At 35.9% G+C, this 72,089-nt stretch overlaps 3 protein-coding genes across 5 annotated transcripts; 1 reads left to right on the forward strand and 2 right to left on the reverse strand.

The window, feature by feature from the left end:
- Positions 1-12,660: 12,660 nt before the first annotated feature.
- On the reverse strand, positions 12,661-31,938 carry LOC132553878 (uncharacterized). The gene is made up of 9 exons (XM_060218163.1): positions 31,853-31,938; positions 22,097-22,284; positions 21,146-21,787; positions 20,773-20,895; positions 19,285-20,530; positions 16,811-17,387; positions 16,261-16,498; positions 15,724-15,826; positions 12,661-15,415 (listed from the first exon to the last, which is right to left on the reverse strand). The coding sequence occupies exons 2-9, from the start codon at positions 22,238-22,240 to the stop codon at positions 15,213-15,215; spliced, it is 3,276 nt and encodes a 1,091-aa protein (XP_060074146.1). The 5' UTR covers positions 22,241-22,284; positions 31,853-31,938; the 3' UTR covers positions 12,661-15,212.
- Positions 31,939-32,179: 241 nt separating this feature from the next.
- LOC132553887 (L-threonine dehydratase catabolic TdcB-like) lies at positions 32,180-44,107 on the forward strand. Of its 2 annotated transcripts, none has more exons than XM_060218175.1 (7): positions 32,180-32,270; positions 33,925-34,144; positions 34,635-34,831; positions 37,586-37,716; positions 41,606-41,754; positions 42,674-42,766; positions 43,119-44,107. In XM_060218175.1, exons 2-7 carry the CDS (start codon positions 33,973-33,975, stop codon positions 43,358-43,360), a joined length of 984 nt encoding a protein of 327 aa, XP_060074158.1. In that variant the 5' UTR covers positions 32,180-32,270; positions 33,925-33,972; the 3' UTR covers positions 43,361-44,107. The 2 variants fall into 2 exon arrangements, with proteins under 2 accessions (XP_060074158.1, XP_060074159.1); XM_060218176.1 differs by lacking the exon at positions 37,586-37,716 and adding an exon at positions 40,560-40,690.
- A 3,370-nt stretch (positions 44,108-47,477) lies between these two features.
- LOC132553882 (uncharacterized) lies at positions 47,478-54,059 on the reverse strand. 2 transcript variants are annotated; one of them, XM_060218169.1, is made up of 10 exons: positions 53,896-54,059; positions 52,565-52,733; positions 52,130-52,275; positions 51,670-51,787; positions 51,269-51,327; positions 50,505-50,621; positions 49,766-49,852; positions 48,851-48,914; positions 48,440-48,526; positions 47,478-48,081 (listed from the first exon to the last, which is right to left on the reverse strand). In XM_060218169.1, the coding sequence occupies exons 1-10, from the start codon at positions 54,004-54,006 to the stop codon at positions 48,008-48,010; spliced, it is 1,032 nt and encodes a 343-aa protein (XP_060074152.1). In that variant the 5' UTR covers positions 54,007-54,059; the 3' UTR covers positions 47,478-48,007. The 2 variants fall into 2 exon arrangements, with proteins under 2 accessions (XP_060074152.1, XP_060074151.1); XM_060218168.1 differs by having other exon boundaries at positions 48,851-48,917.
- Between the last annotated feature and the right edge of the window lie 18,030 nt (positions 54,060-72,089).

Below are 72,089 nucleotides of genomic sequence, written 5' to 3' on the forward strand. Positions count from 1 at the left end.
TGTCTACTGAATTACCCGTACCTACAGAAATGCCTGTGTCTACTTAAATACTTCTGTACCTACAGAAGTACTCGCACCTATAGGAAATGCCCGTATCAACAGAAGTACCCGTGTCTACAGAAATGCCCGTATCTACAGAAGTACCCATGTCTAAAGAAATGCCCGTATCTACAGAAGTACCTGTGTCTACAGGAGAACCTGTACCTTCTGAATTACCCGTACCTTTAGAAATGTCCGTGTCTTCAGAAGTACCCGTGCCTACAGCAATGCACGTTTCTACAGAAGTACCTGTACCTACAGAAGTACCCGTACCTACAGAAATACCCTATGTCTACTGAATTACCCGTACCTACAGAAATGCCTGTGTCTACTTAAATACTTGTACCTACAGAAGTACTCGCACCTATAGGAAATGCCCGTATCAACAGAAGTACCCGTGTCTACAGAAATGCCCGTATCTACAGAAGTATCCGTGTCTAAAAAATGCCCATACCTACAGAAGTACCCGTGTCTACAGGAGTACCCGTACCTTCTGAATTACCCGTACCTTTAGAAATGTCCGTGTCTTCAGAAGTACCCGTACCTACAGAAATGGTCGTGTCTACTGAAGTACCCGTACCTACAGAAGTGTCCGTGTCTACTGAAGTATCCGTTACTACAGAAGTACCCGTGTCTACTGAAGTACCTGTATCTACAGAAATATCCGTTCCTACAGAAATACCCTATGTCTACTGAAGTACCCGTGTCTACAGAAGAACCCGTACCTTCTGAATTACCCGTACCTTTAGAAATGTCCGTGTCTTCAGAAGTACCCGTACCTACAGAAATGGCCGTGTCTACTGAAGTACCCGTACCTACAGCAATGCCCGAGTCTACTGAAGTACCTGTATCTACAGAAGAACCCATACCTACAGAAATATCCGTTCCTACAGAAATACCCTATGTCTACTGAAGTACCCGTGTCTATAGAAGAACCCGTACCTACAGAAATACCCTATGCCTACTGATTTATCCGTACCTACAGAAATGCCTGTGTCTACTTAAATACTCGTACCTACAGAAGTACTCGCACCTATAGAAATGCCCGTATGAACAGAAGTACCCGTGTCTACAGAAATGCCTGTATCTACAGAAGTACCCGTGTCTAAAGAAATGCCCATACCTACAGAAGTACCCGTGTCTACTGAAGTACCCGCACCTACAGAAGTGTCCGTGTCGACTGATGTATCCGTTACTACAGAAGTACCCGTGTCTACTGAAGTACTCGTACCTACAGAAGTGCCCATGTCTACTGAAGTACCCATACCTACAGAAATTCACGTTTCTACTGAGATACCGTTACCTAAACAAGTACTGGTACCTACTGAAGTGCCAATACCAACAGAAAAACCCGTACCTACAGAAGTACCCATACCAACAGTAATGCCCGTGTCTACTGGAGTATCCGTACCTACAAAAATACCCGAGTCTACTGAAGTACCTGTATCAACGGAAGAACCCGTACCTACAGAAATATCCGTACCTACAGAAATACCCTATGTCTACTGAAGTACCCGTGTCTACAGGGGAACCCGTACCTACTGAATTACCCGTACCTTTAGAAATGGCCGTGTCTTCAGAAGTACCTGTACCTACAGAAATGCCTGTGTCTACTTAAATACTCGTACCTACAGAAGTACCCGTACCTATAGGAAATGCCCGTATCAACAGAAGTACCCGTGTCTAAAGAAATGCCCTTACCTACAGAAATATCCATGTCTACCGAAGTACCCGTAACTATACAAGTACTGGTACCTACTGAAGTACCAATACTTACAGAAATATCCGTACCTACAGAAGTACCCGTACCTACAGAAATCCCCGTACCTACAGAAATACCCGTACCTACAGAAATGCACGTTTCTACTCAAGTACCGTTACCTAAACAAGTACTGGTACCTACTGAAGTACCAATACCAACAGAAATACCTGTACCTACAGAAGTACCCGCACCTACAGAAATGCACGTTTCTACTGAAGTACCTAGACCTACAGAAGTACCTGTACCTACAGAAATGCCCGTACCTACAGTAGTACCCGAACCTACAGAAATACCCGTGTCTACTGAAATATCCATGTCTAAAGAAGTACCAGTGCCTACAGAAATGGCCGTGTCTACTGAAGTACCCGTACCTATAGCAATGCACGTTTCTACTTAAGTACCTGTACCTACAGAAGTACCCGTACCTACAGAAATACCTTATGTCTACTGAATTACCCGTACCTACAGAAATGCCTGTGTCTACTTAAATACTCGTACCTACAGAAGTACTCGCACCTATTGGAAATGCCCGTATCAACAGAAGTACCCGTGTCTACAGAAATGCCCGTATCAACAGAAGTACCCGTGTCTAAAGAAATGCCCTTACCTACAGAAATATCCATGTCTACCGAAGTACCCGTAACTATACAAGTACTGGTACCTACTGAAGTACCAATACTTACAGAAATATCCGTACCTACAGAAGTACCCGTACCTACAGAAATCCCCGTACCTACAGAAATACCCGTACCTACAGAAATGCACGTTTCTACTGAAGTACCGTTACCTAAACAAGTACTGGTACCTCCTGAAGTACCAATACCAACAGAAATACCTGTACCTACAGAAGTACCCGCACCTACAGAAATGCACGTTTCTACTGAAGTACCTAGACCTACAGAAGTACCTGTACCTACAGAAATGCCCGTACCTACAGTAGTACCCGAACCTACAGAAATACCCGTGTCTACTGAAATATCCATGTCTAAAGAAGTACCAGTACCTACAGAAATGCCTGTGTCTACTTAAATACTCGTACCTAAAGAAGTACGCGTACCTACAGAAATGCCCGTGCCTACAGAAGTACCCGCACCTACAGAGAAACCCCTACCTACACAAATGCCTGTGTCTACTGAAGTACCCGTATCTAAAGAAGTACCCGTGTCTACAGAAATGCCCGTATCTACAGAAGTACCCGTGTCTACAGAAATACCCGTATCTACAGAAGTATCCGTGTCTAAAGAAATGCCCATACCTACAGAAATATCCATTTCTACTGAAGTACCTGTACCTACAGAAGTACCCGTGTCTACTGAAGTACCTGTATCTACAGAAGAACCCGTACCTACAGAAATATCCGTTCCTACAGAAATACCCTATGTCTACTGAAGTACCCGTGTCTACAGAAGAACCCGTACCTTCTGAATTACCCGTACCTTTAGAAATGTCCGTGTCTTCAGAAGTACCCGTACCTACAGAAATGGCCGTGTCTACTGAAGTACCCGTACCTACAGCAATGCACGTTTCTACTTAAGTACCTGTACCTACAGAAATACCTGATGTCTACTGAATTAGCCCTACCTACAGAAATGCTTGTGTCTACTTAAATACTCGTATCAACAGAAGTACCCGTGTCTACAGAAATGCCCGGATCTACAGAAGTACCCGTAACTATACAAGTACTGGTACCTACTGAAGTACCAATTCTTACAGAAATACCCGTACCTACAGAAATACCCGTACCTACAGAAATGCACGTTTCTACTGAAGTACCGTTACCTAAACAAGTACTGGTACCTACTGAAGTACCAATACCAACAGAAATACCTGTACCTACAGAAGTACCCGTACCTACAGAAATGCACGTTTCTACTGAAGTACCTAGACCTACAGAAGTACCTGTACCTACAGAAATGCCCGTACCTACAGTAGTACCCGAACCTACAGAAATACCCGTGTCTACTGAAATATCCATGTCTAAAGAAGTACCAGTACCTACAGAAATGCCTGTGTCTACTTAAATACTCGTACCTAAAGAAGTACGCGTACCTACAGAAATGCCCGTGCCTACAGAAGTACCCGCACCTACAGAGAAACCCCTACCCACACAAATGCCTGTGTCTACTGAAGTACCCGTATCTAAAGAAGTACCCGTGTCTACAGAAATGTCCGTACCTACAGAACTGCCCGTGTCTACTGAAGTATCCGTTACTACAGAAGTAACCGTGTCTACTGCAGTACTCGTACCTACAGAAGTGCCCGTGTCTACTGAAGTACCCGTACCTACAGAAATGCACGTTTCTACTAAGTACCGTTACCTAAATAAGTACTGGTACCTACTGAAGTACCAATACCAACAGAAAAACCCATACCTACAGAAGTACCCTACCAACAGTAATGCCCGTGTCTACTGGAGTATCCGTACCTACAAAAATACCAGAGTCTACTGAAGTACCTGTATCAACGGAAGAACCCGTACCTACAGAAATATCCGTACGTACAGAAGTACCCCTACAACTTGAACATTTCAAAAATATACCTCCGAAAACACCGGAGTTTTTTCACGGACAGAAAGACGGACGAAAGAAAGGCGATTGCAAAATCTATAATTCTATACTGAAATACAGAGTTTGTTTGATTCCGTGTCAGTTGGGAAGTCGTTTAGAAATACACAAAATAAGAATAAAAAACGATAAAATATATTTTACGTAAATAAGATTTATTAAATAAGTATATCTTACATTAAAATTCAAATTCACACGTAAGTAAATATTCTCTGTCCATTTCAACCGAATACCAATGGCATTGTTCCTGGCTCTGGCTCGTCTCCTTAAATGGAAGGCAACCAACTTATTGCACATAGGATGCTCGCTCTAGAAACATTCCTCTATCTCGTCTTTGTCAGTTAACCATTTGTTGCTTACAAACTGGCTGTCTATAACAATATTGTTTGGAAATTAATCATTTCGTTTTCGTCATTTTGTTCAGCAAATATTTCCATGTTAGACAGTGAGAGATAGACAGAGAAATTGAGCTTCAAGGCAGACAATGTACAAGTAGATGAGTCGAATGTCCAGGGCGGAGCATGCGGTTGCTTAGTTTGAAGAAGAATCGGCTTCAGCAGGTGACGGAAGAGTTGGCTGCTCAGGGTCAGCTTTAATCGGAATAGGACTTGAAGGTGGCGGTGGTGGACATGGGTAGATTGGGTCATTGTCCCTGATCCAGCAAGTGCCTCTCACGTCTCTAGTGCAAATGGGGAAGGTGAATAAGATCTTCAGTCCACGTGGCGGTGGAGCAAGTCTCAGTCGATAGTACTTCTTGCCACAAGGTACTTGAGGTGGTATACCTTCCATTTCTTCTTCGGTCATGTAAGGATGGATTTTTGGTTTCCTACGACGTTTCAGACATTTCAGGAAGGCGAAACAGCCCATTATTGAAGTCTTTGAAAAATCGTGCGTGTGTTTGTTGATATTCAGGATGTCAATTATGACGTCATACGTAGATACATAATCTATTGTGACGTCATCAGCTATATTTTGATCTCGTCATGACGTGATTTGATGTTTTGACGAAATGAAAAACAACGCTTTTCGAAGTCTTAAAACTGTAAGGCTATAATATACTGTTATACGTGTGTCAACATTACCGTGACGGAATGCCTGTTGTCAATGACGTTCAGTTAAAGTTTTAAAGTCTCTCCACTACGAACGACTGACAGGATCTCTGGCAATCCCTACCATAGTTGTCGTTCCTTAATGCTTCACGAATCAATCTCGGCCAAAGAATTTGACTTTGTAGTGGCAACGCAATTTGACTCTGGTATGATCACAAAAGAGCTAGGACATACTGGTCTTTACCAAGAGAAATGTCAGTACCTACATCAATGCCCATGTCTACTGTAGTACCCGTATCTACAGAATTACCCATATCTACAGAAGTACCCGTGTCTACAGAAGTGCCCATGTTTTCTGAGGTACCCGTGTCTACAGAAGTGCCAATGTCTACTGAAGTACCCGTGTCTACAGAAGTGCCCATGTCTACTGAAGTAGCCGTTCCTACAGAAGTACCCGTGCCTACAAAAATGTCAGTGTCTACTAAAGTGCCCATACCTACAGTAGTACGAGTACCTAAAGAAGTACCGGTATCTACTGAAGTACCGATACCTACAGATATACCCGCACCTACAGAAATTCCCGTACGTACAGAAGTACCCCTACAACTTGAACATTTCAAAAATATACCTCCGAAAACACCGGAGTTTTTTCACGGACAGAAAGACGGACGAAAGAAAGGCGATTGCAAAATCTATAATTCTATACTGAAATACAGAGTTTGTTTGATTCCGTGTCAGTTGGGAAGTCGTTTAGAAATACACAAAATAAGAATAAAAAACGATAAAATATATTTTACGTAAATAAGATTTATTAAATAAGTATATCTTACATTAAAATTCAAATTCACACGTAAGTAAATATTCTCTGTCCATTTCAACCGAATACCAATGGCATTGTTCCTGGCTCTGGCTCGTCTCCTTAAATGGAAGGCAACCAACTTATTGCACATAGGATGCTCGCTCTAGAAACATTCCTCTATCTCGTCTTTGTCAGTTAACCATTTGTTGCTTACAAACTGGCTGTCTATAACAATATTGTTTGGAAATTAATCATTTCGTTTTCGTCATTTTGTTCAGCAAATATTTCCATGTTAGACAGTGAGAGATAGACAGAGAAATTGAGCTTCAAGGCAGACAATGTACAAGTAGATGAGTCGAATGTCCAGGGCGGAGCATGCGGTTGCTTAGTTTGAAGAAGAATCGGCTTCAGCAGGTGACGGAAGAGTTGGCTGCTCAGGGTCAGCTTTAATCGGAATAGGACTTGAAGGTGGCGGTGGTGGACATGGATAGATTGGGTCATTGTCCCTGATCCAGCAAGTGCCTCTCACGTCTCTAGTGCAAATGGTGAAGGTGAATAAGATCTTCAGTCCACGTGGCGGTGGAGCAAGTCTCAGGCGGTAGTACTTCTTGCCACAAGGTACTTGAGGTGGTATACCTTCCATTTCTTCTTCGGTCATGTAAGGATGGATTTTTGGTTTCCTACGACGTTTCAGACATTTCAGGAAGGCGAAACAGCCCATTATTGAAGTCTTTGAAAAATCGTGCGTGTGTTTGTTGATATTCAGGATGTCAATTATGACGTCATACGTAGATACATAATCTATTGTGACGTCATCAGCTATATTTTGATCGCGTCATGACGTGATTTGATGTTTTGACGAAATGAAAAACAACGCTTTTCGAAGTCTTAAAACTGTAAGGCTATAATATACTGTTATACGTGTGTCAACATTACCGTGACGGAATGCCTGTTGTCAATGACGTTCAGTTAAAGTTTTAAAGTCTCTCCACTACGAACGACTGACAGGATCTCTGGCAATCCCTACCATAGTTGTCGTTCCTTAATGCTTCACGAATCAATCTCGGCCAAAGAATTTGACTTTGTAGTGGCAACGCAATTTGACTCTGGTATGATCACAAAAGAGCTAGGACATACTGGTCTTTACCAAGAGAAATGTCAGTACCTACATCAATGCCCATGTCTACTGTAGTACCCGTATCTACAGAATTACCCATATCTACAGAAGTACCCGTGTCTACAGAAGTGCCCATGTCTTCTGAGGTACCCGTGTCTACAGAAGTGCCAATGTCTACTGAAGTACACGTGTCTACAGAAGTGCCCATGTCTACTGAAGTAGCCGTTCCTACAGAAGTACCCGTGCCTACAAAAATGTCAGTGTCTACTAAAGTGCCCATACCTACAGTAGTACGAGTACCTAAAGAAGTACCGGTATCTACTGAAGTACCGATACCTACAGATATACCCGCACCTACAGAAATTCCCGTACGTACAGAAGTACCCCTACAACTTGAACATTTCAAAAATATACCTCCGAAAACACCGGAGTTTTTTCACGGACAGAAAGACGGACGAAAGAAAGGCGATTGCAAAATCTATAATTCTATACTGAAATACAGAGTTTGTTTGATTCCGTGTCAGTTGGTAAGTCGTTTAGAAATACACAAAATAAGAATAAAAAACGATAAAATATATTTTACGTAAATAAGATTTATTAAATAAGTATATCTTACATTAAAATTCAAATTCACACGTAAGTAAATATTCTCTGTCCATTTCAACCGAATACCAATGGCATTGTTCCTGGCTCTGGCTCGTCTCCTTAAATGGAAGGCAACCAACTTATTGCACATAGGATGCTCGCTCTAGAAACATTCCTCTATCTCGTCTTTGTCAGTTAACCATTTGTTGCTTACAAACTGGCTGTCTATAACAATATTGTTTGGAAATTAATCATTTCGTTTTCGTCATTTTGTTCAGCAAATATTTCCATGTTAGACAGTGAGAGATAGACAGAGAAATTGAGCTTCAAGGCAGACAATGTACAAGTAGATGAGTCGAATGTCCAGGGCGGAGCATGCGGTTGCTTCGTTTGAAGAAGAATCGGCTTCAGCTGGTGACGGAAGAGTTGGCTGCTCAGGGTCAGCTTTAATCGGAATAGGACTTGAAGGTGGCGGTGGTGGACATTGGTAGATTGGGTCATTGTCCCTGATCCAGCAAGTGCCTCTCACGTCTCTAGTGCAAATGGGGAAGGTGAATAAGATCTTCAGTCCACGTGGCGGTGGAGCAAGTCTCAGTCGATAGTACTTCTTGCCACAAGGTACTTGAGGTGGTATACCTTCCATTTCTTCTTCGGTCATGTAAGGATTAATTTTTGGTTTCCTACGACGTTTCAGACATTTCAGGAAGGCGAAACAGCCCATTATTGAAGTCTTTGAAAAATCGTGCGTGTGTTTGTTGATATTCAGGATGTCAATTATGACGTCATACGTAGATACATAATCTATTGTGACGTCATCAGCTATATTTTGATCGCGTCATGACGTGATTTGATGTTTTGACGAAATGAAAAACAACGCTTTTCGAAGTCTTAAAACTGTAAGGCTATAATATACTGTTATACGTGTGTCAACATTACCGTGACGGAATGCCTGTTGTCAATGACGTTCAGTTAAAGTTTTAAAGTCTCTCCACTACGAACGACTGACAGGATCTCTGCCAATCCCTACCATAGTTGTCGTTCCTTAATGCTTCACGAATGAATCAATCTCGGCCAAAGAATTTGAATTATAATAATAAATGACTTTATTTAAGAGTCGATAACACTTTGAGTACAAGACTCTTCTAACAAGTGGTCGACAGTAAAATGTACAATATATACAACATTAAGATTACAGCATCACATATGATATAAAAATCACAAATATCACAGTAAACTAGCATAATCATGAAGGACTAAGAAGTACATCAATAAAACAAATGTAATGATAAAGGCACATAGTGAAGAGGTATATAAAACGGTTATAGAGCGACTAATAATATAATAAAAGGACTAAATTAGCGAGGTTATGTAGGGGATACAGGACTGGTAATTAAAACAATTAATTAGCAACATTCATAAAGGTACCATATTATCTTGGGGCTAAAATAAGACTGGCATAAAAATGTGAATCTAGGGTGGTAAATTGGAGATGAATTTTTCACAATGAAATTTAAAAGTTGGTAAGGTTCCACATTGTCTGATATTTTCTGGAAGCTGATTCCACAAAGTTGGTCTAGTTTATAGGAAGGAATTTCTAATCTTTTCAGTTTTGTGTTTAGGTATGATATAGTTACCAGCAGTAGATGCCCTAGTTTGTCTACTGTGTACACTGGACATAAGCACATTACAGTCCAAGTAGTTTGGACACAGTTTGTTAGCTACTTTACACATTAGTATACATTCATTGTAGTTCACTCTTTTGCTAAAAGGTAACCATTTGAGTTTAGTGAATAGTTCATCCCCTGATACAGAGTAGTCAGCATCCATAATTATACGTAAAACTCTTTTCTGTAATATCTCTAGTTTTTTAATATATGTCTGAGAACAATGTCCCCAAATATTTGAACAATAATCTAGGTAAGGTAGAATGAAACAGTTAAAATAGGTGATTCTTGATGAAACAGGTAAGAACTTTTTAATTCTGTATAACTGATATATTTTGAAATTGACCTTTTTGATGAAATCCTGGACATGTTTGTTCCAAGTAAGGGTATCATAAAATACACACACCTAGGAGTTTTTCATGTTTAACATTTTCCAATGTAAGATCACCAGAATCAGTACATTCAATACATAATTCCTTTGCATTTTTTTGTTTTTTCTGTTTACTGCCTACAAGCATAACTTTGGTTTTGTCTTTATTTATAACCATTTTGTTTGTTTTACACCATTTTTTTCAAATTTACAAAGTCAGTGCGCAAACATGTTTCAATAACCGTAGTACATTTGTCAGTTTTCTGCAATGTTGAATCATCAGCATACATGTAAAATTCCCAATGTTTAGAATGAAGAGGCATGTCATTGACATCAATTAAAAACATCAGTGGCCCAAGTATTGAGCCCTGGGGTACACCAGTTGTAATTTCACAGGAATTACTTTGTAGTGGTAAGACTGCTAGACTCTGGTATGATCACAAAAGAGCTAGGACATACTGGTCTTTACTAGGCGTGACTTTCATAGAACTTCTGAACCTGAATCTTTACTGGAATGGGTTTCTTACAGAATCACGTTTTCTGTCTTTATCAAGTTTTGCTTTACAGTAATACCTGGTTATAATCACTGCAGTGATACCTGGTTATAATCACTATGGCAGTACCTGGTTATAATCACTATGGCAGTACCTGGTTATAATCACTATGGCAGTACCTGGTTATAATCACTACTGAGATACCTGGTTGTAATCACTGTGGCAGTACCTGGTTATAATCACTACAGTGATACCTGGTTATAATCACTATGGCGGACCTTGGTTATAATCACTATGGCGGACCCTGGTTATAATCACTATGGCGGTACCTGGTTATAATCACTATGGCAGTACCTGGTTATAATCACTACTGTGATACCTGGTTAATCACTATTGCGGTACCTGGTTATAATCACTATGGCGGTTCCTGGTTATAATAACTATGGCGGTACCTGGTTATAATCACTATGGTGGTACCTAGTTATAATCACTGTGGCAGTACCTGGTTATAATCACTACTGTGATACCTGGTTAATCACTATTGCGGTACCTGGTTATAATCACTATGGCGGTTCCTGGTTATAATAACTATGGCGGTACCTGGTTATAATCACTATGGTGGTACCTAGTTATAATCACTATGGTGGTACCTAGTTATAATCACTATGGCAGTACCTAGTTATAATCACTATGGCGGTACCTGGTTATAATCACTATGGTGGTACCTAGTTATAATCACTATGGCCGTACCTGGTTATAATCACTACTGAGATACCTAGTTATAATCACTATGGCGGTACCTAGTTATAATCACTATGGCAGTACCTGGTTATAATCACTACAGTGGTACCAGGTTATAATCACTATGGCCGTACCTGGTTATAATCACTACTGAGATACCTAGTTATAATCACTATGGCGGTACCTGGTTATAATCACTATGGCAGTACCTGGTTATAATCACTACAGTGGTACCTGGTTATAATCACTATGGCGGTACCTGGTTATAATCACTATGGCGGTACCTGGTTATAATCGCTACGGCGGTACCTAGTTAAAATCACTATGGCCGTACCTGGTTATAATCACTATGACGGAACCTGGTTATAATCACTAATGTGATATCTGGTTGTAATCACTATGGCGGTTCCTGGTTATAATAACTATGGCGGTACCTGGTTATAATCACTATGGTGGTACCTAGTTATAATCACTGTGGCAGTACCTGGTTATAATCACTACTGTGATACCTGGTTAATCACTATTGCGGTACCTGGTTATAATCACTATGGCGGTTCCTGGTTATAATAACTATGGCGGTACCTGGTTATAATCACTATGGTGGTACCTAGTTATAATCACTATGGTGGTACCTAGTTATAATCACTATGGCAGTACCTAGTTATAATCACTATGGCGGTACCTGGTTATAATCACTATGGTGGTACCTAGTTATAATCACTATGGCCGTACCTGGTTATAATCACTACTGAGATACCTAGTTATAATCACTATGGCGGTACCTAGTTATAATCACTATGGCAGTACCTGGTTATAATCACTACAGTGGTACCAGGTTATAATCACTATGGCCGTACCTGGTTATAATCACTACTGAGATACCTAGTTATAATCACTATGGCGGTACCTGGTTATAATCACTATGGCAGTACCTGGTTATAATCACTACAGTGGTACCTGGTTATAATCACTATGGCGGTACCTGGTTATAATCACTATGGCGGTACCTGGTTATAATCGCTACGGCGGTACCTAGTTAAAATCACTATGGCCGTACCTGGTTATAATCACTATGACGGAACCTGGTTATAATCACTAATGTGATATCTGGTTGTAATCACTAGAGGGACACCTGTTTATAATCACTATGGTGGTACCTGGTTATAATCACTATTGCGGTACCTGGTTATAATTACTACAGTGATACCTGGTTATAATCACTAGAGGGACACCTGGTTATAATCAGTACAGGGACACCTGGTTATACTCACTTTGGCGCTACCTGGTTATAATCACTACAGCAGTGCCTTGTAGGCTGGTAATACTACCAACAGAAATAACATGTTGAGACAGTTCATAGAGCCCTTTATACTCATCCTCAAAGGTACAAAGATAACTACATAAGATGGTTAATCTATGTGGATTGTTCAAGTGACTATTAAACTCTCTGATGGGAAATAAACAACAAATACAAAATCTAATTCTACCATATTTATAATTTCAGATAACAATTCATGTTAAACATGCATCTGTTCACTATACAATATGTAACTTCAATACAATTCACCTAACCCAATCGTATGTCCAGCCACTGGCATTGTCACTGAAGGGAGATAACCCACTATATCACATCTGGTTATCTCCTAACAATGGGACTACAATTATTGTCTTCATCTCTGCCATTGCATTAGAAAAGTCATCTACTGGTGACCTCTAGAAATACATTTCAGTGTAGGACATCACAACACTGTATCAGAGGTTGTGGTCTGATGACCTCTACAATACAATACAGTACAAAACCTGATAACACTGTATTAGGAGTCATGTATGGGTGATCTCTTCAATACACTCTGTATATGAGATCACAACACTGTATCAGAGGTCATGTACTGGTGACCTCTACAATACAATACAGTGCAAGACTTGACAACACTGTATCAGAGGTCATGTTCTGGTGACCTCTACAATTCACTACAGTGCAAGACTTGACAACATTGTATCAGAGGTCATGTACTGGTGACCTCTACAATACACTACAGTGTAAGACTTGACAACACTGTATCAGAGGTTATGTACTGGTGACCTCTACAATAAACCTCAGTGTAAGATCTGACAACACTGTATCAGAGGTCATGTACTGGTGACCTCTACAATACACTACAGTGTAAGATCTGACAACACTGTATCAGAGGTCATGTACTGGTGACCTCTACAATACACTACAGTGTAAGACTTGACAACACTGTATCAGAGGTTATGTACTGGTGACCTCTACAATAAACCTCAGTGTAAGATCTGACAACACTGTATCAGAGGTCATGTACTGGTGACCTCTACAATACACTACAGTGTAAGACTTGACAACACTGTATCAGAGGTCATGTTCTGGTGACCTCTACAATACACTACAGTGTAAGACTTGACAACACTGTATCAGAGGTTATGTACTGGTGACCTCTACAATAAACCTCAGTGTAAGATCTGACAACACTGTATCAGAGGTCATGTACTGGTGACCTCTACAATACACTACAGTGTAAGACTTGACAACACTGTATCAGAGGTCATGTTCTGGTGACCTCTACAATAAACCTCAGTGTAAGATCTGACAACACTGTATCAGAGGTCATGTACTGGTGACCTCTACAATACACTACAGTGTAAGACTTGACAACATTGTATCAGAGGTCATGTATTGTTGACCTCTATAATACACTTCAGTGTAGGACATCACAACACTTTATCAGAAGTCATGTTTCTTAAACTGAAATGATTTGCTTGTGTTGAAGTTCACTAACATTTTGGCCCCTGGTAAGTGTTTTAATGTTTTATTATGAATCCTAATTTCCTGCAATAGGCCACCTTAAAAATTCCTGAAATCTCACATTTTTTCCAATTCTCAGCTTCTTAAATTCTAATTCATCAAACAATAGGAACAAAAACTGTTAATCACTGAATCACAATTCTTGGAGAACATTATACCTATATATTTCAAATACTGTCACATTTACACAATGTGTAGGAATATATTATCATATTTATTTATATATACAACGTAAAACTATCAAATTTTGTTCTATAATACACAGGAAAGATTTAAGTTTAACATGTATATATCTCAGTGTAAATACTGTACATATACTATACATAATAATTATACATATATACATAAGTATACATATATACTTACATATGTATATGTGTGGGTGGGTGTGCGTGAGTGTGTGTGTAAATATAACTATATATCACACAATCTTAATGCTTTTACTGACAAATGCACCACAAGAAATAAATGTATTACCGGTAGTATGATTTGCACTTTATTCCTCAAAGAAAGAACTGTCACACAATGTGTTAATATATATTGGGTACATATAATACTTACACAATGTATTACATGTATATATCTAATTTACATATAGCAGGCTGTCTTCAGAAACAAACTAAGTTAGTTGCAATTAAAATTTGTGAAATTTTAACACATTATCTGACAATACACAGAAACTTGACGAAAATTTTGAGAACCCACTATATCTCTTTGCAATTGGACTCATCAAAATTTTGGAAATAGTGCTGAGGATTCACAAGAAAATATCCTGTAAAATTGACTTCCCTTGAAGAATCTTAAAGGCCAAATATCAACCTTCTCATACAATAACTGAATATTTTAAGAATGAATTTGCACCAACATTTTAAAAAAGAATAACACAAACATAAACACCAATGTGACACAGATGAGCCAGGGCTGTGCACGTAGCTTCTGTACAATTCATTTTAATATACTCATATGACCTCTGAAATAAAGTTACATATTTCCACTGATTCTACATAAGGATTTCAATACTTCAATCACAAAAAAACAAACATGTACTTCATTTTAGATGTTATATTTATGGTCCTAAGTATTCAGTATTCCTTCACTAGTTTGTGAGAGTTCTAATTCTGTCAAAAGCTGATTATTGTACAATGTGAAAAGTAAGGTTCAAATCTATCCAGAATTCCTGCACTACAGTAATAGAAGTTTAGCCTCAAGGTGTCTGTGGGTTGCTATCCAGCCAGTCTTCTATCACACTAGTAATGTCATGGCGTTCCATGTCTGGATGCTGAAGGAGTTCGAGTAATTGGGCCAGAGTGAGGCGATGACTTCGACCTAGGTCCATAAGTAGCTGGTAGGCTGGCTCCTTGTGTGTGTCATAAAGGGCGATTTTATCTCCAGTGAGACCCAGTAATCCTGTAACAAAGACCAGTGAGATTTATTTTTAATTCATAACACAACATAATCAGTATTATCCATACTGGAAATAATTGGAAATAAAAACTGATTTATAAATCTTACCCCAAAAACATTAATTGCACAAAAGTTAGATGAAGTCGGTGAAGTAGTAAATATGGGTAACTGTGACCTAAATAATATATTGGTGTAGCATTCCTCAGTGTTGTATCGTATCACCAGAGTGATACCATAAAATACTGAACTATATCCAAAACTCGCCATAATCCTGTTAAAATAACTAAATAACCATCAGAAGACATGCATACCTCCAAGGAGCTTCCAGTCATTACCAAAGGTAGTTTCCAGGTGCAGCTTCTGGCTGATCGTCCTCAGTATCATATGAGGTAACTCGTTCATATACTTTGCCATCTGTAACAGGTTACACAACAGATTGTTATATTTCCAACATAACTGTATATTTTGATTCAGTTTGATTTAGGAAGCTATCTTTCCTCTTCAAAGAATCCATCATCAGTTTAGGGTTGAACCTCATTATCTCACATCTTATAACTTTAAGACCTGATATACTTTAAAGTATTTTGTTAGTCTCAGCCATACTTCACACTAATCATTCAAACTTTGCTTAGATTGAATACTTGGATAACTCGAAGTCTTCAAATGGTTGTACCAACTTTAAGATAACGAGGTTTGACTGTAAAACATTCAAAACATTCAAATACTTTACTGTAGTTTTATTAATGCTATTATAACATCTTAATCTTCATTGACCATTTTCAGGACAACAGAAAAGTTGAACTAAAATATGACACTAAACACAGATTTATTTCTCAATGGATACTGACCATGTTCGGTAGCCATATTTTGATCTTGCGATGATTGTCAAGCTTCTCGCTGCAGCATATCTGTCGTTTACTCAGGTCAAGCACATGCATGTCTGAATGGTGCTGGTTGATGAAAAGACATCTGTCCTGCAGTGGACAAGATGGACCTAACACATACTTGACCTCTGACCCCAGTGTAGCCTTACATACTTTAAGCAACCACTGGTACAATACATAAGGCTTGGAAGCTGTTTCTGACCTGCAAACCAAAACATGTTTGAGGATGATGTAGTATAGAAAGTGTATGACAACAACTTCTGGTGTATTAAAATTTTGTAATTTTTGTTCAAATTGTATTAAAATTTTGTCATTTTTGTTCAAACTGTATGTGGGAAAGACAATAAAACAAAGGTCTGTTCTGTTGACAGTAATATCTCAACCCTTAAATAAGAGTTTGGGTTTTGGATGGCCAAGCCTCATGCTGACCAGCCAAACTCCTACACTTGGGTAGAGATCTCCTTACCATCAGAGAAGACCATAGTAATCTATTAATCTTTGCTAGGGTACCTACCTAGCAAGGTTGATCTGTATTCGATCACGAAGCTTGTGATGGTGAAGGGTGATGTCGTATCCAAGGTGTGACAGACAACAGGAAGATGGACCTATCATGGCAAGGTTGTGAATATCACTGCTGTTGTTGATAGCAAAGGCCAGCTGGTAAAACACCAAACTTGATGTATGCATGCGAAAGTCTACATATAAACACAGTTCTGTTGGTTCTGTTGTAGGAGGTGCTAGTGTGCTCTGGTCCGTAATCACATATGGCACTAGGTAATTCACTCCTCCTGATTCAGCCCCAAATGATTTTTGACGGAATATAAGTCCAAATATTTCCAGGAGATGCGTGATTTTTTCAACCGAGTGGCTGTGACACTGCTGTGAGATGATATCTGTGAGGTCTTCTCCTGTTATGAGGCCAGTGCTGAGCCCCCGAACCCCTTTCTGGCGAGCCCCCTCCAAAGATTGCACTCCTTTGAGCTGTTGCAGAAAGACATTGACATTCTGCACACAGTCCAGAAGAACTTTGGGATCAATGAACAAAAACTTATCAAGGTGTAGAACATGGGGTAAAGTCAATGGCGCCGCCTCTGAAACCATGGAAACAATTGTCAACATCAAAATATCTCCTACATGTATATCATCACTATTTGATGGCAGTTCTTTTCTCAAACAATTTTTCTAAAACATTATAAGATGAAAAACATAAAGATTATCTGTAACTAATATATACTGTTAGGTCTAGTTGAACTATATATTGTACCTATAGCTTGTTAATATTAAAGTGGAACAAATTTCCTAGTTATATGTATATTTTTAAAGTGTAGCAGTTACCCTGACCACAATATAGTGCTATGGATCACTTGGATTAGGTTGATGATAACCGACATATTCACCTGGTAATTAACATAATCTGGGGAATTCATAATTATTTTCAGACTTCAGGCCACCCTACATCTGTTGTTGTTATAAATCTGAAACTACAACATCTCGTAATGACTGGCCATCCCAACCCACATTTATAATACTACTAAATTTATAACGTCTGTACCCTATGTTATCCATCATACAACTCATTATCAGCAATATCATAATCTAATCGTCTCTCATGTGCGATTCACTTAATTGAATTTTGCAACTGAATTAAAATCCTTTAATCAATATTCATGGATTAGAACAAGGATAATATACACCAATTATTTCCATAGCATGATTGATAAACAAACAAGAGGCCCATATGTATCGCTTATCTGGATTTGCTTTGCTGAAATGCTTCATAAGATTAAGGAAAGGAAAATCTAAATATCCCAATTCTCTGTCCCTTTCCAGGCATCAGTCAAACTATTCATACTTCAGACTAAATCATTCTTACAGGTTACGTAGGATTTTAAAGGAATTGCCACATTTCCAATATTGAGCCCTGCACCTCCTGCCCCATGGGGCCGGGACAAACTGTACATACAAACCCAATTCCCCTTCATCCAAGAATGCTTCAGACCACAATTTAAGCAAAATCCATCATTCCTACTGGAGTAAGATTTTAAAGACTTTCCTCTAATCCCCTACTGGGCTCTGCCCTTCCTGCCCCATGGGGCTGAGACCCATCATTTATACAAAATTGATTCCCTTTAAACCAAGAATGCTTCAGACCACATTTGGGCAAAATACATCATTCCTACTGGAGTAGGATTTTCAGTGTTTGCTCTTTTTCCCCTATTGAACCCCACCACTCTCACCCCATAGGACCCCAAGTAAAAGGGTTTATATAAAATTTGTTCCCCTTCCCCAAAGAATCCTTCTTTAAATAATCATAGTCAAAATCTGCTTCGTTGATCATGACTAGTAGCGAGCTGTAGAAAAAGTTGACAGACAGATGACGGACACCACGGTATGCCAATAGCTCATGGCCCTTTGGGGCAGGTGAGCTAAAAAAAAAACAAAGTTAGCAGGGATTCACGATACCTCCCAGTCCTGCATTTCTACTTCTGATCTAAATTTGTGGTCAAGGGTGACCTTTGCCTTTAAACAGTCAAAATAATAAGGTGTAGAGAGACCTTGGTGGGACGAGTATAAATTAAATCTGTGCATGTGTTCACGGATGTATAATCATAAACACAGGGAAGTTATAATAATCCCTTCCTTATGTAAGCTGGGGGTATAATTACTACATACTTCAACAGCAGATTATCCTGAATCTATCTGTTCAGAACGTACAGTTACATAGAGTGCTAAGTAAACTCACAGCTGATTTCATTGTGATTCATCTTTGCATTGCTACTGAAACAGACACTCGAGACTGAATTAATTTAGCAATCAGAAATGGGGTTTCCTTGTGTGTTTAAAGGAAGACTGTACTTTGAATTTACAATGAGGTTTAAAATTTATTTAAAGTTAATCACCTGTATTTATGACACTGTAATTATGTAGATGTGAATGAAAGCAGGTTTACACTTAATGAATGTATAGTTAGATTGAATTATATCTTACTTGAAGAGAGAATTTCGCCAACATTTTTTAAGTCCGTCCAGACTATCTGCTGGAGGTCCTGACCTCCTCCTGGTACCTCGTCCTGAAACATGATTGAGAATTCTACCTCGTCAATGAACAGTTTCTGTTTGCCAGTCCTCACTGACTCAAATTGAAGCATCATTGCCACAGATGGCAACGATATCTTCTGCTTGAGTGTCATCTCACCAAGAACCTTCCAAAGTCCACGCTGAAGTCGACGACTTGCATCGCTAGTCTTGGCACCCTCAACTCCAGGGCAAAACAGTTCTGGCATGGGCACATTGTACTTCTGAATCTGCTGGCCGAATGGCAGATAAAAAAGTGTGCGTACTTCATCTACGCCCACAGAGGCATCATTGTTCAATAATCCATAGGTCAGAATTGGGCATTCATAACCATCAAAACACCTTATAGTATGAATCACATTTTGTAGACGCTGAATCTCTGTATGCGTAGATGTCACAACTTTTGCCCCATCGAATGTCAACACAAATATGCTTGTCCTTGTGAATAAATACTGACAACAATGATGGAAAAATTTGTCGTCTGGGCTAAATCTATCATCAGGCATTATAAAGAACTCTACGTTGATGGAGCCTTTATGGATGAAGGAACTTGCGTCATCTCGGTCTCTAAATATGTCACTTTTTGTTAGAGATTCATTGCTGGCATGTAACCTTGAAGATGGCTCATCGTTAAGAAGATAATCAAATGAAGACCAGGATGTAAAACTTATGGCGCCCTCTCGGTCCATTCCCATGGTGCACTTAATACATTGATACAAGCCATTGTTACCATCAGAAGACACCATGCCTGGCATTAACAGTCGAGCGAGGGCTCGAGCTTCACTACCACACAGAAACACACGTACTTTGGGCAGATTAATTGTTCTGTTTAATTCAAACAGGTCAACATTAATATCCTGTGGGTCCTGTGGATCGTTACTCTCAGACAGTGGTGTCACACGGTAGCTTTTGCCACCACGTAGTACTGGATCACACAAGACAGGGCGTGCCTTTCCTGAGTTGTGAGATGGCAGGCGTTGATATGCCGGCATCTTGGGTGGTTCAGAGGCCAGAGGAAGACCAGGGACTGATGGATAATGTACATCTGGGTCTGGCAAGGACGGGGTTGGAGGAAATATATTCTGGGACAGACCTTCAGGACGTTGTAGAACTATTCGTACCGTAGTCTCCTTAGCCAAGAGGTCCGGTATACTGCTGGCCTATGGACAGATAAACACTTTTAAATCAAGGCTCAATCAAATGCCAAGTTTCCTAATGTAGTGTCAGATGGTGGTCCTTACAATATCAGTGTCAGTTCTGTCACCATTTAAGGACAGAAGCTTGACTTCCAGCATAAATTTTATGATTTATGTCCTTAGGGCTATGGCAGGAATAACTTAGCCTAAGGGGCTCTTGAAGGATCAGTGGTCATGGTGATCAAAAACATAAGGTTATGACTTACCTCCCTTGGGCTCTGGAGGGGCTGCCCATTGACAGAGCGAATCCAGTCACCAACCATGAGCTTACCATCTGCGGGTCCATCTGGCGTGATACACTCCACCAGAGTGTACAGGTCATCAGCGTTCTTAAATTACAAACATAAGTAAGGTTAAACAAGTACAGATATATTGTACAGCTTATTCTAAACTTATTGTACAGCTTATTCTAAACTTATTCATCAGAAGTAAAGTTCATATTGAGTGATAACATTTGTTCTGGACCTAACAGAAAATTAATGAAATTCCGAGTAAGATTGCATTTACATCCTGCGGATACAGTACAGTTTTAGGAGTAGTCTGATTATATATCAATACTGACCACAACCTTTTGCTTACCTTTGACATTTTGACTTTGAGTTTGAAGCCAAAGGAGCCTCTAGCTCCACGTGTGAGAGACACTGTCTTTGTGATGGGATCCCAATGAATGAAGTGTGGGAACCGTAGCAAGTCATTAGCATTGGTGCTTGGTCTCACCAACAGATGGTTACTCATGGTTGGAGGGAGAGAGCTGCATGTACGACCATTGATGTCAGTAATAGCTTGTGTCCTGCTATCTACTGTTGGAAGGGATGTAGTCCGATTTTCCTCGCATGTACCTGACCCAAGACCAGTGCTGTCATGGAATGGTCGGCTGTCTTGTGACTGATGCCCCTCCAGTCCCTGTAAGAGAGGCTCTGACTCGACAGGGCGACGTTTACTATCAGAACCCTTACGCATACCTGTACAGGACCGACAACTACTGTTGGACACCTGGTCCCGACTTCTTTTGTTGCTGATGCTGACTAGAGAACAGACGATGACCTCTGTGATGGTGGTGGACAGACTTGACAAGAGTCCCCACAGTTGTGTTGGGGTAAGTGAGGTAACGTCCTGACGATTGATACACAAGATACGGTCAAGCAGCTGCAGGACATCACCCTGACCGAGACAGCATTCTGGTTTAACCTTAGTCACTATTGAAAAAGTCTCGTTGTTACCCTGTCAACACATGGTTTCAGCTCAATGAAAATATTGTATTATAACTTTCTTTATGGACAAAAAATAGACATAGATTTCCCAAAACAATTGTTTTTATTTTCTTTTATTTTTTTTTTTTCAAATCCATTTTTCAGAACAAGTGAAGAAGTAGTTATGTGTGTTGTGTATCAATGGGAGAAATACTGTGACAACCAATATATGAATATTTGACTGTACAAAATAACATCATCCAATTTACTGAAAATTATTACATTTTATTATAAGATAAATTGCTTAAACTATGCTGAGGTTGATGACCTTGACCTGTACCTGGATAATGTCGACCTTGATGCCTAGTTTTCCACTGCTGGTTTTGGTGAGGCTGATGCGCCTTGTGTAGGACCAGAGTACCCGATCTGGATCGGTCTTGAGTATTTTGATGGCTTGGTGGATGTCATTGGGGATGGCACCCATCGCTAAGCTTCATATCAAGGCTTACATGATGACAGGTGACAGTTCTGTAATTACAGGTAAATACAGGGTAAATGTTACATAAGCACATGTGATATCGTTATATTACCATCATATCTCAGCCAGGTCATACGACTGAAAAAGACAGATTTGTAACCAAATACAGGATAAACATTGAAATTAGCGATAGTCAAATGCATGCTAATATATATACCCATGAAAACATACAAACTTTACATAGCATGTATGATGACAGGTTGTAAGTTCCAGTGGTACGGTGAGGGCTCTATGGATTATACCCAGTGATCAAAGATACACAGTTCCCGAAAACAACTAGATCTATATATAGGGTTTTATAAAGCAATACATTGGTGTCTTGTGGGTTTTAAATTAATTAAGTAATTTCGAAATAAGGATTGTATATATATATTGTATATAATCACTGCCTTACAAACAGATGGCATGAGTAGCTATATGGTAAGTATTAAACATTGATTGGTGTTGATAAGAATGAGTCATCAATCAGAACCTATAACAGAGCATGTTTGACTACAGTCATACCACATACCCTGCCCAGCTTACTCCCGCTTGAAATGTAATCGATGAACTGTTATGAATTTGTGAGCTTGTTTCTCGCAATATCGTGACTGCATTCACACGGTACACCAGGATATACCTCCCATGAACATGAAAATTAATTTCTGACCTGTTTTTTGTTTGTTTTGTTGGATAATGACAGTACACACTTTGTAATATTAATAAACACTGACAGTTTGAATGTAAACATATGGTGTACATGTAGCTTATTTAACACTTAAAGTCACGAGATAAATGGTGAGAAATATTGGTTCAGAAATGTTGGTTGCTCTGTCCCTATATATTGCATGTTACAACAATGGTAGCCTACATGAATCTACAAAGTATATACAAAGTTTATCTACTAGGATATTGCAGACGGTCATGACAAAAGAGCCTTGTTAAAGGAACCTTCATTGCTGTTGGGATCTAATAACAAACTCTATTTTAACGAAAATACTGAAGTGAAATACATGTTTGTTAATTTATATATTCAAATTTTTAATTTCAAAATTATAACTGATTGCTTATCTCAAACCAAAGAGCTGATGAGAAAATGTGGACGATTAGATATGCATGCGTAAATAGTTATTTTACACCAGTTTTGTATCTAGTGGTCCCCTGTATAATTTTCATAAATGCCATGCTGTAAAAATAATTTTGTAGATGAATAAGTTTGATACAATGACATAATGTGTGTCAACTGCATTTTTCTGTTTGTAATATCCAGTATATATGGTACATTTAAGGACATTGGACAATTTCTTACCATTTTATTTTGCTACTGATATGACGCTAAGGTACCTGTAATTCACAAGGCGCTGCCACTCCCTATGTTTTTGTGACTGACGTAATAGATATAGCCACCCGATAACCCGATCGGTGTTAACAAGTAGGTCGACTGACTTGTTACCTCTTGTCAATAGTTTACTATTAGTCAGAAGCCTATTTCATACATCAAAAAGATCTTTTATAAGCAATGCATTTAGATAACAATAGGTAGAAAACTGAAGCAAATGAATACATCTGTGTTTGGAAAAAATTACCAATATTTACCAATTGGGCAAAATTAAATGGTAGGTTTATGTTTAAGCTTATATCAAAGTTAAAAAATAAACAGTGTCAACTAACTATATAAATGATTGTCTTGAACGGCTGGTCACTTTTAAGTTTTAATGCAGAGAAAAATGAGAACTTAAAACTCTTTGATTAAAAATAAAACAAGGACATAGACTTTGAGATCTACCGTCCTTGTTTATTTGTAAAATATATATATTTGAAGTGAGAAACATGGAAAACTTAAGTATGGAAACCATTTATTGTTTATGTTCAGTTTAAAGTTCCGTTGAAAAGATCAATATAATAACAATATAGTAGCATAACACTGTGAATATTAAAATCAGCTGATCATACCTTTATATTCCCTTCTTTTACCAAATGGTAATGATAGAATATTTGTCACTTAATTTCAGTGATGCTGGATCAATAAAGTATTCTATAACCGCTCAAGAATGACAAAACAGTTAAATGGTTTATACACTTTAATAAAATACAATACAGCATCTAATAGTCAGATATGTAAAATTGCAGGAAAATAAAACATAATCGGTGATAGTGCAACATTACTTCAAACATTAGAATTCTAAAAACATTTTGGAGATTCACTATCATAGGTTTATGAAAGCGTTTTACCAACTGATGAGTAGACCTATTGTTATTGTTCTGTTTCTTATCATTATTTTACTTATCCTTCTTCCATGATTGTGTGGCATCTAAATTTCCGAATTGGTAAGAGATATGTTTAAAGTCTTCTAAAAGTCTCTTATTATTACTCCAGAAGAAGCAAATAGCCATCCAGGTCACAGTTGCCTCATTAGATATTTGTTAAATTAGCTGATAATCAAACAAGAGAGTGGTTATATATGTGAATAGGGTGCCATGTCTGCTAAGCAAGTGTCATAAAAAACTTTATCATTCCTTTGAAAGAAGTGTGGAAAGCAATCCACGAAACTGTTTGAAGAATTCGGCCAATCAGGTAAGAATACTATTATTACATATGCATGGAATTCATGGTTGATGGAACTTGAATGAGCAAGCAAGTTTCATCAAAATTCATTTGTTCCTTCAAAATATAACACGTGGAAACCATTCAATAAGGGTGGTTAAAGATTTCAGCCAATCAGGTCACAGTAGCCTCATCAAATATGCGCAGAATTTGCCGATAATCACACCAGAAAATGGGGTTAAGGTAACAAGTCTACCTAGTAAATCTCGTAATTAATTTGTTCCTTCAAAAGATAATGTGCGGAAAGTATTTAGTTAAGTGTTCCAAAAGATATCAACCAATCAGATCACAGCAGCCTCGTAAAATATGCATAGAATTGTCCAATAATTGAACCTGAACAAGGAAATAAGGTAATAAGAAAGTTTCCTAAAAATCTTATCATTCCTTCTTAAGATACTGTGCAGAAAGATTTCCTAAAAAGTAATTAAAGAAATCAGTCAATGAGGTCACAGCAGCCTCTTTAAATATGTGCAGAATTCGCCATTAACTGAACATGGGTAAGGGATTAAGGCATCAAGTGTACCAACCAAGTTTCATCCAAATCTGACCATTCTCCAAATATATCATGCGGAAAGCAGCATACAGATTGACAAAAGGACGGACAGACAGAGGGATGGGTTGAACCTATCTGAATATCCCCTGCCAACTTTGTTAGGCAGTAAATAAAAAAAATTGACAATAAAATATCATTTCAAGGTTGCATATGAAAATAAAAATACAAATGTACATGAAAAGTCTTAAAGAATTCAAATGGATTTTACAAACACAGAGATTAATGGTTTGAAATGCACATAGTCGTTAAACAATCACGATAAAAGCACACCTGGTTTCCTGTTTACCTGATTTCCTGTTTACCTGATTTCTGATTTAAGGCTCGATCAGGTTGAAGGGTCCCAATTATGGAATGAAAATTACAACTTTATTTTTTTTATGTACTTGTGATATTTGCTCAATACAATGCATGCATATAATATTTAAAAAGGGTTGTTTAAATTTTATCACATTGGAAAGTTTTATCCCACTCAACTTGAGTGAAGGCATAAAAAGGGCAGTTCAAAATAACATACCTATATATAAATGTGTACCTTCTTGATCAAACTTTAGGCAGTGACTATTCATTTTAGAGTACATTCCAGGTTAATTTTAAGCTGACAATGCAGAACCGAATCACTAAAAATGCCTGTAGATTTAGTGTATTTAAGGGCGAATCAAACACTAACTGTGCAAAAATAGTTTCTTTAAAAAGACTTGAAAGTTTCAGGATTTGAAGATGAATATATAACAATGGCTGCTCGACAATGAAAAAGAGTTATTTATTACTTGACGTCATTTGGTTTATACACTAAAAAGGCACTTGTACATGACCTGGAATCCAGCCCTGTATTGGGGAGGTTTAAAGCTATTGAGGGCTGACAGAGTGTGAGCTCTACATTACACACATCTAGACCAGGAAGTTGCTGAACATAATCACAGCCAGCTATACCAGGTCAATGATATACAGTACATGTTGACAACAGATAACCTAGTGTGAGGTTGTACAGTACAATTTAGGACAAATTTCTTAATATAATCGTGTTTTATCTTATTTCTATCTATATTTCATACTAATCTGTTTCCATTTATCAGCCTGACAAATTGGAACATGTTTATGAAATAACGGCTGATCTGATCTTATTTGATTTTCTGGCAAGATTCAGTTGAGCCTTTAAAGGCTTGTATTAATATTTGCAAGTCCATTCCCATTTATGCCTGAAATGTTCCATTTTAAGTGATGCTGAATTGGTTTATCAGCACCCATCAATAGACCCCTGTACATGTGTACATTAATTGTAAACCAATCAATAAGTTAGGGTATTCATATATTTATATAGATATTACAATTGGTTCTATAATATATTGCAAATACATTTGAATAAATATACAACTAAAAATGAATGATCCTGTTTAAAGCCTTTTCCTATGGACTTTTATGGGATTGATTAATGAGGCATAAAAATCTTATATCTGGTATTTCATGCATATGATTCTTAAAACTTCCAACTTATTCTTGGCCTTCCCAAACAGGTTAATTTTCTTCCTAAAGTAAGAAAAAAAGTCTCCCTTATATTCATTTCAGTTACTACAGAGTGACAAGTGATTACATACGTTTCTTAATCTGTACATTTTATTTTTATCATTTTCTTGCCTGATTCATTCGACAGAAAAAAAAAAGTGTATGATGCGTTTACAATTTTTGTTGGAAATTTTTCTGATGAGTATAGATCAGTGCACCATTTCCATATTTTGATGAGTCCAGTTACAAAGAGATATAGCGAGATTACAAAATTTGAGCAAGTCCTACAGCAAAAGCATGTGTCCGGGTCTCAAATACATATATACGTATATAGGAGTCCCTAAAATCATTGAAAAGCCAAATTTTTAATTATTTCAGTCCCAAAAATCATTTACACACATATCTTTTACAGTCAATAAAACAATATTTTGATACCATAAAATAAATACATGTATGAATCAATTATATATTTTTTTGGTGAATGAAATATAATATCTGTGAAATGACAGAAAATTAATGTGTTTACTCTGCAGATGGCTGACCACAGACCATTACTTGCTTACTTTATTTCTGTTGCTCCTGAGAGGTTTAATGTTGCTAACGGTATTTATATAACCATAGATTAGGTAGTGCTATTTAAATTTAAAGAGCCTATAGACCTCCTTGTGAACAAAGGAGAATGGAAAAGTTTGTTGAAGGAGAAAAACAGGATGCAAATACATAATTTATGTATTGTCTGTATACTAACTTATACAGACATAATCATTATATCCTTGTTACAAATCGCCATTATTTATATGTACAGAGTATTTGAAAAATAAGACCAAAGCTTAATGTAGTTCTGTCATTTAAATGAAATAACTATATTACCTTATGATATATTTGAGGTGAAATTTTAACACTTAATCAGTTGACGAGCTTACTATACTTACATGAGGCACATGGGTCTTAACATCTAACTATATAGAGCAATCTCATACAGTACAACAGCATTAGGAGAAAAAGATATCAAATGATTTTAGCAGTAAAGCCAAACAAACACTTCTCATTTCAATTACCTTCCCACAAAATTTCAGCGGAATGGCACCAGTGGAGTCACAAAGTTTATCAAGATTGTGGCCATATTGGATGTCGGATCAACCCCAAAAAATTCAACACAATGATAAACAAAACATGATGGCTATATATAGGACACCCTGACCCTTTTAGATGCTAAAGGAATTTTTTCTTATTTACATATATACACTTTTTGTGCTATGAAAATAAAAACAAAGGTTACATTATCATAACAATTTATTCAGTTATAAACAGTATATGATCACATTGACTTGTGAATCTGATTCACACTACAACCTGGACTGTGATAAGAGCAATCTCATACAGTGCAAGTGTTTGTAATATTCATCTGTGGTAGCTAAATGTATACCTGTCTTGTTTTGATACCACAGAGAGTTACATATGGTGCTATTTGCAAAAGTAGCACCTAGCATCCATTAAAACAGTCTGTAGACCTAGTTTCATCTCATAATAAAGTAAACATCTTGTTCACAGGTGTGCTAATCATCTGCCATACAAAGTCTAAAATACACTGAAGTCTATTTTACAATAAGTAAGCCCCGTTGGCTTCCACAAGTAACCTTTACTCAAAGTGTGAGGTATAGACTTATTATAGACCAAAGGTATCTGTGTACACATAATACAAATGATATATTGTACATAAGTATGAGCTGAAAATAACATTGAAACAAGGCAAATGAACATAAACTCAAAGAAAAATTACTACAAATTTTAGGGTAATTTCTGGAAACCAAATGTCATAATGTGTACCAGTAATTCCTTGTATAAAATACCCGTTTCCGAAAGTTAACACTATTAGAAAATAAAATTGATGTGGTTTTCTTTTTAACTGAATTTTTGTACCTATTCTTCATTTCATTTAGACTCTCATCTAATTTTTCGTCATTTTCAGCAATTTATTTCAAATGCCCTAATATTTTAGTGTTGATATATAAATCATTCTACATGCAAGATATGTGTGAACAAATATAGTTACACGTGGGATATATACACATGTAGTTACCAAGAGTACTCTTCACAGGGCAGAACAAAATACAGTGTACACTATGTCAGACAAAAACATAAGATCACACCGAAATTAATACTTAGTTGAGGTCACCCACTGTCAGAGAGAAACGTTAAGATAACATCCAAATAAACACATATACGATAAGGCAGTACAACATACACTTTAGGATCACCCTGTGTCAGAGAGAAATGTAAGATCCCACCAAAATCAACATGGAAATAATACATTAAAGATCAAATCTAAATGCCACTGAAAAAGCACAATTTCTTTATAATTAAGCCTACAAAGTTTGAAAGAAATCAGTTGAAAACCGATGGTGATTAACGGGTACAGAAAAAAAGTTGAAAAGATTAAAAGGGCATTAACTCTTTCAAAACTCAATGTGTCAAATTGCCACAGAAGAAAATATTTACAATTTGTGATTATCAAGCATATCAAGATTTAAAGTAGTATATATTATGCTACACTGTTATTCTTTTCAAATATATGCCTCTACAAGGATCATCCTAATACATGTGACTAACAATGACAAAATAAGCATGAAATTGAACAGAAAATATATGTATTATGTCTAAACTCAAGTCTTTTTTGCACATGGCCAACACCCTTTAATATTTAAATATCAGATGACATGAAAGACATGGCACAATATGAGAACACTCAACCTGACGGCATAAATATCATTTAAAGATAAGTTGGTCACAAATTTATCTTAAAGGATGGTAAAGAGATATATTATGGTGTTTACAAATGTAAATAAAAGTCTTGATAATGTCTGAATGGTATTGAGTGTAACTTCAAACCACTGTTAAGCTGGGGCAGAGTAAATTTTTGTCATTCATCTGAAGGGAGGTGGCACCATTTGGTGTCTTCTACCTGTCAATGACTTTGTTAATATGACTTTTCTGTCACTAAGTGACCTGTTGTTTTGTTTTTTGTACTTTTAATGATCTTACGGATAACTTCTTCCAACCACCAATCATTCTTTTGTTTTGTGTTCCAAACAACAACTTGATTGTGTATACTCAGATTTAAACTTTCTTACAGATTAAATCAATCTTTATACTTATGGGGTTACTTTTTTAAACTAACTGCTATAGTAGTGTCCTGTTAACTGTCACTACTTAAGAAAAATACAGGAAATCTCCAGACAAAATTGGGATAAAAATGGCAAGGGAAAAAACTTGTTAAAAAAAAGTTTAATCATAATGTCACTCAGGAAGCCATCAGCCCATGGAAGTTGTTAAAAACAGAGGGAGGTCTCCAGAAAAGATTAAGGTTATGAAGTAAACAAGAGCCAGTTACTTACTGTACCAAAAACAATTGAATCAAAGTGTTGTTCAGAAAATATGCCTCCATGTCATGGTGATCAACAAGCCTACCAAGCTTCATGGTAAAGACCTGTGACAGATCACTATACCCACTCAAAATAAAAATTTATAGGAGACAGACAAGGCCATACTATATGTCTTATCGAAATTTGAACATCAGAGTACTAGAAGTCTTAACTGAGGGTTTGGATGAAAGCCAATATATTATAGCTAGCTATTAAAGAAAAGAAAACTTGTCACAGTGGTTAGGTATTTCTGCTACAAATAGTTAAAACCCTAGCAGGGTAAGGCTTTTTTCATTACTCCTTCCTATTACAGCTTTGGTACTGCTCACCATCCTATGAATATACGCAGAAGCTAGCAAATGAAATGCTTTCATGGATATGTCGAAAGTGGATTGTGGATGTCTTTGAGGTTTAAAACTTTGTGAAGGAGAGACTAGTGAGTAGTTTTGAATATGGGCTGCTTTACTGCACTGTGTAGTGAAACTGGACTCTGTAAATTTTCAGTGACCAGGTAGCTACATTGGTACAACATCCTTCCAGAGTTTGGAAACTCGGTATGGCCACACGTTTTTCTGTTCCTATTAGATTCGTTGCTTTTGACCAACCCGAAAATGTTTAAAGTAGTTGAATGCTTTACAAGGGGATATTTCAACTTAGATTGTAAATAGTTGTTTCTTCAGGGGTAAAGCATTGAGAAAGGAGGAGAAACGCAGAACTAAACTACCTGGGTCGATTGTCAGCAGATCCTACTTGAATTCAAGGTATGAATCCTAATCTATCTGTGCATTTCCTGCTCCTATTACACATGTAAGCTTTGATAATAGGAAATCCTCGTTAGCAAATGTTGTGATGTCCAGCTAAAGACCAAACAGTCCCTAGTTCAAACCCCAGTGAGGGCTAGGTATGCTTTTCATTACTCCTTTCTATAACATATCTAACGTCTAGTGTATATGTAAGAGCCTGGCGAAACTTGGCTTTACAATGTAAATGTTACAAGTTGTTGCTAATACAAAACATCACAGAAATTAATCCACTGTGTGTGTTAGTTAGATGGGGCATGGGTTGTATGTACAATAAACAATGTAAATATCATATATTAAATCTCGTAAAAGTTATTGAAACAGGATACAGTAAGTTGTATAACTACAGTATGTAAATATTTAACTTTCTTGAAATTATGGATGTACTTAAAACAGGAGATATTTCAGCAAATTTGTCAATAACATTTACCGACAATTTGCGTTTATTTAAAAAAAAAAGGAGTATTGTTTTATAAAGTACATTACTACAATACACATAATTTTGTCAGTAAGCCGATGGACAATATACAATGTGTTGATTTATTTGACACCAACAGGTTACTGTTGTTTTTCTCGGTCAAGGACGACCTTGTTTGCTGAATTACACCAAAGTCTTTCTTCAAAATAAAAACACATGCGATGACAGTATTAATAAAGTACAAAGAATTGGTATACGTCATAAGTTAAAATGATACTCACTTATCAAGGTGGCGTAGGGCCAGGGATGGAAGAAAAATCGTCTCCAACTCATGTACTGAAAACACAAATTCCTGTGTACGCCTCGTTTCTCGTCCTAACGTGTTTACAGGACAGGAAAGTATAGTCCAAAGACATTCCGAGTGGTGATCGGGCAAAATTAAAATCGTTGGACGGATAAATATCCGTAATAATACCAGACGATATATATATATATATTGATATTTGTTAAAACGTAGTCACGTTTGAAATATTCTACATGGTAATATAAAGTAAATTGATATATTTCTAATCACGCTTTTTAATGGAATTAACATATTTTTTGTTATAATTTTGTCATTAATAGAATATGAAAGTACGAGTTATGTCCCCTTCTATGATTGCAACAGATTGCTTGGCCCAAACAGCAAGTAAGGAATAGGTAAGTAAACATACTCTTATTTCCCTGTTGCATAGTTGCACATCATCTTATGTAAATAAAGATGGCTACAATTTTTGTTGCTTCAGGGAAAATATTTACAAACATTGTCATTTCCAATATTTCAACAAAGAGGAAGGAGATAACATAATTGACCTACATATTATTCTTGACCACAGCAGTGACGTATATATCACATATATATATATACGTCTCAGACCACAGGTAGGTCTTCTTGTGGAAATGAGTCAGGTGATTTTATTCCAATTAAATATAGTAAAAGGCCAAATTATCACACACACACAGTCGTGAAGTGATAAAGAATGCTCTCAATTTTGTTTGATTTTTTGGGAAATGAATTACCACACTTTCAAGAACTGGGGCCAGATAATTTCAAAAGTGCAAATATAACTGTGACTCACAAACATTTAGCTTCCTCAAAAGAAAAAAAAAAAACTTGGGAAATATGTGAGTCATTGTTTGTACTCTTGAAATTGCACAGGTCTTCAAGTACCTGTGTCCAGCTGACAGCCCAATAGGTCCTGAGGGAGTCTGTCTAGTCTAGTCTAATTTGTTACGTAACTATTGAAGAATAGTGTTAGTCTGGGCCTAATAAGTTGTGTGGGCTGAAAATCTAGCCTACTTTGTTATGTAACTGTTGAAGAATGTTGCTAGTCTGGGTCTAATATGTTATGAGGGCTGCAAGTCTAGTCTACCTTGTTATGTCACTATTGAATGTTGCTAGTCTGGGTCTAATATGTTGTGAGGGCTGCAAGTCTAGTCTACTTTGTTTATGTCACTATTGAAGAATGTTGCTAGTCTGGGTCTAATATGTTATGAGGGCTGCAAGTCTAGTCTACCTTGTTATGTCGCTATTGAAGAATGTTGCTAGTCTGGGTCTAATATGTTATGAGGGCTGCAAGTCTAGTCTACCTTGTTATGTCACTATTGAAGAATGTTGTTAGTCTGGGTCTAATATGTTATGAGGGCTGCAAGTCTAGTCTACCTTGTTATGTCACTATTGAAGAATGTTGCTAGTCTGGGCCTAATATGTTGTGAGGGCTGCAAGTCTAGTCTACCTTGTTATGTAACTATTGAAGAATGTTGCTAGTCTGGGCCTAATATGTTGTGAGGGCTGCAAGTCTAGTCTACTTTGTTATGTAACTATTGCAGGGGTATTTTTAAGCGCCATCTTTTATTTGACACACTTGTACATTTTATGTCCATTGGCTTTGTGAGATTTGATTAGGTCTGTTTTGATGTCCAATGTTAGTTTTGATATTTTACTGTGATGTCCTATTTGATATCCTATATCAAATCATTCCAGTGTCTTATGCCTCATATTAATTTGTTGTCTGCTACCTTACTCTATGTTTGACATTTTCTGCCCTACATTGGAAATTGTCTTATGTGCTGTCTACATTCAAAGATGTCTGATTTTCTGTCCTGCATGGTAAGATGTCTGATTTGCTGTCCTACATTGAAAGATGCCTAATTTGCTGTTCTATATTGGAAGAAGTCTGATTTGCTGTTCTACATTTAAAGTTGCCTAATTTGCTCTCCTACATTTCCAGATTTCTGATTTCCTGTCCTACATTATAAAATGTATAAATGTTTGCTTCACTGATGAAGGTATTGTTGTTTCAATGTTTTGCAGATTTCTGCCGTTTTTGATGTCCTGACAAAGTGACCTTACAGCTTGACCATGCCATCTGAACAAGGTCTGATCACACTGGAAGATGTCCGAAAGGCTAGAGAGGTGTTGGCCAATAGCTCGCTTGGTGTATGCAAAACACCATTGATAAAGAATACAAACATGTTCCCAGGCCTAGAGAATGCTGAAGTGTACCTCAAACTGGAAAACATGCAGACAACTGGTAAACTGTACTTGCCTATTTAGCCTTCTTTCTCAGAGATATGTGGAATTCAACTAATTAGTAACACAAATGCCTCATACTGGCTGTCCTTTGTGGGTGTTAATAAAAATCTTTAGAAAATTCAGTACCTGAAACACAGATTGAAATTTACTTGAATTCAAAGCATCCTCAGGTGAATTTTATCTTATTTTCGATCTGATTAAAATACAGATTTTAATTTACCACTCAAATACTTTCCTTTCATTAAAGACAGAAAGCCCTGGAGTGGTAAATTAAGATCTAGATTTTAATCAGATTGATCCTATTTTCATCCTAGAAATACAAAAATATGCTGAAAATAATTCATTTTATTTTAAAACACCTTCCAGATCTCTCATTGAACAAAAGTTTTCTCTTTGGAGGTAATCAAATTTACTGAAAAAAACTGGAGATTGAATAGTTATAATGCCATTGTATGTCTACAAGTTTACCTTCATTGCCTTAATTACAGGTTCTTTTAAGATCCGTGGTGTAGCTAGTCAGATGGCAATTATACCAGATGATGTTAAGAGGAGAGAGAAAAAACTAATCACAATATCTGCAGGGAATTATGGGAAGGCATTTGCTTATGCCCTAAATAAGTTGAATCTTTCTGGACTCTGTTTGATGCCTTTAACAGCACCTTCAAGTCGAGTCCAGCTTATCAAGGTAATATGCCTCCTGACTATCTTAAACACTGACAATTGCTAAGAATGATATTATAATATCAAGTAGATAAAGCGTGATATTATTTCCCATTTCAAAAGAATTTTATGGAAGATTAATTAGTGTTAAATAGTTGTAACATAAATGGATAGTTTTAGGTGTGATATTTTAATCATTATTGTGGTAATAGCTTGATCGAATAAGATAAAAAAAAATATATTTCATGCAATAAATGTGTAATGTTATGAAATGGTTCATAAGCACCATCTGTCTTATATAAGATAACTGTCTTTAAAAGACTGGTTGTTTACAATATACATATCAGCCATTTGTAAGAAAGTATCTAGATAGTCTCAATATCTGCCTGTATATTGACCTCCTTTAGTAAAGACCTCATGTATATAGACATCCTTTAGTAAAGACCTCATGTATATAGACATCCTTTAGTAAAGATCTCATGTATATAGATATCCTTTAGTAAAGACCTCATGTATATAGACATCCTTTAGTAAAGATCTCATGTATATAGACATCCTATAGTAAAGCTCTCGTGTATATAGACATCCTTTAGTAAAGACCTCGTGTATATAGACATCCTTTAGTAAAGATCTCATGTATATAGATATCCTTTAGTAAAGACCTCTTGTATATAGACATCCTTTAGTAAAGATCTCATGTATATAGATATCCTTTAGTAAAGATCTCATGTATATAGACATCCTTTAGTAAAGATCTCATGTATATAGACATCCTTTAGTAAAGACCTCATGTATATAGACATCCTTTAGTAAAGACCTCATGTATATAGACATCCTTTAGTAAAGATCTCATGTATATAGACATCCTTTAGTAAAGATCTCATGTATATAGACATCCTTTAGTAAAGATCTCCTGTATATAGACATCCTTTAGTAAAGATCTCATGTATATAGACATCCTTTAGTAAAGATCTCATGTATATAGACATCCTTTAGTAAAGACCTCGTGTATATAGACATCCTTTAGTAAAGACCTCATGTATATAGACATCCTTTAATAAAGATCTCATTTAGGTTAGCCTGAGGATAATTAGGTATGTCCAGTCTGAGTGGGCTAGCTGTATCTGAAACTAAGTTGTTGGCTGTCACATGTTTTCAGCATGATACAAGAACAGCTTTAAGTGGAATTCATTTATTACCTTTTTTCATATTTTGTTTCACTTTTAAACTTTGCATTTTAAGCTCTGTTTGAAACATTTTGCACATCTAGTACAGATGCCCACCCTAAACTTCCCTTTCTTGTTATTTTTGTAGTTTTATTACGTATCTAGGAACATTATTAAGTAAACTGATCAATAATTAAGGTAAGAAACATCAGTTGGGCTTCATTTTATTTAACTACATCGGGAAAAGAATTAAAGACTTCCAGACTTTGCCAGTATACATTGCTAGACTGCTCTGCTCTGCATGTTAAATTGATACTAAATATATATATAAGTTTGTAATAATAACAACCATGCAAGTTAACCATCTTGCAAATGATCCCCTCCCTCTATTCCAGGGTAACAGAGGTAGATCATCTCCCCTCCAGTGATTTACCTGTCATGGTAGAAATCCCCTCTTTCTATTCCAGAGTTACAGATTTAGAACATCTCCACACCTGTGATTTACCTGTGGTGATAGCAATCCCCTCCCTGTATTCCAGGGTGACAGAGGTAGAACATCTCCCCACCAGTGATTTAATTGTCTATATATATAGTGATGCCCTCCCGCTATTCCAAAGTCACAGAGGTAGAACATCTCCCTACCTGTGATTTACCTGTTGTGATAATGATCCCCTCCCTCTGTTCCATGGTTACAGAGGTAGAACATCTCCACACCAGTGATTTACCTGTGGTGATAGCAATCCCCTTCCTCTATTCCAGGGTTACAGAGGTAGAACATCTCCCCACCTGTGATTTACCTGTTGTGGTAGCGACCCCTCCATCTATTCCATGGTGACAGAGGTAGAACATCCCCCCACCTGTGATTTACTTGTCATGATAGTGATACTGTCCTTTATCTCCCCACCTGTGATTTACCTGTCATGATAATGATCCCCTCCTTCTATTCCAGGGTTACAGAGGTAGAACATCTCCCCTCCAGTGATTTACCTGTCGTGGTAGTGATCCCCTCCCTCTATTCCATGGTTACAGAGGTAGAACATCTCCCCACCTGTGATTTACCCTGTGATTCTACCTGTTGAGGTAGAACATCTCCCCACCAGTGTTTTAACCCCTCCATCTATTCCATGGTGACAGAGGTAGAACATCTCCCCACCTGTGATTTACTTGTCATGATAGTGGTCCTGTCCTTTATCTCCCCACCTGTGATTTACCTGTCATGATAGTGATCCCCTCCCTCTATTCCAGGGTTACAGAGGTAGAACATCTCCCCACCTGTGTTTTACCTGTCGTGATAGTGATGCCCTCCCTCTATTCCATGGTTACAGAGGTAGAACATCTCCCCACCTGTGATTTACCTGTCATGATAGTGATGCCCTCCCTATATTCCATGGTTACAGTGGTAGAACATCTCCACACCTGTGATTTACCTGTCGTGGTAGTGATCCCCTCCCTCTATTCCAGGGTTACAGAGGTAGAACATCTCCCCACCAGTGTTTTAATTGTCTATATATATAGCGATCCCCTCCCTCTATTCCAAAGTCACAGAGGTAGAACATCTCCCCACCTGTGATTTAATTGTTCATATATATAGTGATGCCCTCCCTATATTCCAGAGTTTTGGAGTTGAGGTGAAACAGATCCCATCAAGTGATTTATTGTCAACAGTGGATAAATATGTAGCAGAAAAAGACTTTACTTTCCTGCATTCCTTTGATGAAATCAACCTTATTGCTGGTTATGGCAGGTACTTACCTTTGACCTCTTACCTCCAACCACTAAAACTGACATTGCATTTTAAGTACTATGAATATATTTCAGAAAACATCAGCCAAACATACAGCTGAAGCTAAATATTTACTTTTTATGAATTAAGCATTTTAGTTATTGAACATCAGCATTTTGGCTGCTATGGTAACCAAGTGTTGGAATCTCAATTACATGTTACTTTACTTATTTTAGTTTTTAATGTGTTAAGAAAACTTTTTTTTGTGACAACTTGGTTTTTAGAATGCAATATCAGTTTTATTACGGAATCTAACAACCATTACTTGGTGACAGATTTAGATGTATGATTTTCCTGTCCATGTGTTAGTGCTTCTTGTTCCTGATGAAATCCAATCAGAATAAGTCTGCCAGTGTTACACTCATGACGAAGCAAAATTAGTCGATGAGCAGAATCTGTTCATAAAACATTTTAAGATTGCACATGAAAATTGTGGCTTACTGGAGTTCACACTTTCAACTTCTTCACAAAAACAATCAGACTCCAATTTTACAAAACTTTGCGGAAGAGTCCACAGTTTGGATTGAAAACAAATGTAAACACCAATCCAGCTCCATTGGCAAAGTTTGGCTGTCTAAAATAGTATCATGTACTTGCATGTGGTCAACAGGTGATTTTTAAGGATTTCAAATTTTGAAATAAAATGGTGTGAGGTAAGATGTTTATTTAATTCTTAAGACACTGCAGTACGGTTTTGAGGTATTTCAGAACATTTTTTTCAGGTTGGTAATGTCAGTAGAATAGATATAGTTCTGATAACACAACCAGTAGAAGGTTTGAATGTGATGTTTCGATAAGCATACCAGCACTGATGTATGTAGTGTTCGTGATTTTTAACCAAGTTTTAAACAAAGTATGGCCGAATTGACTACAGTACATTGTTATCATTTTGTGTATATTTTTTTTTACTATAATCTGTTTACCATCTAGTCGCACTATTTTTGACCTTAGTGTACATAGGATTATATTACAGCCGAAAAAGTTGGTCAATTCCTTAAAATTTTGTTCACTATGTACATCAGTGCTAGTACATGCCACACTGGACATTTTTCTGATGAAGTTACCTTGTAGTCATCAAAACGTAACACTCCAATCTTCTACTGGTTGTGTTACAAGAACTTCTATTCTAATGGTTTTGAGGCCTTTTAAAAATGGCTTTCTTCTGTAAGCCCATCTTCAAAGCAATAAATCTATCATAATGTCAATAAATATATTTAACTTACAAATTATTTGATTTTGAACAATTAACTTTTTAAGATAAGATGTCTTCCCAGAATTCTTACCAGGTATGAGTGACAAAATATTTTGCATTTGCTTCTGCTAAGGCTTTATGTACAAAAACATTTTTTTTAGGTCACATGGTTACCTGTTGTGATCACCTTTATCCAGCATCGTGCATCCGTAAACAAATCATCATTTTAGACTTCTCGAAATCTCTGGAACCAATTTCATTGAAATTTTGCAGAAACCTTCTTTGGCCTAAGATGAAACAAAGTGGTGAATTATGTTGTCCCCACCCCATGTGGACTTGAGGGGTGGGGCCAAAAGTGTCAAATTTACTCAGATTTCAAAAATCTTCTTCTCAACACCCAGATATGGTAGAATCAAATGCTCTTCATGGATGGAAGTGTCTTAAGGTGGTTATCTCAGGTGACTGTAATAGCCACTAGGCCTCTTGTTGAGTGTAATTTGTGTAATTTCCATTGGAAATATTTCAAACCTGCTTAGAATTCTAAGCAAAGGATGATGGCTTGATGGTATGCCAAATTTGATCCTGGTTGACCCCCAGGGGCAGATTGGTTTGGCTAAAAATTGACTCAGATTTCAAAAATCTTCTTCTCAATACCCAGGTATAGTAGAATCAAATGCTCTGTATAGATGGAAGCATATTAAGGTGGTTTACAGAAATTGTGAATTTCCATGTGCCTTTTTTTACGATAACGTTTATTTCCCAGTGGAAATAACTAAGATTTATTAGCATAGGATGACAGTTTTGATAGTATGCACATACTGACATTGGCTCACTTTCACCAATGAAATGTTTCAAAGCTGATTTCAGTTATGACAGGTTTTTTTTTCTGCACTTTATAAAGAATGGGTATAAGGGGTGATTTGTATAGCCAGAATATTTTTCCCATTATAAATGGTGCTTTGCATTGCTGGAAAACTTTTCCAAATGGAAATGGTGCTTTTTATTGTTAGAAGACTTTTCCCAGTGGAAATGGTGCTTTTTATTGCTAGAAAACTTCTCCCAGTGGAAATGGTGCTTTTTATTGCTAGAAGACTTTTCCCTGCTGAAATAGTGCTTTATGCTGTTAGAAGACTTTTCCCAGTGGAAATGGTGCTTTTTATTGCTAGAAGACTTTTCCCCACAGAAATAGTGCTTTTTATTGTTAGAAGACTTTTCCCTGCTGAAATAGTGCTTTTTATTGCTAGAAGACTTTTCCCTGTGGATATGGTGCAACTTTTCCCAGTAGATTGGCCATGAATACTTTACCAGATAGAAGAAGGGGTACTACACACTATAGGAGACATTTTGCTCAGGGAATTTGTACTTTATATTGCATACTAGTATGTGCATGTTGAAGTGCTTTTTTGTACTTGTAGCTTTTTCAGTAGAACAGTCTGTTTTGGACCCAGATTTTTCAGTCCTGCAATCGTGCTTTTCATTTTTAAATTAATGTCTGCATTTTGAGAACCTGTTACATCTCTTAGTAGGTGTTATAATGGGACGTAGGAGTTAACAAAAAGAAAATAAGAACTCACAAGATATCGTACATGCACTAGATATTTATATACTTCAGAGTTATGGCTGTGATATTGAAGTGGTTCTAACTTCTGAACTAGAAGCAAGACTTGGTTTCCACATACACACACATGGCAGTCGTTTTTTCCATCCATTTGATGATTTGGAATTGATTGCTGGCTATGGAAGGTAAATAAGTATTCCAGTCCTGTTGGACCATAACTGTGTAGATTTAAGGCCCTGTATAATATATGAAAGGCATTTAACCACAACGGTTAATATGATAAGTTGTGATATTGATATATTTCAAGTTGGTTGATTATATAAGTTATAGCACTTCTCCAGTAATTAATGTCACAACTGTGACCCCAAACAGGTATATTTCAGGCGTTATTGTAACATTAGAGGTCCAGAACTTAAAGCACTGCCCCAGTACTGAAAGTCAGGAGTTAATGTTATGTTAAAGGTCATGGCCCATGTACATTGTTCTGGTAAAATACTGTTTCTACCATGCAATATGTCCAGGGACTAACACATCCACCATGATAAGCAGGGAGGTGGGCTTATTACATGTCATTTAAATGGGATTGGTTTGCTACTGAAACTTCATTTAATGGGGATGGACATATCACAAGGCATGAACTTATTGCCAGGAACTATTGCAGTCCATTCTCATAGAAATGACAACTCACCAGGCAGCATGAATTGACCCTTAGTTGTGACCTTGACATTAGGGTGTAAAGGACCCAAGAGTTTGTAAGTTCTATGAAGCACAAGAATGTGATACTCAGCCAGTAGGCACCAATTGTATACACAATTGTTGTGCATGATAAAAAGGACACAATTAAACTTCTTAATATTTAGTGTTCTGGTAACCTACCTAGGCCCAGACATCCAAAGTTCACTGAAAGGTCACTAATGTATTAGCTGTTTACTAAATATTTGTAGATCTTGATTCCAATGGTAGAAAATGGCTAGCCTAGATGCAAACACCTTTATCTTCATCAGCATTACTCTAACAGCTTGTTTGCTTTTGTTTATAACACTAATTCAGTTATCTGCTCTAATTTGTTAACTGACCATTGTTTTGCTTACTGTTAACAGTGCATCCCTGGAGATCCTTGAGGACGGTGTTAAACCTGATGTTGTGATTGTGTGCTGTGGAGGAGGAGGGCTTGTGTCTGGTGTCGCTGCAACTTTTAAACTGTCTGGTCTTACTGACTGTAGAGTGTACGCTGTAGAGCCAGAGGGATGTGAGTTGTAATTTAGAGATCATTAAGAAGAAGTCCGTGGATAGAGGACAAATTCAAATTTTCCTAAACGTAGAGAGTGTACACTGTAAAATCAGAGGGATGTAAAGTGTAATTTAAAGATCAGTGTGTAAAAGTCAAAGGGTAGAGGTCATAGTGTCTGGTCATCCTTACTGTTGATTATACCCTTTAGAACCAGAGCTATGCAAGTTATAATTTAGAGATTAGTGGGTAGAGGTCACAGGGTGGAGATCAAACTATCTATTCTTCCTTACTGTAGAGTAGTTGTAGAACTAGAGACATGCAATTATAATGTAGATGTTAAAGGTTAAAGGTCAAACTGTCTGGTCTTCTTATCTGTATTTAGAGTGTACCCTGTAGAACCAGAGGGATGTAAGTTAGAAGTGGTTGAGAGGTCAGAGGTAAAAACTGTGTATCTCTTTCATTGTAGAATGTACCTGTAAAACTACACTATAATGTAGAGGTAAGGGGGTAGAGGTCAAGTTATCAGTTCTTCCTAGGTGTAGAGTGTTTTTTTATGCTGTAGTACGAGAGGGATATACTTTTTTGTAGAGGTCAAGTTCTCTCATATTCTTGTCTGTATTGTATGCTGTAGAACCAGAAAGACATAGGTTGTAATTAAGAAGTCAGAGGGTAGAGGTCAAACTCTATGGTCTTCCTACATGTAGAGTGTATTCTATGGAATCACTAAATTGTAGAAGTCAGAGGATAGAGACCAAACTCACTGGTTTCTCTTCCTGTCAAGTATTCTCTGCAAGTTATTACATGTAAATGTTTTGGTTTGCAGACCATGTTTTGTCAGAAAAGAAGTGTGTTATTTTTAAGTTTACAGACCAATGAAGAGATTAAAATGTAAGTACTATATCGAGAACATAATGACATTATCACTTTGTGTTGACAGCTCCTACCATGTATGAAAGTTATAAGAAAGGGGAGGCAGTCACCATACCTACAGTGAATTCTGTAGCAGGAGGCCTTTCACCACCCTTTGCAGGTAACTTTTCTAAGACATTAACAATTGTCAGGATAGAAAAAAAAAGAAACAACTTAATCAATTAATGTATATTCCTTCCTAATACCGGTAAATAATAGAAAAATATTAAATATTTTCCAGAATGGAAAATGTATGAATAATTCATGTACAGACATACTGGTATCTATATTTTTTCCAGATTGGCATATCATTTGAAAAACATGTTAATTTGTATTGCATTAGAGACCTACCAGCTTTCTATCTAACTTCAAATAAAGATGAAGTAACGGAGTATTTTCTTTTCAATATCAACTTTGAAACTTTTTTTTGCATACATCGCAGTATGTTTTATGTTAAAATCTTCTTTCAACAGGCAAATTAACCTACCAACATTGTAGGAAATTTGTAGAGGATGTGGTCTTAGTAACAGACAAGGAACTAATTGATACCATGGCAATGTTCTACAAACGAGGCTTGGTCGTAGAACCCTCCGGGTGTGCTGCTATGGCTGCCTTGATTAACGGACGCATTCCTGATGTAACAGGAAAAAAAGTGGTGGTGTTTGTGACAGGAGGGAATATCACATCGGAAGAAATGACAGTTCATCTGAAGTGAAAAAGTTTGAAGCTCGGAGAGGCATTTAAAAGTTAATGAAGCAATGTAATTTGACTGTGATTATCCAATGGGATTTGGTTTGTAATCGTTAGTTTTCTGGAGGTTTGGATTGTCCACCAGTGACTAGTTTTACTCTGTTACCACAGGAGTAATGCTGCATTTGTGCAAAGTGATTTATACAGTATATATGTATGGTCATTGTGAACTGGTGCCCGTCAAATCTCCAAAAATAAAATATTTGATTTGACCACAATTTAAGTAAATAATTTGACATGATTAAGTTTCCAACCGAACAGATTATAACCTAGAGATCTAGGAGTGTAAAATTTTACGATATCAGAATGTCATCGGCTTTTGCAAATCTTCAGAAATCCATGAATTTGTAAATTATGCTACATTTTGAACATCTAACCTTGATTAACAATTTAATTTGCGGTATAATCATACTTAAATCACAATTATTTATCAATTTAAATGCAAATAACAATAATTTTCACAATTTGTTGCACTTTTTAGCAACAAATCTGCTTTTGGAAGGCATATCCATAACAATGAAGCTTGTCGATACTGAATGTTTTTTTTACTACTTTTAGGCATTTTCTTAAGTTTCATCTAACATTGTGGTGTACATCAGTTTACCAAGTTGAGTTAAGCTCAAAATGACATGCTGTTTACATTGTTCAGGTATGTTGAAGACTATACAGTTGTTGATAATTATAATAATTATAATAATAAAGCTCTATGATATATGATCCTGTTTGTTACATGTATAAAAAAATTCATTTCACCCCCTTGTGGCTGAGATGGGATCCAAATTGTGGTGTCCAGTGGAGGTTGGGCACACACAGGAGACTTGCATGCCAAAGTGTTTTCAACTTAATAACATCTGTGGGTTAAACAAGATTCCCTAGCTTACTGCTAAAGAAATCAGTGAATATTTTTCTAATACCATGCTAGCCATCTTATTTTGTATAATGCTTGCGTTTGGGAGTTTGCCTTGTCTGTAAACTAGGGTAAGACAAGGAAATCTCATACTGCTAATAGTGCAGAGTCCAGGGTAAGAGAAATTTGTTTCTGTCTACAATACATAATAACAAGGGCATCGTGAAATTCCCATATAACAGACACCATTTTCATAACTACATTGTCAGAAATGACTTTACAAGTATGATACAATTGATGTGAATAAAGTCATTTATTTTTAGTGTTGATTATCCTAGCATCAGGCCTTAATTTCCCCCACAATCTATGTGGTAAACTGCAGTGAACAATCTGATTTTGTGGTATTGGATTCATTCATGATCTTTAATACAAGAATCTAAAGAACATCAGGAATAAACATTCAGCTGAGTTGGCTTAAACTTTGACCTGGGAGGTCATGACCTTGACCTTTCATCTACACAGATAACTTGGATCTTAACGTTGTTGTAGCTATAGTTGTGTACGTCGTCTTTTAAATCTGTTGATTAGTGATAGTTTTTTCAGGATGCTGCTGACAAGTATTACCATCTGTCTGAGGTGACCTTTAAACTTTCACTTAATCATGACCTAGAACCTGATAAAAGGTTGCATGAAGTCTCATTTCAATCATTTGGGTAATTTTTATCAGTGTGTTGCAGGCAAGACAATACAGCAGATCAAAAATTACCTTCTGTGAACTTGACCTTCTACCAATGACCTTGATACTTGAGTCAGACCTAGAGTTTGAGATCAGGAAGACTGTAGTGAAGTATCATCAAAATTTATTAACATGTCTCTACCATGACATCTAGTACTATTACCATATGACCTTGATATGTAATGTCAAGTTGTTAATCAACTCTGGTGTGTAAAACATTAACTATACATCTTCTCTGAAGTATGGGAAATAAGACAAGATATTTAATTATATGAAAATATCAATTTATTTACATAAATACAAGACAATTCCAACATAGTGTACAGTCCTGTACTGAGGAATCATAAAATTATGGCAACCTTTAAGAACTGAGCGATACTACATTGTAGGATTCACCTGTATCACAGAAGCATTATACACATTAAAATTTTTCATGTTTCTGTCAACATTTCTTTAATTCTCAATGCTATCATTATAAATTTAAGTTAAAGTTTAAGAAAGTACTGTATATTTGATTTAATGATGAAATGAAGCCACAACATGTATTATCACCACTTATCCATGGCTCCTTCCATCAATTTGGTATTGTATATACCCTGCAATAAACCAAAAGACTGGTAATGATCCCATCTATATTTCTATTGTTCCGTAAAATATTGTTTTGTTACAAGTGTTACTTATTGTCTTGTAACACAGCTAACCCCTATTGTTTAATCAGAGGTAATTAATGTTGGTTATCCTGAGGTCCTGTAATAAGCCCACCCTCTAGCTTGGAATGAGAGTTAATGTGTTGGCTACATGGGAAGTAGTAATAAGCCCACCCTTTGACTTGGAATGAGAGTTAATGTGTAGGCTACATGAGAACCAGTAATAAGCCCACCCTCTGACTTGGAGTGAGAGTTAATGTGTTGGCTACATTAGAACCAGTAATAAGCCCACCCCCTGACTTGGAGTGAGAGTTAATGTATTGGCTACATGAGAACCAGTAATAAGCCCACCCTCTGACTTGGAGTGAGAGTTAACGTGTTGGCTTCTAGGCTTATTGCAGGTTAAATACACCAGTTAGACACCTGAAACATATCAGTATGATGGATACGAATATGATATGATAATTCAATTAAATGCACTCCAAAACGAAATCTAGTAAGAACTGAACAATTACATGCAAGTTAAGCACCATCAATATTTCAAAAAGACATCAAGAAGGAATCAATGCATTAAATATAATCACTGGAAAAAAATTGAATTTCCAAGTCTGAAAATTTCATCTGACTCTTTAAGTCAATCTAAGGATGAAAATTTCACACTGGATATACTGTATAAAGACTGATAGTACAATGGCCGTGGTAGATAATGCTACACTATATAAATACTGGTAGTATAATGGCCGTGGTTGATAATGGTATCACACTGACTATGATGCCACACTGTATAAATACTGGTAGTATAATGGCCGTGGTTGATAATAGTATCACACTGACTATGATGCCACACTGTATAAATACTGGTAGTATAATGGCCGTGGTTGATAATAGTATCACACTGACTATGATGCCACACTGTATAAATACTGGTAGTATGATGGCCGTGGTTGATAATGGTATCACACTGACTATGATGCTACATTGTTTAAATAATATATATTTAATTAATTTTCTATAAAATGTCATTTTTTACAGAGTTTAAAACCTCATTGCAAGGAATATGAAATAAAAACCTCTGCATCTCACGTGAGCTAAAATACAATAAATATGAGATAAAATTTAAATGTCAAATGATAACCATAAAAACAATCTGAAGCAAGGTTAGCTATACATATCAAAATCAGACCTGAAAGCAGAAAAACAACTCATTCACAATGGGTTGAAGAGGATACAAATAGACCGAACCTTACATAAAGAACACTCGGGCCTTTTGGTGTGGGCTGGGTGTGATGCCCTTGTCAAGCAAACTGCTTTGTTTCTAAAGGTGATATTGGCAAAAAAGAAGCATCTTAGAACTTTGAATATTTTTTCCTGGTTTGTTTTTTCCATCTTTGTAATTGCTATGTCATGATGGAGGCCATTCATGGACGCAGTCTGGATTAAAATGACAGTACAAACATAAATTTATAAACTCTTTCTGTATATAGTTTCCTCCTGTAAGACAGGTGCAGTACAAACCTCGAAGTCTCCTCCTGTAAGAAAGGTGGAGTACAAACCTCTAAGTCTCCTCCTATAAGACAGGTGGAGTACAAACCTCTAAGTCTCCTCCTGTAAGACAGGTGGAGTACAAACCTCTAAGTCTCCTCCTGTAAGACAGGTGGAGTACAAACCTCTAAGTCTCCTCCTGTAAGACAGGTGGAGTACAAACCTCTAAGTCTCCTCCTGTAAGACAGGTAGAGTACAAACCTCTTAAGTCTCCTCCTGTAAGACAGGTGGAGTACAAACCTCTAAGTCTCCTCCTGTAAGACAGGTTGAGAACAACCTTCGTAGTCTCCTCCTGTAAACTTCTTCTTAAGTCTCCTCCTGTAAGACAGGTGGAGTACAAACCTCTAAGTCTCCTCCTGTAAGACAGGTTGAGAACAACCTTCGTAGTCTCCTCCTGTAAGACAGGTAGAGAACAACCTTCGAAGTCTCCTCCTGTAAGACAGGTGGAGTACAAACCTCTAAGTCTCCTCTTGTAAGACAGGTGGAGTACAAACCTCTATGTCTCCTCCTGTAAGACAAGTAGAGCACTAACCTATAGTCTCCTCCTGTACTACACATGGAGTACAAACTAGTTGTCATTTCCTGTAGCACATGTGTGCTAGAACTTTTCACAGACATCATCAAAGCTATCACAGACAATTATCACAGTTGTCATTTCAGTTACATCAATGTAAGCACACAATCAGCCATCATTAATACAGCAACATTCACCTGGTTGGTTTAAAATTATAAAATGGATTCAAATTTCACTATTCTCATCCTCTGAATGGATTGGTTGCTTTGCATGTTGCTGTTTTCTGTGATCGAAGTAACAGAATCTTGGGTTGCTGTTTTCTTGGATCAGATTGCTGGATTCCTGTGTCTCTGTTTTCGTCCCGTGATTAAACTGGTAGATTCTGTAGACGTTTCAAATGCTGAAAACATTGGACATTTGTTTTATTACTGGATATATAAGGACCTTCCCCTACCCTTAACTCCCAAAGAAAGTGTAGACTTTCTGGGAGAGAATCAAATTCCTGAAGAGAAAGTGTGCAATATTTGTTCCACTTAATTTTAGAAAATATCAATTTTAATTGAGAGTACTGTAAACCCAGAGAGCACACTTACAGAAAAATAGCCTATTTGTACTGTGATCTTGGTAATAGGATTTCCAGCTTATGACATCTGTTAATCCCACAATGCCAATAATCCATAACAGTTGATATATACATTTGGTTGGTGGGGGAGGTGGGGCCATTTTAATATTGACTATTATACAGAAATTGTACCTACCAATCTCTTTAAGTCCATTGCCAAAGTTCTTGCACACAATATACAGTTCAATCATCAGTATTAGCCAAACTAGTAAAGCCAGTATACCTGTAACAAATTTACATATTCTTCTGATAATAAGGTGAAAATTTGTAGAGAAAAATCGACCTGAACCTTTTCAAGACTTTTTAAAAATCTTAACCAGATGAAGCATTCTATTAGACTGTACAGATTTTTACTGAATTCATCTGGAGAATATCACTTCTTTTAATTTTAGCCATTAGGAAGTACAAAGCCTCATTAAATGTGTCTCTAGAAGATATATCAGATTACCAATGGTGCCATGCACTATATGGACTATATGTTGGAGAATAAGATTTCATATTTTTAGGATATATCATTGATATAGATATATAATGATGTAGCACAGACCTGCAACAAGTACAGCGTAGGTAATGAATTGGCTCTCTCTTATGTTATCATCTATATTCACATACTCCTGTAAAGAAACAGACACTATCACTAAACACAGAGAACATATAAAGAGATTATCAGCAGTTAATTGACCATCAGTAAGAAAACTGTTGCCAATAAGTAAATAAAATATCACCCTCTGGTCAAGAGATTATCATCCTCATATAGATGAAATATCTCCCTCTGATCAAGAGATTATCATCCTCATACTGATAAAATATCTCCCTCTGATCAAGAGATTATCATCCTCAGACAGATAAAATATCTCCCTCTGATCAAGAGATTATCATCCTAAGATAGATAAAATATCTCCCTCTGGTCAAGAGATTATCATCCTCAGACAGATAAAATATCTCCCTCTGATCAAGAGATTATCATCCTCAGACAGATAAAATATCTCCCTCTGATCAAGAGATTATCATCCTCAGACAGATAAAATATCTCCCTCTGATCAAGAGATTATCATCCTCAGACAGATGAAATATCTCCCTCTGGTCAAGAGATTATCATCCTCAGACAGATAAAATATCTCCCTCTGATCAAGAGATTATCATCCTCAGACAGATAAAATATCTCCCTCTTATCAAGAGATTATCATCCTAAGATAGATAAAATATCTCCCTCTGGTCAAGAGATTATCATCCTCAGATAGATAAAGATATCCTCAGACAGATGAAATATTTCCCTCTGATCAAGAGATTATCATCCTCAGACAGATAAAATATCTCCCTCTGATCAAGAGATTATCCTCAGACAGATGAAATATTTCCCTCTGATCAAGAGATTATCATCCCCTGGTTAAAAATAAGTATGGTTACAAGAGACAAAATAAGAAAACTGTCATTATATACATACAACATTTCCAATACTTACCTGAATCACTTTGTAGATATAGTAGGCAGGCTTGGCCAGGCCAAGGAAAGCGAAGATAAATGCTCCTGAACGCCATTCTTTCTTAAGCTACAATCATCATGACATCAATCAAATATCAAATCAGTAATAATAGTGTAAAATTATATTACAGAGAAAATCTCATTTGTTGTAAACTGCTACCTTTGTCCTCAACTAGAATTAAGGAATATTGGAATGATTTGAAACAGAAATTGAAATCATGTGATGAAAGTTATAAGATTTGTCACTACATCAATCATGTTACAAATCTGAGGACAAGATATAATAATGTTGGATTACTGAGAATATCAACTTGCAAAGCTTGACAAGAACAACTTAGAGTTTTCAGTTAAATACCCAAATTTCGAACCTAAATATATCAAGCTTATTTTTTTTTTTTTTTTTTTGAAACGTATTGATTTGGCTGACACAAGTTTTCACTGACAATGGGAGTCAGTCTTATAAAAGATTCCACAGACATTGTAAGTCAATCCTTCATATTCCAGATTAAAACATTGTCAAAACCACACAGCCAACCTTGGCTGAATATTATAATTTTTTCAGATGGTTCATTTGAAGTACTTGAAGACTCAGTGTTGATGGTTTATTGTCTAGAAAGTGACTTGATGAACTCCATGCTAAGCAACCCCTCCTTATCTATCAGAGACACTGATTTATATTCAGGATAGGCAGAAGAGACAAAACTCTGCTATATACTCACCACAAGGGAACCAAGGATATTCCAAAGAATTGAGTATGGAATTCCAACCCCAAGTACAACCTGTTCTAGAACATTCAAACTGGTGCCTTTCCTCAACACAAGTACTACCATACTCACCTGTAAAACAAAGACTGATATGTAAACAAAATAAAAGGGAGTAAGGGACCTCCCTTGTCAATAATAATCTATTTTTAATTTTTTTTTTTTACAGAAAACGATTGTACAAATTGTTTCAACCTCAAATGATATCACAATGATATCTGAATACTTACAGTCCCTCCCAAATTTCAAGAAATAAGGATAATATTTTTGTTTTTCTGATCAGTCCCAAAATTGCAAGTGTACAACTAGAGACCAAGGGAAACCTTCGGAAAGATCCATCCAGCAGGTCTTAAGTAATAGCTAGAACTGATTTACGACCAGACAGACTACAGACTAAGGATGTAGTGCTATTTCATGCTTTCTTTATTAGATATGTTCCTTCTGTATTAAGCTTTTGATAAAACCAATACCATAAAGTATGTGCTAGCTTCCAGTACTTGCTTCAGTATAAATCATACACAGCATCTGACTCAAAGTAAAGGGGTCAGCTCATTACAGACAAATAACTGGGTTTTTTGGTTTTTTTTTTCTTATTTCTTCTGAAATTGTGATAGAATCTAATGGGCTTATTACCTGAAATGGACTTATTTTCTGATAACCAATGTACTCAAACAGAATGCCAAAGCAAAATTTCCTCTAATATATTGTACTATTGTACTTACTGTAACTTGCACATCAAATTTCAATGCACAGGAAAATATTGATGCTTGGGCATACAGATCTGAAAAAGGAAAAACAAAGTTTACATTATACAATTTGCATATCTGAGACAGATTTAGCACATTTTAGAATAAGAAGACAAAAAGTTATTCTTCTCTCACTATTTATGAACATCCTTCAAAAAAAATTTACATAAAGTATACATTTGATTTTTACTGACACTTTTTATGTCAAAATCTCTTAAATATGTCGCATATTTTGAATAATTTGTACAATAAATACAAGGTGATAATTTAACTATAATTACTAAGAAAAACAAACAATATAACAATATTCACTTAATAATTTTTAAGAATCTTATCAATTGGACATTTATATAAGTTTTGTGAATACTTATACAGACGTTGTAAGAATTCTGAGGCTCCAACAATACGAAACTGTAAGTAACCAAAGTCACTGGCTACTCTCCATGCTAGGACTATGTTCGGAGGCGCCAACACACATGTCAGTATCATACGCACCTGTTATTTAAAAATAAACCATCAAAGTATAAATCAACTGAAATATCTTTATTTTTTTTCTAATACTTAATGCTCAGAAAGGAGGACTACTTTATGAAGGAAAATGTATTTTTTAGAAGTGGGAAGGGAGGATATTTGAAATAAAAAAAAAAGACTTACAAATTCATGTATATAAACTAATATTTCAGTTTCTAAGTTTTGGTAATTAAGTAATTAAACAAAATTATCAAAACTATGAATTAGTGACGACAAAAAAGGAGGAAATGTACATCATCTACATCAGTACTAACTAGTGATAATATGGTTTAATCTTATAGCATTAAATAAAAAGTCAATATTTACCAATTTAAATGTTTTTCTCCCTTTTTCATTCACACCATACTCGACCGTGCAGTAGAGGACGATAACAACGATAGCAATGATCAAGACATACAACTCATAAATCCTCTCCCGGAGCGTGCCGTGGAACGCATAGAATAAGCAGAACACTGGAATAAATGTAGAGTATATAGCAGAGCAGGCAAGATAAAATTAGGATGTTAAATCTAGAATATGAGATGGCTGTCTCTTATTTCAGATGCTGAATATTATTATTGATCTACAAACTACTTGGCAGAAAAACACTGAAAATCTCAAGAAAATTACTGAAACAGTATTTATCCTGTGATAAATGATAAATCAAAAGGTGCCAACAAATAAATTTTGGCTCAAAGTCACTTATAAGTTCTGATGAATTGTCTGCAATTGACATGTGTGGGGTTATTCATAGTACAGTACCTGCATTTATTAAAAGTAGAAGAGCAAAAGTGAAATCTGGAACCTCTGGGTCATTTTTGATGACGGTGATGAAACTGTACAATGTCAATCCGATCGCTGTCAATATGTTAACTGTGGTAACAAGGAGAAAGGTCAGCTCCGTACGACTTAATCCAGCAAATGTCTTAGTCTGGAAAAGAAAATTCAATGAAATAAACTTTTAAATAAATTAAACATATAATAATTAAAAATCTTATTGCTGATTGAGTTAAAATATCAAAATAATAATTATTTGATTTTGAATAAACACCTAGAGAGATTTTATGATCCTGAAAGGAAACACCACAGAGGAAGGATGGACACTAATGCACTTTCTTTGTCTCTTTTGTCAAAACTGAGCTTTAACAAAACTAATATATATAAGTTAGAAAAATCTGATTACGTAGATGTAATGTAGGAAAAACCTGCATTGGATATCAAAGTAAGCCACTGATTTACTGCGTTATAAATATCTGTTACCAGATCTGTTACCAATCAAGCCAAAAAAGTTAAGGGACAGACAATTATATCAAACAGGGCTCTCGATCTGCCAGATTTGGGGTCGATATTCGGCCCTATTCATAATGCAAAATAGTATCTTTTCTTCCCAATTTAGACCTGAAGTTTTCCAAATTCTAAGGAAAACACCATTTTTTCCCCAATTCTAAGGGCCCAAGGCCCCAGTCCCAAAATGGGGTGTGAGAGCCCTGTCAAATCTACAGGTACAGTACATTAAAAAATATTGTATGTACTAGTCAAAAGTCCTTTTACACTAATTACCTAGGTTCCAATTTTTCTTAAGATTTCTTAATCAATCCATATCTGGAATGCTATTGGGCGGCAATGTGAAAAACTGGGAGAATACAGCTGATTACAGACCCAACAGACACTGAGCCTGAATCTCCAGCTCGGCAATCAATGTCCAATCTGAGTTTAAGAAACCTGCTTTGACAAATTTATGCCACATCAACCCTCTACTTTCACATTGTACAGTTTAGTTTTTACATTGCAATTAAAATTGTCAAATTAAACTGTATCTATGCCTTGTTAATTCATTTTGATTACTACAGATCTGTTTTGGTAATAATAAACATACGTCCTTTTTAGACTATGCATTTCCATAGTATACGCTATCATTAAAAATACAATTTCATTTGACAAAATTCTCGCTTTTCCTTCAATTCTTCGAGCAAAAATTAAAAGTCATTGACTGAACGCTATTTTGCATATATAAGAGAAAAAATCGCTTCATAATTTTATCCGGAAACGAATCGAAAGTAAACATTATGTAGTAGCAAACTGAATTATGTTACCTGGCCCCACGACGTAGCGATCGATGTTTTGGGGATATCTACGATTCCATATTTGCTATAACCCGTTGATTCCTCTTTCTCTTTCTGATTGTTGTCTACTTCTTCTTCCATGTCTTGTAAATATCTTCAACAGGCGTTACATACATGTATATGCCCAGAGAGGCAGAAGTCATGTGAAAATGAAATCACTAAAATCACGGAAAAGCTTTGATCATCATTACTCGTGCATTAAAAGCCTTCTCAAGATGCAGATTACACTGATTTCGGGAAGCCTCTAAATTTATCTTCATGTCAATGCTAGATTTTCGATTAAAGCGCGGGAATCTTTGCACGAGAAACAGGTAAGTTAACAAGTGGTAAGTCAACAAGAGGTAAGAGGGAGAGCAGATTATTTTTCGTTACGAGACTAAACCTTTAGAGTGAATAACACTTTATTAGAACTAATACACTTTCGACCAATTTAAAATTGCATATTTAACCCCCGCTTGAAATTTTTCCCTTCAAACGTTTCGTCTTAAATTGTTTTCGGTGAAAGTAGAGCATTAGGAATAGGTCCTTTTCAGGTCTTTTGCCTCACTGGTTGGGGATTTTTTTCCTCTTTTCCTTTTTCTGTTTTTTTTTTTTTTTTTTTTTGGGGGGGGGGGGGGGGGGGGGGGGGAATGAGGGATGAATTGTTAAGGAAAATTTTCAGGAGTTAATTGCAATTTTTTGGAATTTGGACTATGTGAAATAATTTGAATCAATAATGTGGCCCATTATCGGCCCTAAAAGCTGTAAAAGGTAATGTTTTATTTGAAACACATTATATCATACCAATTATTGAAAGGGATGCATCTGTACACATATAATTTCGGTTCAATATTCACATGCGCTACTATTGCTAAGCATGAAAAACGAGTACATTCATGTTACTAAGGATTATTTCTTTGTTTTTAGAGGGCTGAAACATTTGGTTTCAATATAAAGAATGGAAAAATGCATTCAGCTACATAACTTTTACTTGTCTGACACAATTGAAGATACGATGATTATATGGAGTGTTATTCAACAGGACGGGGAAAACTGCGAATTTGCATATATTATGCAAACTGGTCAATTATAAGCAATTTGGGGTATTGATTTGTTAAGAAAATTTGCCAAATTTGTTTAAATGGTAAAATATACAGTGTATCATCAAAAGTTGCATGAATTTATGACAAAGTAATTTAAAAATGTTTGTTAAAATTTCTGGCTACCTAGAAACTTGATGTAACAGTCGCTGTCATAGTAACTGTACTGTCATGACATAGGCCAGAAGTACTGCATTCGTTTTTGGTACTTTCCCATGCGCAAATCAATTTTATTTTTGCAATTGGCTAAATAAATGCGATTTTGACAAAAGCATTGAAAAATCTTTAGTTTTAGGTAATTTCAGCTACTTTTAGTAACAAATCCATCCTAATTGGTGTGTTATAAGCCAGTTTGCATATTATATGCAAATTTGTGATTTTTCCCAACCTGTTCAATGGATAACCTTGGAGATATACCTGGGTAGGATGTCTCCAGAACATCTACAGCTTCAAACTCAAGTTTTTGCAAAATGTTTCTTGTCATGTTTGTACTTTTTGATAAAGTCAGAAAACGAGAGATAATTATCGATGCTTATTTTTTTTCCATGCTGAAAATTAAAAATTCCTTGAGATTTAATTCCTGACTAGCTGAAGCATTCAAATTTTTTTCTTTAGAACTTTGATTATCAATCAACCGCTTAATTGAAGTACAAATTCTCTCTGTAGTGATTACGCCTTTTGTTTCAAATGTAAACCATGGCCAGTGGAAAGTTGTATTGTTTACCTTGCTGGCAGTGATACTTAAAATTTTCATATTTAATATATTTCAATTCAATGTTTGAAAATATTTATGTTTAGATCGTAAGTATTTGAAGATCAAACTGACAAAAGATATTTACGCAAAATTTTCTCCCTTATGCAGAATAAGGACATGCTGCAAGCACTTGCTGGTTACTAACATGCTCCTTATGTATTACATTTGTCTACGTACATGTCATTAGCTCTTCCCAGTTTTAACAAAGTTTTGTTGACTTATCATTTTCATGAGGTAAGTTTTCAGTAATTGTTTCCAAATTGATTTTAACTTGTAATAACGATTATTATATTTTCTAAAGATATGCTCTTTTACTTGCAAATTACGAGACATTTGAAAATATTTATAGTAACATTGTGCTTAAGCTTAAAAGATTTTTAAAATATTAAGAAGCTTAACTTGGTTTGAGTAAATGACCCGTCACTACTACATACCATTAGTATGTATTGTATGAAATGTAGACATTGAAGGCTTTACCTTATACAATTAAACTAGCAGTTGGTCTGGACTGACAATTACAACGTGTAACAATGCGTAACTGGTGAATTGGGCTGATCTTTATTTCTCCAGGTATTGTACGGATGTTTCATAGCCTCGAGTACCCGACATCGTAACTACGTGGTTGGATTGCTGGTATTGTACATAATTGATTGTACATTTTCACCTGTGGAAAACCTGCCCAGCTGTAATAGTACAACCCAACACAGGTGAGACCTTCAGGTAAGTTGTTGATGTTTACCATTTTGTGGCTTTGAAGGTGTCGGTTTTCCTCATTACAGCTCTGACTACGTACTGTATCATAATTTAGGTTCAAAACATACAACACATTTTGGGTAATTAGGCTTGTATTTTGGTTATGGATATGAAAAAATTGTGATGAGAAGAGTATTATCTATGACAGTACTAACATCTGATGGTGGACAAAGTATTGATTTGTCTGTCACTGGTACTGTTGAATATGTGATGTTAGCGAAGAGAATGTATTGACAGCCCTGCATATAATCTTACCAATATCTAATATCAACACGGAAATTACTTCAGTATTCAAACATGATATATATTGTAACATCTATTATATTATAAAGTTTGGACGGCAAATGACAAAAAAAAAATCTTTAAGTTTTGCATTGTAATATTAAACAATTGCCATTCTTTGTCGTCACTTCAGCACTGCACCAAGTCTGCATTGTTATTGAAATTCTACCTGAAAAGGTTCAGAAAAAAATTCAGACCACATACTGAAATCATTGTAATGTTTAGAAGTCATAGGAGTGCCAAGCTATTTTAATTTTAAGCTTTTCCACACACAACAGGTTTAAAATTTCATTATATTTAGTTCAAACATTGTTCCATTACTTGTCTTTCAATATTTACATATCAGCACCGTTTTTAAGCCTCACTCTGTCAGCGTTATCCCTGTTTAAGAATGGTAAACTTTAAAATGTGGAAAAATTAAAAAGACAACTAGACTGGTTTCAGGTCACATGTTTTGTGTGTGGACACTTTTAGAACTGGTAAACATTGGTTTTAGTTTGTTCCTCGTCATTGACCTTTTAAAGGGAGTGACCTAGGTTCCATGAGCTCGTTATACTCTGGAATGTCACAGGTACTCCTATAACTTAATCATAAACGACCCAATACACTCTGGACTCGCTACACTGATCTGAAGGAAAGAGGATAATTACAACCGTCTACGCCTTTTGTGCCTTCATGGATTATCTCTGATCTCCTGTTGTATATTGTGTTGTTGGGAGTATATATGTGTGAGGTTTTACCCGGCAATAGTCCATAATCTGTGCTGACAGGTATGTAGATTTACCCACAATTTTAGCCAGTAGGAAATCTGTTCTTATGACAACTAGAATAATTAATAATTCACATATGTGTATGTAATTGTTTCTGTTCATATTAATTATAAATAGGTTTCCTAGGTAGACAGGCTGATTGAAGAATACTGTCTTTATACTTAGATAGACCCCTCCCCTAGTGAAAAGTTTGCTATTAAAGTTTGGGGTCACTTTAAGCTTACTAAATAAAATTGATAATTTTGCAAAATTGAAGCAAGGAGCTTGTTTCTGGGGATATGTACAGTATTTGACTCTGGAAACTGACTATGATGCTTTTGCACTTCATGAAGCATAGGTATACTGAAGGCTTAGTCCCAATGTGTCCAGCATCAGGGTACGTATGACTTAAGGTGCTGGGGTAGAACAAATTAATTCTTTTCCTTTATAATTAATACTCGAATGTGACAGAATTTTATTTACCTACATCAGTGTTGGTAAAAACCACAAAAATATGCTAAGGTGAACACAAAGACTGGACATTATGGCATTGACCACATTTCTGCATTCTTTCAAATAGGAATCATTTGAGTCTCCTAATTATAGAGGTATGGTTTCTTTAGGGAGGTGGCTGCTTGATACAGGTTATCTCCTATGTTGGCCTTTTGTTGAGTGGTGGGTGCTTGACAGGTTATCTTCTATGTTGGCCTTCTGTTGAGTGGTGGGTGCTTGACAGGTTATCTTCTATGTTGGCCTTCTGTTGAGTGGTGGGTGCTTGACAGGTTATCTCCTATGTTGGCCTTCTGTCGATTGCTGGCTGCTAGAGACAAGTTATCCTTTATGTTAGACCTCTGTTGAGTGATGGCTGCTCCAGACAGGTTATCTTATATGTTTGACCACCATTGATTGGTGGCTGCTCCAGACAGGTTATGTTATATGTTGAATGGCTGTTGGGTGTTGGCTACTTGAGACTGGTTGTATCTTGTTAACGTCTTTGGCTGATTTTAACTATTATCTTTCGTTGGATGACCTTCACATGTCATCAGTTTCATCCAATATCTGAACACCTTCAACAAAATATTATACATGTCTGTTATAGCATATAGGTTAAGTTAGCTTTGGTTATACTTCTACTGAAATAAGTTAAATATCATGTGAAGCAGTGGTACATTGCAGAAGGATATTGTTTCATAATAATTGTAATAAGTATGTTTCTTATTAGGTATGTACAGGGTTTATATATTAAGAAAATCAATGGGATATTCATATCTCCCCTGGATTCAGTAAAGAAATCATGCATTGTTTGTATAAGGAGTGTCGATTATTTAATCAAGGATAGGGAGAATTTAACATGATCACTTACATTTAAATTTCTACCTAAATTAAAGATATGATAAGTGATAATAACATTCATTCCTTAGTTAATATTACTGTTAAATCATTGAAAAACTTTATCATATATTGCATTTAAATTATTTTGCTAAGCTTTTAGATGTTAAAATGAATTTCTTTTGCCCAATCTTGTGGACTAAGCAATTTAAACTTCTAAAACTGACCTACTTCTTTATTATGAACGTATATAGACCATGACGTACAGAAACCTTGTCCTTTAATTTTCATCTTTGTTTGAATGGAAATGGTGAAACCTGTATGGTTTGTTAAAGCACTCAGCCTGGATACCATAATCTGTGGACAATATAACACCATTGTCACTTGAGTGACCTGACTGGAAGTGTCAGATTACCCGAGATCTTTGAGAGAGTAAAATAGTTGAATATCCATACATATACTATACAATAGATGGAAACAGAAGAAACTGATCGGTATCGGTTTAAAGAAGAAAAACATTCATGACCTATATGGGTTTTAATTCATCTTTAAATTTACGGATAAGTTGACATAATGTTTTAACACAGATCAGGGGCAGACAGAATCTTGAAATTTAAGGAGAGGTTGTCAATCTTTTCATAAACAGGATTTAAAAGAATTTTCAAAATTTAAGGAGAATTGTTTATGATCTAAGACTACCACAGTTCACCAGAAACAAACACTGAATGAAGTATATTTAACACTTCAAACTGAAAATAACAGAGCTCTAAAACTGAAATAACTGAACTCTAGCTTTACTAAATAAATAGATGTCTAGTAAATCTACGACGTTTGAACAAAAGAATTTGTTTTCTTTACAATACATTGTAGTAATCTTTAGAAATGTTGAGCTTTGCTGTGAAAAACAAACATTTATTTCAACCAAGAATACTGGCCTATTATGTATCATAAAGAATGTCCGTCCCTTTGTTATATAAGACCTGGATGTCAGTAAGTGTTTTAAATTGTCACATGTTTTTTTGTGAAGGAATGTAAATGCTTTATTTGGTACGTACTCAATAGCGGAGGATTGATTTATCTTGGAACAGAAACCTAAACAACTACTGTTACTGTATAACTAGCTGTATAGGCGTGTAGGTTGTTGCAGTTCCCTTTAAGTAGCATTGTTTGACACATTCAACACGATCCTTATTTTGTTTATTTGAATATAAATATTTTAAGGTTGAAATTCTGGCAAATTGCCAAGCAGAGTACTTCGGTGGTCGTTATCTTTTTCCTGTCCACTTGTACAGATCACAAGCAGTATGTATGCTAATGAGATAGCTTATTAAAAGAAGTTCTACACAAATTATAACAGCTGCTTTGTTCATTAAGTACCTTGCAGATTTCCTTGTGCAATTAAAGTCAATTTAGTTAAAAACCACATATCTGTCTATTTGATAATTTTTGACATTGGTATTTCTGTTCGCTTTTGAATCCATTCATTATTCGTTTCACTGCAGTTATACAAAAACGTTGCCTTGTTGGTCTTGTTGGTCAAGACAGAAATAGTGGAATACTTAAACAAACAAAAATGTGATTTGTCAGATAGCTGTTGATCCCTTGTATTTCTGTATTGTGAGCCAATGTTGATGAAAGCCACAATGTCGGTGTGCATGTTCCGACATGTGTTTGATATTCTCTCCTTTTATCTTACAGGTTAAGCTTTCATATTGGATATGATTTTCTTTGTATTCTTGGTATTATGGGTAAACCATCGTGAGAAATATGAGTTTCAAGTTAATATGGTGTTTAATGGACAACTTGACACAAGAAACTTGCTTATCACAGTGTAAGAAAACATTTAATTAAAAAACTAAAGAATGAAAACATACTGCCAACTAATAATTAAAAAAATAAATTGGACAGAAAAATGTACAGGCCAACATATATCTGGAACAATGCCAATAATTTTGATTAAGATATGTACATTGTTAATGAAGGTTGCAGGATATATAGAATACATGGTCAGTGTCTTAAAATGTAAGCTGGCATTCTGCTGAGGGTAAAGAAAGACAAAAGTGGCAATCCTTTAGTTATTTATGATCATTCTTTCTTTGATATATAAATGTTAATTGAACTTTAACCTCTGATTATTTTGACATGGTATTTGATCTTTGACCTTTAATGACCTTTATCTAGAAGTTATATTTGATTGGTTGCTGTATTGATTACCGGATGTGAGTATTATACATTGAACCAGGTAATATAATCTCCATTTATTGATTCAGTTATTGGGAATACCGTTATATATCATATACCACAAATGCTCTTACAATTTCCTTTGGGACAAAGCTATTGTGTATGAATTTTTCATACAAAATCAATAACATTGGTTATTGAAAGTGCATCGCTCCACTGTCAAGTCAGTTCGACAAGCCAGTGTGAAGTACTTCTTATACATAACTGAAATATCTGTTGAAGTGTTTTATTTAGTAATTTTCCAAATTCTTTCTAAGTCTAGAATTAATTATTTCAGTTTAAGAATGTCATTTATCAGTGGTATTAAATTTCTGAATTGATAAAATTACAGGTTGTTGTATGTGACACTGGAAAGTAAATAATTATATAATACCTCTGCATAGAATGTTCAAGGGTGATAACTTAAATTAAATTCACAATGACATGTAAGGTAGCATGTCTCCTTAAATTAACACAAATAATCACACTTAATTTTTTGTCTAATCTGTGCATTTTTGTAATTATCAGACAATACAAACTATGTTTTAAACAATAGGTACTGTTAGTGTTAATTCATCGGTGAAAAAATAATAGCCTTGACCCAAACAGAAGTGCAAAGGAGATAAGCATGACCTGAGCCTGTTTTCTGAATGGACATAATTTACTTTTTCTGACCAGATAAGGTTGTGATCATTTTCTGTTGAGATGCCCATAAGTGGATATAAAAAGTAATTTAGTATTTTGACATCCCACATTCAGATTCATTCATATCAAATCCACATATTCTGTATTTGGTATCCAAGATTGTACCCAAATTCATTCAAATATTTATGGAGGTATTAACTAAAAGTATGTTTCATTATCATGACCTATATAAAGATAACAATAATGGCTTCTACGGATTTAATATTCCTCTACAAGGAAAACATGTTTATGTGCAAATATGTTTTATGTATAATTTTCTACCCGTAACCAGTAAGATATGATAGCATCTCTGTCAATCACTGTATAGTGTACACAGCAGTTTCGATTCAAATATTACAAGTTTCACACTAAAACATATTGTGAAGCATTTTGCTGAAAAAAACAATAGATTTTCTTTCATATTGTTATAATCTTAAACTCATACTCTAACTTATCTTTTTGATTTCAGAATATTTATTAGTGAAGCTGACAATACTTTTCACATCTTTCTTTTACAAGCTTTGATATCTAAGACTTGTTAGCTTGATTAACAGAACATGATATTTTTAATTAGTTTATACTTTCTCATTATTCAGAAATTTCAAACTAAAACTATCTGCATAGAGATTATCATTTCTTATTTGCCAGACAGGAAGCATATTGTTTTTGTAACTTTTGAAAATACGTAAAATATTTGTGTAAATATAATATCAAGCAGTGATAACTCTCCTCATGAATCTTCTCTCCTGAATTTATTGGATAATTCCTAAATCGCAATATAAGTCAACAGAGCTTAATCTATGTTATGTAAACAGAGCCATTCCTTTATTTAAACAGTCTATTTCAAACCAAATTCCTAAAAGAACAATGGATAGAGTGATTTACTGAGTTAAACAATTATTTATAGACGATGGTGTCAGTCCTTCTCGCTTTGTATGTAAAGATTTGTATTTACGAGTGCCAGTTCTCCTCTAGGTTAAGTGACTGTAGTCTAACATTTTTTTTCCTTCAGAGCCAAATGTCCCACCTGTTTCTTTTGAGGTACAGAAACAGGACCAAAGTATAAAAAAAATGATTTAATTTTTGTTCTCAGCCATTGCTAGTATTTAAAAAGACTAGCTTTAACAAATAAATTGTTAATATTGAATGCACATGTTGATAAATTACTGTTTATTGTTCTATTACAAAGCTCTAGAAAGGTGTGTACACACTCACAAAGACACACATTCAAAATTTTGTTTCCAATCTTCCTTGAACTTAAAATTTCTGCAATGTAAACAAAATTATCTGATTATATTTGAATGTCAAAAGCTTTTGATATTTGTAGATTTTTTAAGAATAGAAGTCAGATTGGCCTGCAAAGGTACCTGTTATTGTAATTTTTGAGTGGCTGGGTGTGTATGGTAAATTATTCCAGTCAAATTGTAACCTGATTTTTCACTCAGTCTATTTACCAGGCAGATGATATGTTATAAAACAAGGAAACTTTTCCATTGGGTGTAAAGTTCTGCTCTAAATACTATACTGAACAATGTAAACCTGAATAATACTCACATAACATTAATAAGTGTGGAGTAGTGTTCTGATTACTTACATATATAACAATTCAGCAGACATGGGGTAGCACATCAATTTATTATGAGAGAGAATATTGGAATCTGCGCATTATAAAGTATGCATGGGATTCTATGCATGGCTGCACTATTGTACATATTGGACATTGAGTTTACTTTGACGTCTGCTCGCAGGGCACAGCAAAACATCAGGTGCATCTCTATCTATCAGTGATCCTCACCTGTCCACACCTGGTTCCGCTACAGTGATTTTGTGTATTCCAATTAGACATAGGTTTGCGGCTGATTAGAGCTTGGCTGTTTTTAGATTTATATACACCCTCCAAAGGGATTCTGGGATATTTAGATGGATGAGGCTGTACCTGGAGATCGGGAATACACTATTTTTACATCACATGATCACGAAAAGGTCTGCTTACGCACGACAAAGGGCTTGTCATTGCATCCACTGAGGAGTACATATTTACATAAGTAAACTGCTCGTTAAGTTTCAATGAGTAGCGCTTCATGTGTCTTAGTTTACCTATTATATCATGTGACCAAGACTTTCATCACCCAAGACGTATTTGAATGAGGCTTGCAGCTGAAACCTGACAGCTGAAACCTGACCGGTTGAGGTTGAAAACGAACCTGCTATTACTATATTGTAATTCCTGGCCACAGTTTAAGAGATAGGACGTGAGAAAAAAACTTTTTTTTATAGGATTTCAGACTTTAAATTGTGTGACTTTCCAAGGTAACAATGACCCGACATCCCAGGTTGTACTGGACGGTTCATGAAAGAAATCATAATGGAGCGACTAAGGTAAATGGTACAATAATGTAGCTGTCAGAAAACAAGAGTGTTGCAATGTCTTTCTGTATTTTCGTATGATTACAATTTTTTTTCAGTTAAAATTTTTTTAAAGTGGAATTTTGAAAGAGAAGAAATTGCAAGACAGGCGTGGAATGTCAGCTAAAACTACTCTTACATATTCTGTATCAAACATATCTTTGATATATATCTATTTGATATTTTTTTGGCTGCACTGGTTACATTAAAATCAGATATCAGATAAAATATTAGATCATTGTCCTTATAGCAAATTCTAAAAAATTTGAAAATTAAGAGTTCTTGGAAACAAAGAAATTTTAAATGTTCACATGATATTATTCAGTCTTTAAACTGACATACGGATGGGCAAGTTTTAATTGATAATGGATGCCATTGTAAAATAATCTTCATTAAAAGAGCTATTCTGGCATTGTAATGAGCATCCATCATATCACTAATGAGATGAACAATGGTGTTATCAAAATGTATCTATAATGTGATTAAGACAAGAACAGATACATGATAAAGATACAACCAGGCTGTGATAGAGACATTAAGTCATCTTTGAAGAAAATTAAGAACTGTGTCTGGATTTAATTAGATTTTCTGTGGTGGTAGCTTTTTTCTGATCATGAGGTGAACGTGTTTGATTTGTTCTAAAAAGTTCTATGTAGTTAAGGTTAATAAGTATGTATGGAAATGAGTCGTGGATTAAAACATCTACCAAATCTTAGAAGAACACTTAGCATTTAATCGATAAGAAAATGATTTTTTTGATTTTTAATAACCACATGAGACTTATTTCTATCATACCATTGAATTTAATTATGTTTAAAATATGTTGTTATTCACTTAATAAGTGAAAATTAATTACATGTTACACTTTCAATTATTCATCTGTTAAATTAATTCATACCTGTCTGTTGGACTATAATATATTTGCACTAAAAGGGATCAGTTTTATTTATACGCGAGCTAAATGAAGCATAGATTATTACATTTGGCATTTTGCTCTTTCACATTGACAGTTGACATCCTTATATATTTAATAAGAAAGAATAACTTATTTATACCATTGGATGAGAAATATGTAAATTTTGTCAGGTTCTTGAACATATAATTTCATAAACTCTCTGTTTGCTAGGACGTTAAGTTGTTGAAAACGCAACTGTGAAGGTTTAGAAAATATAATCATGTGGTTTGGGAATTTGAAAATTGGAAATGTTTATAAACCTTGTCGGAAGTATATGGTAAGTACCCAAAAAAGATGTTTGTGTGTCTTTGCCATATTTCCTTACCTCACAGGCTACAGGCTTGTGATTAATCCAAGTCTAGTGGAAGAAAGCTTGTCTTAAGGATGTTAAGTTAAGTGGTGACATGTGGATGATTCATCTTAAAAGGTAATGGAAGGAATATACAATGTATTTGTTCCTACACTGCATGTGTTACTTCAGTGTGTCGGTTACTACAGTGTCAGTTACTACAGTGTGTCAGTTACTACAGTGTGTCGGTAACTACAGTGTGTCAATTACTACAGTGTGTCAGTTACTACAATGTGTTGGTCACTACAGTGTGTCAGTTACTATAGTGTGTCGGTTACTACAGTGTCAGTTACTACAGTGTGTCGGTTACTACAGTGTGGCAATTACTACAGTGTGTTAGTTACTACAATGTGTTGGTCACTACAGTGTGTCAGTTACTATAGTGTGTCGGTTACTACAGTGTGTCGGTTACTACAGTGTGTCAATTACTACAGTGTGTTAGTTACTACAATGTGTCGGTCACTACAGTGTGTCAGTTACTATAGTCAGTTCCTGCAGTGTGCTGGTTACCACTGTGTGTTGGTGTCCGCAGTGTGTTGGTGTCCGCAGTGTGTTGGTTTTTGCAGTGTGTTGGTTTCTGTAGTGTGTTGGTTTCTGCAGCGTGTTCTGGTTTCTGTAGTGTGTTGGTTTCTGCAGCGTGTTCTGGTTTCTGTAGTGTGTTGGTTTCTGCAGCGTGTTCTGGTTTCTGTAGTGTGTTGGTTTCTGCAGCGTGTTCTGGTTTCTGTAGTGTGTTGGTTTCTGTAGTGTGTTGGTTTCTGCAGCGTGTTCTGGTTTCTGCAGCGTGTTCTGGTTTCTGCAGCGTGTTCTGGTTTCTGTAGCGTGTTGGTTTCTGCAGCGTGTTGGTTTCTGCAGTGAGTTGGTTTCTGCAGCGTGTTCTGGTTTCTGTAGTGTGTTGGTTTCTGTAGTTTCTGTAGTGTGTTGGTTTCTGCAGCGTGTTCTGGTTTCTGCAGTGAGTTGGTTTCTGTAGTGTGTTGGTTTCTGCAGCGTGTTCTGGTTTCTGCAGTGTGTTGGTTTCTGCAGTTTGTTGGTTACTGGTATATTGAGGAGTCAGTTGCTGACATTTCGATCATTAAAGGTCTCCACTGTTATTATCTGGTAGATTTAGTTAGAAAGTGTTTACAGTACGAATGTTTATCGCCATGCGTGAAGACTCAGAACAGAGTCATTATGTGACAGGTGTGTAAGCCTTGCATGATATCGACACACCTACACCTGAAGATCACAGATGAAGTTTTTAATGTGAGAAGATTATTTACCTCTTAGAATATTTATTGATATTAAGAGTTATTATGCCTAAGTTACATGGTCCATGACATAAGTAGATGGGTAGGATAAATTGGGTTCTGTCTTTCATCCTCAAATACATGTTGTATAGAGTCATGACCAGGCGTATCTCATTGATACCACTCAATGCATCAATTTATTTTTAACTTTAACTTTATATCTGTAATGTCGTAATAATACATGTGGATGTGTAAATAGATATTCGACTTTTTCATCAATTTATAGCCGCCCACTCTTGATATATCTGGCTTCAAGGCAGACATTGATGGGCGTTGTTAAATTTGTAGAATTAAGATCTATGATATGAAGTGCTGTAATTCGTAATCATGATGGATTCATACAGTGGTTTTCGTTAGTTACTCTATAATATAACCTAAAGTTCAATCCTGATACCAGATTTACAGTGTTTTTATAATTAGACTTAAATAGATGTGAGTGGTCATACTTAGAAGGGAAACTGCAGTACCAGGGGAAAACCCATATGGTCAGGCAGGTTACCTCTTACCTATGTATGTTCTTTCTGGGAATCAGACCCCTGATGTCTTGGTGAAAGGCAAGTGAGTGTGTTGCCGCTGTACCACCCGACCACACATGAGATCATATATTGGCAGACTGTGGAAAACCTTTGGTTTGTCGTGAATTTGGCAAAATAGTTTTAGAGAGAGTCCGCTTGACAGAAATTATTTAAATTAAAGCAAGGAATAGTTAAGGGCTGATATTACATTATTTGTTGTGAGATAATCAAATTGAAATGGAGTTAAGTGTTGTAATGGGAGGGTAACGGTTGATATAATAAAGGCTAAAAAAGGCCAAAAATAAAGATGACAAAATATTATTTCTAAAAAATATGATGAAGATGATGATTTTTAATTGTTCTAATAATCAACAGTGACAGAAGATGTGACGATGTTAGTCACAGATCTGCTCATTTGTGCATCGTCACTGAGCATATGTAGAAAGACAAAGATTGCCCTCCAGCTCTAGGTCTGGTGGTCACACTTGACCTATCGACAGTAAGATGACAGTTGACCTGTAGAAATAGCCAACAGGTAGAGTGTGTAACTTGGTTCACCTGAGATAACAGCAAGTGTATTGTTCCAGGAGATATCTATCTTTCTTCATAGTAGATGGTAGTGGTCTTGCACTCCTAGAAAAGTTTAACTTTCTAATATCTGATAATGTTTAAATTGATGGCAAGAAATGTATTATATTTCACTTGTCTTAAGGGTTGAATGTGTTATAAGAGGTACATTTGGGGATTGAAATTTCCATCTTTTATTTTGATAATGAGTATGCGTTATTTTTTTATTTCATTATATAATAAAGGTAATTTTTGAAAAGAAGTTTTAAGACAGATTATTGAATAAGGAAATTGTTTATTCTGAGATTTTGCCTTTTTTTTATTTCATGCAACACTCACTTTCATGTAGAGTTCATTCATTGTTAGATAAAGCTCCCAAGTGATGCCTCATTAATCTAAGTGTACTATTGAGTGATTTGGAAATTTGACCGATGGTGATGAAACGCACAGTCCACAGCTGGGTTAGAACGTATTGGTTCACCCCCATAGACGGAGATTGATGCTTGAAGTCGTGACCAAAGATTCATTGACCTGTGCATGTCTTTGTTCGTGTTTAAGTGATGTAAGTAATGGCATGCCTCATTACTTACATGGTTGGTCAGAGAAACTTTTGTTAATTTGTGAGCCCTGAATCTTTCTTTGGTACTGGGAGGAGCCGACCGTTCAGGTTCAATATGTTAAGGGTTCTATGGAATAAGGTAATTTTTAAATTCATTCTTTTTTATAAGAACATTGGTTTATTGGTGTAGATATATTTCAATTGGTGTTGAACAGTTTCAGGCAGAATTGAAATACCTATTACCCATTGAACTTATATCGATGGAGTAAGTATTTTTTATGAGCGATTCTTTTTCTGATATCTAAATTTGACTTAAATCAGCATGCCTATCAGATTCATTCCTGGCTGCTTTAAAAGTTGACTTCTTTTTAAAGTTGGTTGTTGGTGAAGCAATTTATTTCATTTAAAAATTATTATCAATAAAATTTCATTATCTGGATAAATAGTAGTGTTACCATATTTTAGTAAAAATCATCCCACTTGATAATTTTTCTGTTCATGGTTATAGTTGAAATACTCTCCAGTTTTGGAATTTTATTTGCCAAATTATGAAGAAATACATTTAATTTTCTTTGGCAATCAGACCACTTTGTCTTATGTGTATTGGTTAATTGGCAAGAATCACATTGCCTTGTTGTCTAAAAGACAGAGCTAGCTGAAAGTATGTTGCATGTATGTGTGTTTTGTGTCAGCACCAATGCCTGTGACAGCCAAGTTATATGAAAACAGCCTGCTTGAAGTTATAATCAATTTGTGTACATGTTCTGTGTAAGTTGTTCTAACATAACTATAACTGATTGATTTTATTATCAATACCATTAGGGACTTGAGTTCAGTTAATCAATTGTAACAAAAATATCAGTGGAAATGTTTTCTTTAAACATCTGATTGGTTCTGGATTCTTTAAGTAGCCCAATACATAAACCAATTCTCCAGCAGCGTTGTGGTTTGGACACAGTACTGTCTTTTTTTGTGTATGTTTGAGTGCAAAATGATTACCGTAATATTTGTATCCAAACAGCAACAGCAAAATAGGATTGGGGGGCCAGAAGTAGGGGTTTTCAAAGATGCAAGGGAAGGGATTTGGTCCTTTCCCCTCTCCCCCCCCCCCTCCACATTAGATAACTTGCAAAATTTTGTGTAATGAAAAATAAAATTGGACTATCTGATATAAAAAGGATCTTTCAGTACTGTATTTGAGCAGGATATATCATAGAAAAAGATAATATTTTCCTGCATTACCATTTATATTTAGTCATGTGTCATGTTGAAACTCAACAGATGAATAGGTATTGGACATATTGCCTGTCACTGCTACAACACACTCTATTTTCTATCTGTCCGGTATTCTGGCACCAACGCAGTCATCTTGGGATTTCCTGGTACACATCAAAGTGGTCATGCGTTAGTGCTTCACCATGACAACCATGGTAGTCTCTGTTTTATATCTTCTTTACCTGACAGATAAATATTTCATGGCAAAATTGATTTTCTTTACCTAGGTACTGATGTGTTGGGTAACTGATTCATTAGGATACCCTAAGGAAATCCGTCCAGTTGCATAGTGTTTGTCCGTAAATAAATAATCTGTATTTATTTTACAACAATTGTGAAGCAAGCTTTTCCAACTTATATTAATCACTCTTGTTTGCTCGGATAAAAGCGTGTGACAAGTCTTAGTGTGGGAGGAAACCAGAGTACCCGGGGAAAACCCATGTGGTTGGGCATTCCGGGAATCCAACCCAGACTGCTAGGTGAAAGGCTAGTGCGTTACAACTGCGCCACCTGACAACCAAGTTTACCGGTAATGATAGATTGACTTGTATGTTAAAGAATTATAAGTTGAAGAAAGTGTGTCCTTGTCGAATACGAAAAATGAATTAACTCTGTAGAGCATTAGACTTCGACTTTAGTTGAAAATTCAAGATGTGTGGTTTGATCCCTACTTGGGGCAGTTTGTGTTATGTAGATGGCCTCCTGTATGTTGTTCACTGGGTTGGCCACCTTTTACTATAAAGATATCCTGCCTTGACATGATTCTAGCTGTTATAAATCCTGCAAACATACAAAACCAATAAGAAAATACTGACATATGCCAGGAACCTGTTAAATATGGCTTTAGATGGGAGATGATAATGTTTAGAAGGGAAGCCATGCTGTTTTAACACACACATCCTTAGAGGAGATTTGATTGTTACTATATATATGTAAAGAGAAAGTAATCAAGATATTGCTTATCTTTAGGGATGTATCAATCTAATCTCTCCAGAAAATCTTTTTTGTGTGTTCAGTTCCAGGAACTAACAATTGACAAGCTGTTATGTATACTAAAATTTAAACACAAAAAAAAAAAAAAAAAAAAATCCACAAGATGCAATTTTTTTACAAAATGGTTGTATAATACATTTGTCTAGTTTCTCATAATTTGGTTATGGAGGATCATGAAGGGATTGTGTACATTAATTGTTTATTATTTAATCAGGATTTATAAAAAGAATTACTGAATTAGGTGTGAGGTGTTAAAATTGTTTGGTATAAACAATGCATGGCTACTTCAAGGGTGTGACATATATACACTGTGAGTATATCATACAATATCAAATAGCACATGATATTGTACGTCTGATTAAAGAGGTGCAAGGACGAAATCTTTTTATTTGAAGCTTGATTAGCTTCATAACTTATAAAGGATGAGATTTTAATTGATGTAAATTGATTTTAACATGAAAATAGAAATAGAATTTGAATGGAAAATTCCAGAGCTTAAATATAAAGTTATGACATTACAGGTGAAAGGCATGAAAAAATCAATATTTCCATAATCAAAATTTGTGTGAATAAGTGGACAAGGTTTTGAAGGTGTGTGGGAATTATTTGTAAATTCTTTGGTATAGATATTTGGATGAGTAATTAAAAATAACTCTAAATCTTATCTAACCTAACTGTCACAATTCCTATCCTATTTTTGTTCGAGCGGTGAAAAGATTTAGATTAAAAGACTTGGATTGATATAGAATAACGGTATCATGGGTATTGTAAAATTAGAATAATGGTATTGTGTGGTCTTCCTTTACGACATTTAACACTGCTGTCATGTATATCAAATATCTATGTCATTAAACTACATTGTTATATTTTAAAACACATCTGCATGTATAAATCTATTTCTCAAATAACACTTTGTAATTATCTAAAGGTAACTTGGGTTATTTAATTATGTGGATTATATATTTAACTATATAGAAGTTAGATATGTAGCTAGTAAGAAAAAGCAGGGCTTTAGTGTTGGAACCATGTAAATTTAAATCTCGCCTTTAAGTCAAATGTTTCCTTATGTTGTATACACTGTTGAAAATGTTTTTGTTAAATATATCTATTGGTTTTTCCCTGCATGATCCTGAAGCATGTGTTTTCCATCAGATAGAGAGAAAGTCTATAGGGAAAACCAATCATAAGAACCATATCATATGGAGGTTTACGATCTGTATTATAGGAGGGAAAAGATCTCAACCCTATTATATTTGAAATAAGACCTGAAAAATATACTATATGAGAAAGAAGATCTCCAATATATCATACTGAGAATATCTGAACTATATTTTACAAGGGAGAAGATCAGAGCTATATTTTACAAGAGAGAAGATCAGAGCTATATTTTACAAGCGAGAAGATCTGAGCTA

This window comes from Ylistrum balloti, unplaced genomic scaffold, assembly GCF_031769215.1.
Source record: "Ylistrum balloti isolate Yb309-2 unplaced genomic scaffold, AGI_CSIRO_Ybal_v1 Utg370364, whole genome shotgun sequence".
Taxonomy (NCBI): domain Eukaryota; kingdom Metazoa; phylum Mollusca; class Bivalvia; order Pectinida; family Pectinidae; genus Ylistrum; species Ylistrum balloti.

What these genes read in the sequence shown, in the direction of transcription:
- LOC132553882 (XM_060218168.1), bottom strand. Translation starts at nt 54,006, where the DNA reads ATGGAAGAAGAAGTAGACAACAATCAGAAAGAGAAAGAGGAATCAACG. An exon ending in AGCCTCAGAATTCTTACAAC is followed by an intron (nt 51,328 to 51,669) that starts GTCTGTATAAGT and finishes TTCCTTTTTCAG; the next exon opens with ATCTGTATGCCCAAGCATCA. An exon ending in ATATCTACAAAGTGATTCAG is followed by an intron (nt 48,918 to 49,765) that starts GTAAGTATTGGA and finishes GTTTCTTTACAG; the next exon opens with GAGTATGTGAATATAGATGA.
- LOC132553878 (XM_060218163.1), bottom strand. Translation starts at nt 22,240, where the DNA reads ATGGGTGCCATCCCCAATGACATCCACCAAGCCATCAAAATACTCAAG. An exon ending in TCAAGGTCGACATTATCCAG is followed by an intron (nt 21,788 to 22,096) that starts GTACAGGTCAAG and finishes ATGTGTTGACAG; the next exon opens with GGTAACAACGAGACTTTTTC. An exon ending in AAATATGGCTACCGAACATG is followed by an intron (nt 15,827 to 16,260) that starts GTCAGTATCCAT and finishes AACCTGTTACAG; the next exon opens with ATGGCAAAGTATATGAACGA.
- LOC132553887 (XM_060218175.1), top strand. Translation starts at nt 33,973, where the DNA reads ATGCCATCTGAACAAGGTCTGATCACACTGGAAGATGTCCGAAAGGCT. An exon ending in GGAAAACATGCAGACAACTG is followed by an intron (nt 34,145 to 34,634) that starts GTAAACTGTACT and finishes CCTTAATTACAG; the next exon opens with GTTCTTTTAAGATCCGTGGT. An exon ending in CGCTGTAGAGCCAGAGGGAT is followed by an intron (nt 41,755 to 42,673) that starts GTGAGTTGTAAT and finishes TTGTGTTGACAG; the next exon opens with CTCCTACCATGTATGAAAGT.